At 42.6% G+C, this 72,089-nt stretch overlaps 1 protein-coding gene and 1 long non-coding RNA gene across 3 annotated transcripts; both read left to right on the top strand.

The window, feature by feature from the left end:
- The first annotated feature begins 9,321 nt into the window (after positions 1–9,321).
- Positions 9,322–39,948, top strand: hace1 (HECT domain and ankyrin repeat containing E3 ubiquitin protein ligase 1). 2 transcript variants are annotated; one of them, XM_035389713.1, is made up of 24 exons: positions 9,322–9,620; positions 11,214–11,268; positions 12,021–12,110; positions 12,325–12,429; positions 12,975–13,050; positions 13,485–13,616; positions 14,182–14,264; positions 14,865–14,961; positions 19,370–19,471; positions 19,573–19,679; positions 20,638–20,788; positions 23,546–23,916; positions 25,227–25,295; positions 25,403–25,490; positions 26,553–26,664; positions 27,699–27,796; positions 29,745–29,832; positions 30,081–30,230; positions 30,467–30,663; positions 35,591–35,722; positions 36,343–36,441; positions 36,840–36,910; positions 37,663–37,776; positions 38,786–39,948. In XM_035389713.1, the coding sequence occupies exons 1-24, from the start codon at positions 9,530–9,532 to the stop codon at positions 38,886–38,888; spliced, it is 2,781 nt and encodes a 926-aa protein (XP_035245604.1). In that variant the 5' UTR covers positions 9,322–9,529; the 3' UTR covers positions 38,889–39,948. The 2 variants fall into 2 exon arrangements, with proteins under 2 accessions (XP_035245604.1, XP_035245614.1); XM_035389723.1 differs by having other exon boundaries at positions 23,567–23,916.
- Positions 39,949–52,743: 12,795 nt separating this feature from the next.
- LOC118212927 lies at positions 52,744–53,546 on the top strand. The gene is made up of 2 exons (XR_004762330.1): positions 52,744–52,959; positions 53,060–53,546. It is a non-coding gene; the product is annotated as an uncharacterized LOC118212927 (long non-coding RNA).
- The last annotated feature ends 18,543 nt before the right edge of the window (positions 53,547–72,089 follow it).

The raw sequence follows: 72,089 nt of genomic DNA on the forward strand, positions 1-72,089 counted from the left end.
ATTTACAATAATCTCTTGGATAATTTAGTGCTGTTTTGACAGAGTAATTACAATGACAATGTAACAAATTAATTACAAGGTCTGGATAGACTAATTTAAAGTAAATTTACTTCAGCAAAATGTGTATATGTAGCTGTTTTGGGGAGTAATTACAATGACAATGTGACAAATAAATTACAATATTTGTATAGACTAATTTTGAATAGATTTACTTCAGCAAAATGAGGTGTATGTGTAACACTGGAAAATAAAAAACTTTTGTATTTTTCAACTTTTTTCTTGAACAAAACAAAAGCAATTAGCACAATGCCAGTGTAAAATGGACAAATATTAAGTGCTTTTGTTCAAAGCTTACAACTTTAAATGTAAAATTGATTATACCCAAATAAAAATTATGCTTGCTTGTTCTTTTATATTACAAAAAAGTCCCTTAACATTTAAAAGGTAGGAATTAAGAATCTTCCATTAACTATAATCCAAAACTACATATTAAACTCATATTACACTCCAATATTAGTTTGGAAATAACTTTTATCTTTGTGAAAATAAATAAATTAGTCACAAGCAGGTATTACTTTTGACTTTTTCCACAATGCTCTACACTGAATATAAAACAAGTACCAGTACAAGTGTGTGTACACTTTTTGCTCAAACAGAGGTGCATACACTGCCTTCTGCCTTGATGCTAAACCAAAAAAGGAAAGCTTTTTGATAATGGACTTCAACATTTTGGCACAGTCTGTAAATTTGCTTTCCACAATAATTATATAAACTTAGAAACAAAACCAAACAAAACAAAGAAGAAAGGGATTGCAAAAAGTGAAAATCAACACATAAAAACTGTTTTCTTGCATGAAGTTTAAATTGAAATTGCTAAAAAAGGAAAAAGATTAGTTTAACAAAAAATGTTACGTGCTGTGAATATTTTTAAAGGTTATAAAATTTACTTAGCACATTCAGAATTTTTTATTCAAGATTCAATGTCACCTTTCATTTCACCTTTGTTTTAATTTGTCTTTCTCTCTCTCTTTTCTTTCAATTTACATTTTTTCACTTGTATTCCTTCATGGGGTAAATGAACCAAATTGTTAATAAAGACAGTTTACCAAATTTTATTGAGTATATTCCAATTAAACAAAACAAAACAAAAAAAAAACATACAAATTAACAGAGAATTCATACTTATTTTAAGTGAGTGTAGTTCAGGTGACATTTTTGAAACAAATCATTTGGCTAATTTAATCCATAAAATTATACCAGCTGCCACACAAGTTTTTTACTTATTGAACTACTCCAGCAGCTGAAATACCACATGCGACGTGGTATTTCAAAATTCATGACCATTACTTTTAATGATGATGTATGTAACAATCATTAAAAGCAATGGTCATGCATTTTGCATTTACTACTTTAATGTAGTTTATAGAGATTGGGTCTTTAATATTAACTTATTTTGCCTTGAAACAAGTATTAAAATGTCAATGTTGTGCGTTCACAACAGTATTACAGACTCAAGACTAGTATCATTATACAGTCCCCAATTGTTTTAACTGTACTTTTTTCTGCAAACCATTATTTGAGCCACAATTATCAATAATCTAAGTACAATAATATGTGTGCAAAGGTGTCATTATTATTGTACAATGTGTAGGAACAAAGAAGAGCAGTGTATTCTAACAATGCATATCTAAGCCATCTTTTTACAGGTTGATGACTGAACTGGACACAAAAAAAATAAAATAATTAAATGTCATTAATGAATGTTAGTGCTTTACATGACTTCTGTGCAGATTCTTACTCACCATCCCATATAGGCTACTTACCCTATCTTGTGGAAGTTCAGCGCATACACAGTGGTGTATAGTATGGCATGGTCCTTTTTTGCTGCTTATGACTTGACAGCGGTGTATTTGGGATGGTGATGTGATGTTCAGAGCGTTGTGTGCGAAGCATGCAGCCACATAGTAAACAACATCACATTGGAAGCTGATCCAGAGTGAGGAGGGGTGGCCATTTTCTTCCCAGCTTATCTGTGCGGCACCTGTGGAGTGAGGTAAGAGACATTCAGGGAGGGGCATGATGCACTTTGTCCTCATGACAATCAAGTGGCAATGATCAAGCACGTATTTTGTTTTAATCCACCATTTCTTAGCATCCCAGTGACTACCGCGCCCATGGTATTATGCATTGCGAATGCATGGTTTTATTTCTTAAATGTTCTAAAGTCAGAGCCATATATTTCTATATTCAATATAGTCACAATTATACTGAATAGTGTTCTCCAAATAGTTGATATTTCAATGCAAAATCATAGTATTTGAATTTCTCCTCAGCAGAGTGGTAAGAGCACTGTTTGTGTGAACATGCAGCTGGGATTTAACATTGGTGTGTTCATGTTGCACTGCATGTGTGTGCGTGCGCATGCATGAGTGTGTGTGTGTCTGTGTCTTTGTGTAGGCGTGTGTGTGTGCATGTGAGCGTGTGTGTGCGTGAGCGCGTGTGTGCGTAAGCGTGTGTGTGTGTATGTGTGTGAGTGTGTGTTTGAGCGTGTGTGTGCATGTGCATGTGCATGTGTGTGTGTGTGTGTGTGTGTGTGTGAGTGTGTGTTTGAGCGTGTGTGTGCATGTGTGTGTGTGTGCATGTGCATGTGTGTGTGTGTGTGTGTGTGTGTGTGTGTGAGTGTGTGTTTGAGCGTGTGTGTGCATGTGTGTGTGTGTGTGTTTGTGTGCGTGTGTGTGCGTGTGTGTGTGTGTGAGTGTGTGTTTGAGCGTGTGTGTGCATGTGTGTGTGTGTGTGTGTGTGTGTTTGGGGGGGTTTGTTGAGGCTGTCCCGCAGCCAACAGTTCGGCATTCATTCCTGGAATGGTGACCTCCCATCGTCCCATTATGAAGTGAACAGGACTGTTTCACGCATGGCAAGTTTTATCTACTGAAACTAAAGAGGGGAAAAAACACATGAATTAATTGATGGGGTCTTTGTTCACATGCCATGTCCTGTGTTATGCACCATTCCTGGTAGATTTGCTGGAGCCCACCCATTTCTTTTGCCTCCCCACAGCATGCTTATGTGCCAGTGCCATACCTTGATTCCTTTATCCCAAAAATGGATCTGGTAATTTCTTGTTTTCAAACTGCAAGAGACAATGGCTTAAAGTCCTCAAATTTATGTGAGTAATACATTATTGATAATATTTAATAATAATATTTTTATTAAATTTTAGACAGACCCATGCACAGTCCTTAAACTGGAAACTTTTATGGTGAATGCATTAGTTCGGTTGCATGGAAAGAACAGTTTAAAAAAAAAACTTTATTTGTTCATATTTAGAAAATCTGCATCCAATGATTTTAATTTTAACTGATTTAAAATGAACATAAGGACAATATTGAGATATTGAAACACAAGGCCTGGACTTCATGGTGACTTGTCATTAAAGAGATTTAATCTACATTCAGCATCCTCCCATCAGCTAGTGGTCTGGTCTCTGCGAGCAGCCAGCAGCCACTGCTGGCTGCCTCAGCGCTCCTCTGCATCCTGCATTGTCTTCCCAGCATATGCCTGCTGTACCTGTGGAGTGAGGTAAGACACTTCTGGGGGTGAGCAGCATGAACTTTGTCTTTAGAACAATAAGTGCCAGCATTTAGGCACATATTTTATTTTGATTTTGATGAAGATTTCTTGTTCATTCCAGTGATTACCAAACTGTATCATGCATTTCAAACTTGTGGTTTTATTAAACATGGATTTGATTGAATGTTTTACAAACATAACTATTTTGTTGTTATATTGTAAATTGTCACAATTTTATTTAGTTAAGTCTCATCCTCCAGTAGTGGAAGGATTTTCCTGCAAATGTTTGAATACCCATCTTTTCAAACTGCACCTCCATATTTCTTCTTTTTAATATAACGACTATTCCTGGAAAAAAATCCTTATTTTAGAAAAAATATCAATAATAGTTTACTTCCCAGTGTCTACAGCACACTTATTGTCTTACATCTTTGTTTCAAAGAGCACATTTTTACTTTGCTTTTTCCTGATTGTTTGTTCCACTGAGCACTCAGCATTCTCTCATCACAACAACTAATCATTCTCTGCCTTTACTTTGCAGATCTTGATTGTGACTTGCTTTCTGATTTGTGTGTATGTCTAATATTTTAACATTACAATTAGATCTTCAAATATTCCAGTTGTTTTGCTTACATGTTAAATGCACTTTTGCATGTTGCTTTGGCTAAAAGCATCTGCCAAATCATTAAAGTGTAAGCTCTAGAAACTGTAATATCTTAAAATAACAGTTATAGTTTGGGTGCATCTCATCTAAATATAGTGTTTAAAATTATTTATGATGAAAAAAAGCAAATAAACATAATTTAACAAATTGAGTGTTTTGAGGCTACACACACAAAGACCAAATGAGCAGTTTGAGTTTTTTTGTTTGTTTTGTCAAAAAATAAAATGCTAATTCAAGAAGAGCTTTATTGTAGATTTGATCTTTGATATTCCACCCTATGAGTTTCTGTGATTTTGTAAAATGATGGACAATAGCCACAAACTCAGTAAGGAATGTTAGTAGACTAACAGTACACTTGCTTATTTACTGTCTATATGTATCCAGAGCATAGGAAAATGTGTTTATCACTAGAACCTTAAGATAATGGTGTTAGATCATCTTTAATTCACACAAGTACTTTCTGTTTTTTTTAAAACATTTTTTTCATCATAACCAAGAAACTTTGAATTTCAGTTTATTCAGTACATAAAACATTGTTTATTCACAAGTGACCAGGCACTTATTCATCATGAAATATATTATAAATATAGGGACAAGAAGAAATTATTGGGGCCAATCACTCATTGCTACAAATACCTATAATGCTATAATTCTACCAATAATCTTGAGCTCAACCACCTTCCTGCCAACAACTTGTCTTCATATGGGATGTTAACCTTGAGCAACCTGTTGAATATTTGAATTTTTATTATACATATATATATAAGCAATTATTCGCTTGACTTGATTATGTAGGGCAATTCAAAATGGCAGTAATGCAATGGATACACTATTCATGTTCCTTGTCTGCCAATTAGTCCCTGTAGTATGTATGAAATACCTGTAAAATAACTTTTTTTCACATTTGAAGCTGTATAGCACCACTGTGTCTTTTGATTTGTTTAATTTTGTTTAATTGATTTGTTCAAGGTTGCTGCCATGATTTATGTGTGAATAAACATTTCAAGTTTCATCACTTTATGCCATACCATTTAAAAATTATTAGATGTTTTGCAATAAACCACATCCACGTGTACAGTGCCTATTCAGACCCCTTCACCGTTTCCACATTTTGTTATGTTACAGCCTTATTATAAAATGGATTCAATTCATTTTTATTCTCGTCAATATACACACAATACCCCATAATGAGAAAGCGAAAACTTTATAAATTTATTAAAAATAAAAAACAGAAATATTTTTATTTATTTATTCAAAATGGTGAGAAATCCATAATGGTAGGCTTATGGATCTTTTCCATATTTTTTGTGAGAAGGGGGATCTTGTGATATTAGTTTCAGGTCCATAAGTAAAATGGAACAGGACTTAATATTTAATGCTTTGAAATTCAGTTGATTGCTATAGCAAGATCATATGGTAACTTGGCAAAATGTAAATATTAATATTTTGAATGAGATGATTTGTCACTGTAGCAAGATTTGAATGCCTGCAAAAAACAATGATTTTTTTGTTCATTTTTTCATTTTAAAAAAAAAATCATTGTGCTCTATTGCAGTTCTATTGGGCCAGTCCTCCAGGGCCGTCCTCCATAAATAGGCACACAAAGTTTCATCAATTTATATTAAATTGTTTGGGATGTATTTTTATTTTTAGTAAAAAAAAAAAAAAAAGCCAAAGCCACATGCAAATTCATCAGCTTACAGGGCAAGGGTACAGCAACTTTTTATATAACTTTTTATATTTGTATAACTTTTAAAGATATTCACAAGTGCATGCTGTATTCCAAGTTTCGTTAAACTGTCTAGGAGAAGATTTCAAAAAATTCTAAATGGCTGAAACCCCAACCACACACACTTTTTCACAGAAGTGATGAATTTGTTCTAGGACTGAATCTAGGAGTAACAATTTGAATGTTACAAGTTACAAAAAAAGGGACCGGGTGGTTGGGCCTGAACTGGGAAAAAACAGCAGAAAGCAGAATATTAATAATGCCATGGAATACAGTTGGGTGCCTTGCACCTTTTATGCCAGGTCCTCGAATATTAATGGTTTTGTGCAAAACATAGACCTCTACTGGTCAATGTCTTCATTGCAGTTGTATTATTCAGAAGGTGTGGTTGGTGTTTCGAATTGGGCCGAGTGACCATGGAGACGTATTCAAATGAGGTTACCTGATGAAGCCAGTTAGACCCAATGAAATGACCAAGGAGTCTGTGTGCTCAATGGCAGGATGATTTTCAGAAATGATGGTTTCTGTCTTAATTATCAGAAGAAGTCAGTGGCTTAAATGTTGACAATCACTAAAGTTGAATGAATAATTATTTTGTCTAAAAGAAAATTAGTTTTATTCTCCATATTATTAGCACAGTGGGGAACATTTTTCTCTGCCCATACAAAAAAAAAACAACAAAAAAAAAACAAATGGCTCAGTGCTGTAATAGCTTCAGTCTCCTGTATGAAGTAAGGTGCTTACAGTCCCTTCAGAAAGGTTCCCACCTCATGCCACTGACTATTTCTCATCTTGTTGTGTTACAAAACAAAATAAAAATAAATTTAAATTAGATTTTCAACTTCTATATTTGTAACTCTATAAATGAAATAAAGCATTTAGATGCTTTCAGAATTATAAAACCTCAAAATGATTTTTAAAAATGTTCACCCCGTTAAATTTGGGCAGATATAACTCATTTTCTTGAGAAATCACACTACCTTTGTTAACAACATCCACCTATGCTGATTTTGAATCCACCTGAGTTCAGTTGTATGATTACATAACAAGTATCACAAACTTTATGTCTTACAACTACTGATCAGGCCAGTCACACTGTCTTGAAGACCAAGGAAATGGCCATAGAATTTACAGATGATCATACAGATTACAGATTTACAACAGAAAATAGTAACTGTCATAAAAAGATTGGCATGGTCTTGAACCTTCGTAGAAGTAAGTCCACTATTACAAAATGGATAAAATGTGGCACAATCCAGGCACTACCAAGATCAGACGGTCCTACAAAACTGAACAACTGGAGAAGTTGTAAAGCTCATTGGCAGAAATTTATAAAACTGCCCAGAGCTCAACAATCTCTTTAACTCTTCACAGATTTGGCCTCTTTGGGGAAGTGACTAGATAGATGCCACTTGTGAGTAGGGCCGAGTGTAGAAGTTTGGTAACTTCTGGATACCAACCCAATAATTTAGATACTACCAACCACCAAAACATGCCAGAATATTCAGTTCCACATTTTAGTACTCAATGAAATGAAAAAAAACAAACAAAAAATAAAACAACAAAACAAGCTTAAAACAATATCAGTCTGTTTCACAAGCAGCTAATCCATTTCCTCCCTCAGGAAGTGACATGTGATCACTCTTTATGTTTCCTATAAGGATGAAAAATTCTATCTGGCAGACAGTCACTTATGACTCAGTCAGTCACAGCAGCATTTTGAAGAAGAAACTTTCTTCTTCTGAGTGTTTTTAAATGTGCAGCTCAGTTGAGGCAAGCCATGCAGCGGTGTCATCGTCCAGAATGATCTTAGAGTCTATAGTCCCTTTGAGTCTATGGTCTACCGGTACTACAGCTGGTGTTATTGATAGACACTATAGAAGACAGAACAGGTAACTAGCCTGCTGGGATTATTTCATACTTATTTCTACAAAAACTAGTAATAATAATAATAATAACAACAGTTGGTCACAATGCTTTAGCAGATTAAGACTTTTTGATTGTTTCTATTTGAAAAAAAGGAAGGAAAAGAAAGTGAAAAATATTTTGGCTGCTTAATGAAGTAAATTTAATGTAGGTATCAAAAAATATTGGTTTGGTATTGGTATGAAATTCCAAATGATACCCGGCCCTACTTCTGAGACAGGCATATATTAAGTCATGCCTGGAGTTTGCTAGGAGACAGACCCTGACCTTGATACGCTCTGGGACAAATTTCTCTGGTTTAAAAACTTGAGCTATTTGGCTTAAAAGCAAAATACTATATTTGGCACTAACCAAACACAGACCATCACCCAGGTAACACCATGTCTGACATCAAGCATGATGGTGGTAGCATCATGCTATGGGGTTGCTTTTCAGCAGAGGGACTGGGAAGCTTGTTACAATGGCAAGATGGATAGGGCCAAATACAGAAATCCATTTAAGTCTGTAAGAGTTTTTAATTTTTTAAAATTTATTTGGATCTGTTCTCCACAATTTTAGATTTGTAATCAAACAATTCATATGTGGTTAAAGTCCACACTCTCAGCTTTTATTAAAGCATATTGTTCACTATGTAGAAATGACAGCACTTTTTATACATTGTCTCCCCATTTCAGGGCACTATAATGTTTGGGATAAATGGCTTCACAGGTGTTTCTGATTAGTCAGGTGCATTCAAATGCTTATGAAATGCAGGTTTGGACACATTGGCCAGTGCTTAATCCTACAACAAGCCAACAATTGAGTTTTTCAATTCCAAAAACATAATACAGTTAATACTTCATTAAATTATTGGAACTGCTGCCTTCTGATAGCTAATAAATACTCTTCTGTATTATGAGTGTTCACCCTCTTTTCTCAGATAAATTTTTACAACCTTACAGGCTTACAACCTCCAGGTCATCTATGAGCTTGAATACACAATGAAAACTCAAAAACACACATTTTTCTTGGTTAACCCACCTTACATAATACAATTCAATGTTTAATAGCCCTGGCATTTTTTTTCTACCAAGATAAAGTTACAGTACATCTATTAATGATATCATAATATTCTTGTTATAGTATTTATGAATATCTGTCTAACAACTGATCATGATGATCATGGTGAAAGGGTACTGTCATGATTTTGCTTTTGCAATCCTATTGGTTATTGTTCATACTGCACATGACTCACTGTTTACATAGAATTTCGATTTATATATACACAGAATGTTAAATACGATTTACCTTAATATGGTCGATAGTATTTTTGACTATTGGAAGACAAGATAAATTCACACAAATGCCTGGCTCTATGTCGTGCACCAATTCTTAGCAAAAGAACAATAATACCCATAGTTCATAGCGGCGACATGCAATGAAAACAGGAAGCATGCACGTCAAACACAAGGAAATCCTGAATGAATCAAAGGCAGTGCAGCGGAGGCTCTTACGCTCCCTAATCGGAATCTCCGAACGCAGAACCAGTTTTACTACAAGCCAGCTAACGCTATCTAGATGGATGACACCAGGAAACTACTCAGTATAGAACTAAAAGAATAAGCGCAATCCCCCCGTTTCTTCCGGTTGATTTCACACCTATGATGGAACGGGCGATGGAGCAGTTGAACGTACAACTGAATCGGCTAACGCGCTCACTACGACGCGCCAGGACCGTGGAACTACCGGAGGGTAATAGCTTACCTTCTGAATGTAACGACTAACACGTTCTCCACAATTTTTATTACAGCTGAAAACCCGTAGCTAAAACGTTTCCGGGTACTACTGACGTTTTATAGCCAATGTTACTTGGCTGCAAACTTGAATCACTGGGTATAGGTAGTTAGCCATTCAAGCTAGCTACCTGCCTGTCTGTTGGCCAGACTGATGGCTAGGCTAAGCTAGCTGACATTTAAAAAGTAGCATCTGTAGACATTTTTAAACCAGTCTGCTGTGGTACAAAGTAAAACGACGCTGTGACTACAACTTGAGCTATTTAGGTTCTAGCTTGGTTTTTTTTTATTTTATTTTTTTTATTTTTTTAAATTTAATATGGCGATATTCATATAATATAGCTATATATATAATATAATTACGGAACGAACAGTATCCTTCATCATTATGCATTGGCTCGCTGTACAGAATAGTTGATATGTGGCTTTATATAAATAGTAACATTTCATTGAAGTCATACTAACACATGCTTGATAAAATATAAGCTATACAGTTTTACATTAGCAGTTTTACAAAAGGCCGCTAACTATTGATTTGATAACACAAAGACTTCCATTTATGGTAACCTTTTCATACCAGGGACACAAAGAATTAGGGTGATGACACAGCACACAAGTGTAAATATTTGTCACAACCTAAGAATTTGGAAAAGATTCGGGGGTTTTACGGTGCCGCCCAGTGGTTACTCATATCTGGATACAGATATAAGCACACTAAAGGAGCATGTGTACACGTGTGTGCATATATACATATATATATATATATACACATAACATTTGCTGCTGCTGTTAGTCATTGCAGTGAGGTGAAAAAAAAGCATTTTATGGTAGGGTAAGTGTTAATGAGGCCAGCACAGGTTTTTAGTATTTAAGTGGGGACTGAATGAAATATCAATATCTCATCTCTCAGTTTACAGTCTGCTTTTCTGCATCTATCATGTTAAATGAAGATACCATACAAAAGTCCAGTCTGGGCTTAGTGGGCTACCTGTAACACGCACTGCCATGAACTGTGTTTTCAGTGTTTTAGTAATCCGTTAAAAGAAAATGGCATTCTCCAATTGAAGAAAGATTAGATGGAGAGCATAATAACTGAGCCAAAGGATCAAGGAGAAATGCTGTGTAATTCGTCGGGGCTTTAAACACAAAATCCGATGTCGTAGGTCTAAGTCTAAGCGTATAGATGTGGATCTGAGCTTGAATAATGTTACAAAAGTGCCTTTTTATCACCTCAGGAACATTAGCAAATTTACATCTTTCCTGTCACAGGCTAATGCAGAGTAATTAGTACATGCCTTTGTTACCAGTAGATTAGACTACTGCGGCGCTTCAGTACACTTCCGCATCGTGGCATTGAATGCTTGCTTCTGCGAGAGGCTAAACCTCTTAAGTGGATCAGAGGCACAATGAAATGCAGGAAGGTGAGATCTCTGATGGATTTCTGATTGGCTACTATGCTTCCAGTAAGGTTTTCAATGCATTCTGGTTAAGCTGAGGAATCTTAAACCATTTCCTCACCCTAACTTATTCCACCTATGTGTTGTTTCTGCAGATAATGAGACTGCCGTGTACACCCTTATGCCAATGGTGATGGCAGACCAGCACAGGTGTGTTCTGGGTAACGAAATGTGTTGGGCACTCTGATCTCATATACAGAAAACTTTAAAGTGTTACTGGTTTACAGGCTACAGCTGTGGTGCCGTCAGTCCCTGTGGATCTTAGAGTTAGTTGATCGGCACCGACTTAAGTTTAAATGATGTGTGTCTAATTATGGAAGCACTTACATTGCTTATATAGCATTGTATTAGTCTAAACCAGTGGTTCTCAACTCGGGCCAGAAAGGGCCGGTGTGGGTGCAGGCTTTTGTTCCAACCAAGCAGTTATACACCTGATTCTACGAAACAACCTTTGGAGTCTTTACTAAGGACCTTGATTAGTAGAATCAGGTGTGTAACTGCTTGGTTGGAACAAAAGCCTGCACCCACACCGGCCCTTTCTGGCCCGAGTTGAGAACCACTGGTCTAAACAGTGGTGTGATGATGGTATGCTGTGCTGTTTTTGGGAAAGGGTGTGCACTTTGTACAATGTATAGATTACTTTTGGACATATTGATTTGCCCTTTTTTCAAGTCGATCTGGTCAGTCACTTGCTTCTTTGTACCTGTTTTCAATTTGTGCTATTTGGTCTTGCAATGTGCAGTTAATGTATTTTATCAATATCCCCTTAAACTGTAAATATATTAATAATTGTCCAGAAAAGTTGATTATACAATTGAAAAAATGTAATAAATAAAAATCATAATGATGATTAAGCGCAATCGGAGATGGTCATGATGTAGGCTACTTGGTTTATTCTGAAGGTCAGTGTCAGAGCTGCTGCTGAACTCAAAGTTTGACGTGAACTACGCTTTTGGGCGTGTGAAGAGGAGTCTGCTGCACATCGCTGCCAAGTAAGGAGCATTGTTTTACTCATCGCTGCTGTGCCGAGAAAGTTGTTTTCCTCATTGCTGCCATACAGAGAGAGTTGTCTTTCTCATCGCTGCCATGCAAAAAGAGTTGTTTTGCTCATCGCTGCTGTGCGGAGAGAGTTGTTTTGCTCATCACTTAGAATCAAAAGAAGCACAAGAGTGGTCATTGTTGCTGTTATGGCCTCTGCCTCTCCAGCTGTGGATCGGTGGAATGTCTGGTTCTGCTGCTGAAGAGAGGAGCGAACCCAAACTACCAGGACATCTCAGGGTGCACCCCCCTGCACTTGGCTGCCAGGAACGGGTATGAGGAATTTGACTGAATGACATACCTTCATGCTGGATTCAGCTGGGATTTATAACAAAGATTCCAAAATATTTGTTATTCATTTTAAACATTTGTGTTGTACACAAAGAACATCAAGACAGGCCTAGATGTATTTATGTAAGCAGGAAAGGTAAACATGAAAAAAATGTTTGAAAATATCAGAAGTCAAATGAAGCCAACTATGCATCTGAAATACAATGGTGCAAATCGTGAAACATCCATATAATTCAAATGCTCAAAAGATGGCGGGAATACATGTTTATCTGTTGCTGCTGCTATTGACAGTGCTGTAAATAATTTAAATTTGGTGAAGTTTATATTGATTGCCAACATATACAGTGCCCATACAGGTTGTAATAACATCCAAATTAACAGATCTGTGTTGTCAAATCATTTAAAAATGTGAAATGACAAATATTGCTTTCAAAATTGTGTTGCTTTTACTTAAGCTAAAATTACTCTCTGAATTGGAAATGATGTGTGTTAAATCCCTCCCTCCCTCTGCCTGTTTCCCTATCCAGGCAAAAGAAGTGTATGGGCAGACTGTTGGAATACAATGCAGATGTGAACATCTGTAACAATGAGGGACTGACCGCAGTAAGTGTGGTAGCTTTATCTGTATGTGTCCATTGCTCTTTAGGGATAGGGTGGAGTTGCACTGATCAGTTACTCTTGACTTCCTTAGTCCAATAAGCTGACAAACGGCATATATTTCCAGCAATACATTTCTGAAAAGCCACTACAGAAAAATATTTATAGTCCAGGGCATGTGTGCAGTCTGTAATGTATCATAATGAATCATTTTTCATGGAAGCTGATTAAATGATTCGGAGAGTTAAGAAAGGAAAAGCAGACTGAGCAGTTGTACACACTGGTCCTATAGGAAGTGGGACCATCCAGCCCCATAGTATTTTGATTTTGTTTACCTCTCACCAGTCTCTCTTTCCATCCACATCTCTCTCTCTTTGTTCCCTCTCTCTTTCCTCCTTCAATGTTTTCCTCCCTCTCTCCCTCTCCTACTCAATGTGCAGATACACTGGCTTGCAGTCAATGGGCGGACTGAGTTGCTGCATGACCTGGTCCAGCACGTGAGCAATGTGGATGTGGAGGATGCCATGGGACAGACCGCCCTACACGTGGCATGCCAAAATGGCCACAAGACGGTATGCATAGCACCCCAGTGCTCTACATCAATACCTCTGGTAGACATATTGAATTTTCAGGAAAGGTTTCTCAAACGAACATAAAATCCAGAAAAAAGGCACCAGAACTTACACTAAATCTAATACCTGTGTTTCCGTTGCCATGATACCGATTTCAGAGCTTCATGAGTCACTGACAGTACAATTCACCAGAATGAAAAAGGTAAAGAATGTGAACACTGCCTCTGATTGGAAGCCTTATTTGTCTCTGTCTGGGTGCTCACGCTTTTAATAATTCTCAAATTTCGACAGAACCAATGAAAATAATGGAACTATGACTATAAGGTTCTTTCTTTTGGATCTTATTTTCATAGAAACCTATTTTGACACTGCAGTGACTAATCGGTGGTTTCTGGATAAAAGGAAGATGACCCAACTTTGGTCATAAAATGAGGAATTGTATCATATTGCTTCACAAATTCAGGGGGAGGAACTATAGCGTGGGATACAGTTGGCATTGTATGAGGCAGGGCGTAGGGAGAGAGAGAGAATTTCCTTTAATCCTTTTCTATTGTGACGCCCTCAGACTGTACTGTGCCTGCTGGACAGTGGCGCAGACATCAACCGGCCGAATGTCTCTGGAGCCACACCCCTGTACTTCGCCTGTAGGTAAGCATCTACCCACACCATTGGAAAAACGCTATAGGGTTACATGGTACAAAAAATGTGCGCTTACACATTTAAATGAGAAGGTTGGTGGAGGGGGGATTTTTTTTTCCAAAACCGTTGCCAAGATGTGGCAGGATGTGCTAGTAATATTTTCTGAGATCATTGCCTTAGGGAATGTCACTGGATTCTGTTTGAATGGGGTGCATGTCCCAAACCTGACTGTTGAAACCACAGCTGTGATCATATTCACAGTCCTGGTCAGTCATCTATTGACTTTGCCTGAATCAAACCTGTGATGTGTGTACAGTAGGGCCCAGTCAGTGCTTGGTGTCAGAGCCACTCAGGAACCATTCCCATTCCTGGTCCATTCCAATTCAGATTTCCTGATTTACACCCATAGTCAGAAGGAGCTTCATCACCATTCCATGATTTTCCCTCCCTGTATTCTTTCATGGTCACGATCATAAGGAGCATGATCGTGTTTCTGTTGTGTTCAACTGTTTTGGGCAGTACTGTGACCATGTTCTCAAGGTATTCTTGGTTCTGTTTCGTGGTCACGGTCAGAATGAACATGACCATGTTTCTCTTGTCTTTTCACAGTCATGGTCAGAGAGACACGGCGCAGATTCTCCTCTCCCGCGGGGCCAAGTATTTGGCTGACAAAAACGGGGTGACGCCCCTGGACCTGTGTGTACAGGTAAGGTGTTACCTGCTGTTATGGATGGGGCACACCCTACCACCTATTCCTCCACTCACCTGCAAGGCTAGTTGTACGGTGAAGCATGGCTCATCATTTTTGTAATTCATACAGGAACAAAATAATAATCTTTATCTATCATTGTAACGTATATTTAGAATTCTCCTGTACATAATCCTTATTATTATTATTCATTGAAATTGCATAATTTTCTTGTTATATCATGTATGATGTATCTCAGGTTTACAAATGATGTGCAGATATGTCTACATCATTCATGTTTAAACAATTTAGATGTCCTTAACCCTGAGTAGTGAAGCAGGTTTTTATTGAGAAGTGTTGTTCCTGAATTGTTTCAAACTAAAATTATAGTATATATTTTCCAGTCAAGTTTTGGCTTGGCAGGGCATGCTTCATACCTGTACAGCAGCAAAATCTGGCACTTTTCAGGGTTTCATACAGAAATAACCAGAATAACCACAGACTCTCAGCCCTTGAGAACATGAACTTCTGTACCTTCTGACCTCATGTAAGCACATGAAAGTCATGTACAACTTCACACGCCCACACAATAAAACCCCAAATTTGGGATATTTTCTGTTTTTATCCTTTATTTCTTGCCAGTTTTGTCATCACAAATGCTCCGGTCCCACAATCAATAATTCTCCCCATTGAATATTTAGCTGCATTTTCTGCCAATAACATCTGATCAAGATGGTCTGATCAAAGTAGCCAATTGCAGGATACTTGGATACACAAGAAAGATGGACATACAAGGAAGTGCACATGTAATGCTCTTTCAAAAGAGCAAATTATGTCATTAAATAATTTTAAAACATTTTTTATTTTCAAAGGCAAGTCCAATTGTTTGAATCCTTCTGGGTTAAATGCAGGCACACTAGGCAGTTTCGCTTTTGGTATTTTTATGGAGTTTAACATTAGCTAGCCTGCTAACGGTACCTGCTATGACTGAGTCAAGAGAGCAAGTGTTATGTTAGTGAAGACAAAACCAAAATCTGTTGCGATTTGGTCCTGTAGGTACTGGTCGTATGGGAACTGGTGCTATAGTACTACTGGGTTTCAGTACCCATGACTCAGTAAGCTACATGACTACAAGGTAGGCCTTAAAGCCTTGGACTACTATTGCAGGCTTCACCCAGTCAGGGGCTTGTTCTGTGGGGCTACAGCTGGGCACTTGTGGACTTCTTGTTTCAAGTCCTGATGCAGCATCTCTATTGGGTTCAAGTCAGGACTTTCACTAGGCCACTCCAAAACTTTATTTATTTTTTGCCATTCAGATGTGAACTTGCTTTTGTGTTTTGGATCATTGTCTTTCTGCAGCTTCAGCTTCTGCTTTAGCTTTAGCTCACTGGCAGATGACTGGATATTCTCCTTAAGAATTTTCTGGTACAGAGCAGAATTCATTGTTCCTTCAATAATGTCATCCAGGTCCCAAGGTGCAATGCATCCACACACTTTCACACTACCACTACTACCATGTTTGACTGTTGGTATGATGTTCTTACTGTGAATGCTGTATTTGCTTTATGCCAGACATAATGGCATCTGTGTGCTTTTTTGCAAATGAAAGACTTGCATCGATGTTTCTCTTGGTTAGCAGTGGTTTCCAACTTGCTTCACTCCCATTTTTGACCCGTCTCTTTGTGATTGTGTGATGAACACTGATCGTAGCTGAGGCTAGATAGGCCTGCAGTTCTTTGGATGTTCTTCTAGGATCTTTTGTGACTTCCTAGATTAGTTGTCGCTGCGCCCTTTGAGTAATGTTAGTAGGTCGGCCACTCCTGGGAAGAATCACCACTGTTCTAAGTGTTTTCCATTTGGAGATAATAGCATTAACTCTGGTTTGGTGGAGTTCAGAGCAAATCGTTTGTAACTATTTCCAGTCTGTTATATTTCCACAATTTGTTTTCCCACAAATTCTTCTGGAATTTCCTTTGATCATCTCTGATGGTAAGTTTCAATATGAGCAAGGTTTAACAGAGCTGTGTGCAATCATGCCTGGCTGTGTTCAATCTGCTGAATCTAATTAGCAATTACATTTGATTAATTGGTTGATTGAGTAACTAAGGGGGTTATGGTTACTATGGGCGTTTCATAATTATTTCATGAAATAAATTATTTTGTTTTGTTGTTTACTCAGGTTCCCTTTGTCTAATATTACATTTTGTTTGAAGATCTGAAACCATTTAGGGTGACAAATATGCAATAATAGAGGAAATCAGGAAGAAAGGCAAATACCTTTTCACAGCACTGTAGCTACCTTGCAAATGCCAAGTTTTTAAATGAATGTGAGCTAGGCCTATAAATCATCTATCAACAAACAAACAATTAGTAGGTCTATCATGTATACAATCACCCATTAAAACACTGGCCGTAATCCATTAAAAATATGACAAACGCTTTATTTGCAATTCATTGTAAAGGAAAATTACTGAATCCATGCTTATGTTATTCTTTGAGCTAGAATGTATGCGTGTTTGCATATATGTATGTGTATGCATGTCTCTGACTAGATTTAATTATCTTACTGCTTAATAAAAGGGAAATCAACATTGGTAAATCATCAAGATTATTCAGAGTAAAGGCAATTTCCACTGTTAACCCACTGAAATTTACTGGATAGGGTGTTTTATAGTATTTGATGTATTAAGTGATGGTTAAGGTGGACATGCATATATGTGGTAAAGTAGCTTATGCCTGATTTAAGCAGTTTAGCATGACAGTACCTGCTTCCAGAACACAATTATGAAAACATGTTGCATAGTCTGCTGTAACATTGCATGATAATTGCTTTTACCATCAGTTCATTTTGTCACAAACATTCTGTCATTCCTTGTAGCACGACATAAACATTTTCATAAAGTCTCATCTCATTTTCATATGGCATTGGAGCAAAGCAGGCCTGGCAAGTTAATGACCTTGGACTGACCGTTAGTAAAGTGTTTATAAACAATTGAACATTTCTGGTAAGTGCTATTACAATAGGACACAAACAAGTTTTTGTGTTCCCTAATTTACTTTGTGGGAAGGAAATGGAAACCTCTCTGTTTGAAGTCATGTTCTTATGGATAGGACATACTTAAATAATGATGGTTGGCACTGCAATAGGCAAAACATGTAATCAGATTGCCTCTATGACCTTTTGGTGTCTGTTTGTACCTGTTTTAGATGTCTCCAGACAGCCTCACTTGCATGTGTCCACGTACAGGCCTGTCGTTAACAAAACCGCTGGCTGAAAGTAAATCAAGACTATTTACTACTACTGAATGAAGTATAGTGAAGAAATCCAAATACATATGGTGTTTTTAAGCTGTGGTAAATTTAAACATTAGGTTGTATTTGTAATGTAATCACTAGCAGAAACCAGTGAAACAAAACAAATGAATTAGTTTATATTTATTTCATTGCCAGGATGTTAGAAAGTTGCCACCAAAATAACACTTTAAGCATGAAAAGGCAGCTCTGACTAATGCCAAGTGACCAATGAGAATCGATCCATGGTGTCAATCACTCGGTGGGAAGCTAATTCTCATTAGCAGAAATCTCTTGCGTCCTTCTGCGGCATTGTGATATGGCGGGGAAAGCAGTCTTCATTGAGATGCGCTGCTGGATTAATCCGGGGGGGATTGATTGAGTCGCATATGCACATAAATAGTTTAAGTGTGTTTGATTGAATCCTCCTGCTCGTTTATTGCATAATTAACAGGGACTTTACATTTGAAACAATGAGCAGTGAGATCCGTTAGCGGGCTGCCAGTCGGAGAGTGAACTTAATTGAGTATCTATACAGAATAGGCACTCGGTGTCAGACCTTGAGCATTCCTGTTTATCAAAAGGAAATTTCGTTATTTTTTTCATTTGAATAAGGAAGTTTACATCTTTGTCTTGCGGCTTAATGAATACTTCAGATGGGAGAAAAGTGTAATTACACAGGATCTTTAAACCACACATGCATGCAAAAAGATGTTTTTCCACAAAAAGATGTGGTGAGATCAGCACTGTGCTTTATTGTTGTCCGTAATGAGGAGTTCCGGTGTTTACCATGATAAATATTCCTGGTCAAACAATTTTGTGTCTCAGTGATTGGCTGCATCCATGATTATACATGCATCCTTTAGTGATTGTAATTGCAGAAAAACGAGTCGCATCTTACTACTGATGAATATATCAATCAGCGCTCACCAGTGTTTTTTTGGGGTCAACTATTCTGGGACAGTTTTCAGTACATACACTGATTTTGTTGAATAGATTATGTTGTCCGATTATATGCTTATCTCATCCATTAGGCAGTCTCACTCTCTCTCACACACTCTCTCTCTCACACAAACACACACCTTAGTCTTATGCACACTCTCTTGTTGAGTTACTGATGTGTGTCCTTGTTTAGGGTGGTTATGGTGAGACGTGTGAGATTCTCATTCAGCACCATGGGAGATTGTTCCAGACCCTCATCCAGATGACACAGAACGATGACATCAAAGAGAACATGGTACTCTTCTTCCTCTCCCACTCTTCCTCTTCGTCTCCCTGTGTCTGTGTGTCCACTGCCCCTTTTTGCCCTGTTCTGATGGTGTGTCTGTCTCTCTGTAGCTGAGGCAGGTCCTGGAGCATGTCTCCCAGCAGAGTGAGCTGCACTACCAGAGGATCCTGACCAGCCTCGCTGAGGTGGCCACCACCAATGGGCACAAGCTCCTGAGGTACCGCTCACATTTCCACCAGTGATGCGACAGCGGGATGTCCCGATCCCACCAAAATGGGTGGAGCTAATATTTGTGATCAGTGATTCTGAGATTTTAACCCGTCATAGCCTTTGCTTTGGAGAGAAACAAGCTTTGATTCACTCAAAGTCCATAGTTAACATGACAAGTTGGTTTCGTCCATCACAGGGTTTATGCAATGTCTTCACTCTCCCCACTAATGTATTCCCCTGGACCATGGTCAGAGGGTAAAACTGCGGTTTGATAGATTGCAGTTGTATAATGTCTTCCTCACTGTGCTTTACAGTGCAGGAAATGGAAGCTCGCCTTCTGCGCCAGCAATATGTAGTACCCGCCTTTTATTTATGTTACCAGAGAGGGCTGGCAAGATGAGTAGCAGTACAGTTTACACGGCGCGTAAAAACAATTTACACAGCCACACTGTCCACAAAGCACTACAAGAAGGCGATACAAACTCAATTTGTGGAAATATATAGAGAAAAATGAGAAAGAAGCAGGTTTTTGAATTCACTGAGTGAAACCAGTTTATCTAGTTTGAGCTTTCTGTATGTTGGTCCGTGGCCAGGAAGGAAACATAGTGATTAAAAGCTTTTTTTCCCCTCTCGGCCCTTATCCACTGTACTACCTGGGTGATGCATGGCATCCATTTTGCGCCGGAGCGCTCACCACACATCAGCCGAGGCGGCGAGGGAGTTCTTAACTCGGCCGAGCTTAAGGATGATGTAATGGCCAGATTGAGAGCGACAGGCCGGGAGTTAGGCAGCGCGTCAGGGAAAGCCTTCCTCTCGGGCTACAGGCGCCGCGCCATCTTTACTGACCGCACTGAGCCAGGACCTGAGTTTGAAGCCGTTCCCGAGATGGATGTCTGTTGATTAGACGAGCATTAGACGGGCTGCTCGTCCTGACCCTGTTCCTGATGGAACTCCCTTTCCTCCAGTTTATCCAGTAACTACGAGGCCCAGATGAAGAGCCTGCTGCGGATCGTGCGGATATTCTGCCACGTTTTCCGGTTGGGGCCCTCCTCCCCCAACAACGGGAACGACATGGGCTACAACGGCAACAAGACACCCAAGAGCCAGGTGCTGAAGGTGAGAGCCAGAGAGAGTGAGGGATGGGGAAAGGGGGGAAAGACTCTAGATCAGCACCATTTAGAGGACCATAAAATGGGACGGGGAACTTGAATGCACCTCAGGCGAGGTGGCGAGGGAGCGACCCATTTGTCCTGTTTTACCAAGGGATGGTTAGATGGTAGATTTGAGTGAGGACACTGTGAAACTCCTACTCTTTCTGTAGACTCAGTGAATCAGCACCTTAACGTCTCATCCAAAAGACAGCCTTGCCTACAGCGGGGCGTGTTGCAAATTGGTTTTTCTGCTCAGACCAGAGGGAAGACCCCCCTGTAATAGCACACCTGCACCACTTCCATCTGCTGCCAGATTTTACCATCAAAGTATTAATGAAGCCCAGGTTCAGCTCTCCAGCAGGGCGGTGTGGCTGCTGACTCTGGACAAGCTGAAACGTGACGTTTGTGCTAGTCGCAATCTGAGCCAGATGAAAGGGAGGGTTGAGGATAAAAGACCCACCGGGCTGTTGGGTATCCATATGATATACATCACTGAGTGGACATGAACATTCCTAGCTGTAGTGATTCGGGTCCTCCAACAGAGGGTACCAAAGGACCGTCTTACGGCCTCCTGCTCGTCAGAGCTGGGCTCGTTTCAGACCCTCTCTTACGGGGCTGCTTTTGGAAAGCATGAAATCCACCATTTCCACGGATAAACCCCCGAAAAAGACACTCTGAAGTCGGGGCCTGAGATACACCGCTTCGGTCGGCCTCTGATCTCCGTGGGTAAAAGCGCTGTGGAGGAGGCAGGTTTGTCCCAGTTTTGAGTTGAGTGTCTCCCGCGGTCGAGTGTTCAGGTGATCGGATGAAGTCGAGGGTGAGGCCCTGTTCAGAACCATCCTGTCAGATCAGGTGTATTTAATATGGATTCTTCAATCGTCCTTGTGTGCTTTTGTCTCGATTCAAAATTTCTGGCAGTATATGTAGATTGCTTAGATTAGGTATGTAGTGAAAGTGTGGGAGAATAGGAACACTGTTTGGGGAGAGGCCAACTGTTACTATGGAGATGATTAGTTATGCGGATAATGTAGGTAATTAATGCGGAGGTGGCTGGATTGTTACTGTATTTAACATTCTCAGTTTACATGTTTGTATACTGTATTTCATTGATATGGTGAATGCGATGGGGGAGAACAGCTGTGGAGATTACTTTTTTAATGAAATGCAGATCTCAGAAATTAACTATTCAGAATAAAAAACGATTTAATAATGTGTAATATTTCAGTACTGATCCAAGAAAGGAACTCTTTCATATTTAAAAAAAGGAAAAACATTTCAGTCCACATTATACTAATTTTAAAATATTGGTATAATGTGGATAAATAATTATACATTGGACTACTACAAACTACTACAATTTTATCGTGCAGTAGCTTAATTATAATCCTGAATTTAACCTAATTCTATTCATTAAATTTAGTATATATAGTGTAATCTGCAAGAATAACCTGGCTATTGTGATCCAGAAAACGCAATTGTTCCCATTCAGATACTGTTTAAATACTCTGCATAAATTAACAAAGTGCTCATTTCTAAGAATAATTTCTTTTAAAAAACTTTTCACAGAATGCACAATCTGTTCATTCTGCATAATTTATTTTTGCCTTTTTTCCCAAAATAATAAATGAACCAATAAAAGACATTTTCATTTGAATTCTCTGCACCATGTTGCCACCAAATGTCTCCCGGCCTAATTTAGGCAAACAGGATCACATGAAATAGTCTCTGCTCTTCAGCAAGCCAGACTAAAGAAGGGTTATTTCTGCCAAAGAAAAATGCTGCCTGTTTGAATACTGTGCCAGTCTAAAAATGAAAATGAGAAGTAAAACCACTCAGTCTCTGAACATTCCCCAGACTACACCCTCAAAATTTCTCAGCGACAAAATGATTTGAAGTGAGGGAGACTGTAAATGAATGTGAACGAGCACATGAAAAAACATGAAAGAATTGTCTTTACCATGAGGCCGCTTTATCAAATGGTGACGTGACTGCTGCCAAGTCACTAAATTGTGTGAGTAAAATGGTTCATTTTGTCTCAAAAGTTCATTTTACAGTGGCGCATATTTCGATATACAGCATAACTTTCATTCTTAAAGGCTGAGGCTGAAATAAAATGTGCTTGTTTTATGTTTTAAGTTGGGCGCTCTGCAACATGGCCGATGTATTTTGCTAGAATTAACAGGCAACATCACATTGGGGTTTGCATGCTATGAATTCTCATTCCTAAAAACTTGTGTGAAATATTTTTGCTGGACAGTACATTACCTTTGTTTTCTGATGTTATGTTAAAGCAAAAATATAATGGAATAATTGTGTTTTCTTCTCACTAATTAGCTTGATTCATTCATGTTAACACTCTCTGCTTATACATCTTTGAAGTATACAATCTAATTTCACAGATGCTATTCTTAGAAATGGGTAGCACTGTATTTACATTTCACTGTTTAAATACATGGAAAGTATTTGTTTTGTGAGATTTGTTTTAAATATTCTGCAACAAATATTTGCTTCAATTAATATTTATTTAAATGCTTAAACTGTTTGGAACATTAGAATTCATAAAATGTCAAATGTAAATATTTAGGTCTAGGTTAGGTCATGTGACCACAGGTAGCTGTGTTGTTGTGGTTGTATGATATCCTGCTGTTAGCTGTGCTGGTTGGTTGTGTGGTGTTTTGCGGTTAGCTGTTTTGATGGAGGTTCTGTGGTGTGGTCGTGTCAGACTGGGCTGTCTCTGCTGCAGCCTCTGGAGCTGCTGTGGCACTCCCTGGACGAGTGGCTGGTTCTGATCTCCACCGAGCTGCAGAAGAACTGCAGCGACCCGGCCTCCGGCGCCGACATCGCCTCCCTCCTGCTGAAGCAGCGCGAGGCCGACTCCTCTGTCAGCGCCATCGCCACGGTAACGGACTACGGCAGCGGCGCCGTCCCCTCGGTTCTCCCGTCCCCCGGCCAGCCTTCGCTGGACCCGGAGGTTGTCATGGTGACGCCCGAGACGTGCTGCGACGGCGAGGATGTCATATCCATGACCGCCAACCGCCTCAGCGCTGTTATACAGGCCTTCTACATGTGCTGTTCCTGTCAGATGCCACAAGGGTACGTCCTGCGCACCACCTTCCTACTTCCTGTTGCTTTTCTGTAACAATAACTGAGCCTTAAATGGTGTTTTAGACCGTCTCAAATCCAATACATCGTGATGGTTCATGGTGGTTCAATTCAAGAGTCCAGTGGGTGGGTGTCAGCTTGTGATGTCGGCCTGTGATGTCACCATCTTTCCGACTGTGAAATGCTCTCAGTGGAATTGAAGAAATGGGAAGAGTAGTTTTTGGCTGTCTAGCTACATTAGGAACTTTGTATTTTTACATTGTTTTAAATTTTAATTTAACCAGCTGAGCATTCATTTCTCTTCTGTGATAACCTTGGGAATGAAGATGCGTTAGAATGAGGGGTGCTTACGTTCGTCTGTATAGCTATGTGTGAATTGGGGCCCTTGAGTCCCATTGGTTGACCTTGGTTCTACTTGTGGCGGAATTCCAACGGCGGCTTCCATTACCTCCCCGACCCTGAGGGTGAACCATCCGTTATCTGCGCTTTATCCTTGGGACGCCCGTAAAACTCATTACCCCCACAAAGACCCCCCCAGGAACTGTCCTGGGATGAAGGGAGGGAAGGGGGTGGGGCCAGGACTGAAGGTTGCAGAACCACGCTGTCCTGGACCCATACGGTCATCGGAACCGCTGAGCGAGTTCAAACCGTAACTGCTTAGCATGCTGGGAAGTCAACACAGTCACTGCCAGCATTAGAGTAGCGCATGGCCGTTGGGTGATCCGTCTGGTGTCACACATTTTTGGCAGTGAAATATGGTGGTAAAGTGCAGGCTGGGCTTTAAAAGCGGCTGCTGTCTTACCATAAAAATGGCTTCCCGACCTCCGCGTCAAAACATACTTTCTGTGTGAAGAATATATGAGATCTTTTCTTGCTTGTCTTTATCTTCTGTGCTCATGCAGCTGTTTAATTAGATGTAATTACATCAATAAACTAGCCTTTAACTTACATTGAATTATGTTGCTGTTACTGGCGAACTGAAGCATGTCTTTTTCTCTCTGACTGCTCTTTAGTAACAGCCAGAAAACTCTACTTTGACAATTTTACTTTGACAAGATGCAGGTTGTAACCCTGAATTGCAGCTAAAAATAACTTTTTTGCTTTGCTGTAATTTTAAATGAGATATGTCAAAGTTGCAGTCTTTTAACAGTGCTTTTTTTAGTTTATTTGATTGTTTCAAAGCATATTTTCCTGTTTGAATGGCAGTCTCGTGCGGTTTCATTCTTCTGTAAGATAATTTTAAAATGTATTTCTGCTCTCGTTCACTCACACTTTCTCGCTTTCTGTTTCTGCTTTTAAAGGATGACGTCTCCTCGCTTCATAGAGTTTGTCTGCAAACACGACGAGGTGCTCAAATGTTTCGTCACCAGGTGAAAGAGCAGAACGTCGTATTTACATACATACATCAGGACCAGATTGATTGGCTCTTTGGGAAATTCTCAATCTCTCTCTCTCTCCCTCTCTCCATCTCATCCAGGAACCCCAAGATCATCTTCAACCACTTCCACTTCCTGCTGGAATGTCCCGAGCTCATGTCCAGGTTCATGCACATCATTAAAGCTCAGGTGGGCGCCGCCATTGCTGAATTAACGCATCACTAACACCCAGGTTGCCCTCATAGTTCAGTCACCAGTTACTCAGTTTAAAAACTGACCGGCTAAATCAGCTGTAGTAATGCTGAAATTGCGGATACCTGGTTGTGGAAACTTTTAGGTGCAACTGTGGGAAACAAAGGGTTATTAAACGAAGTCTGACCCTTGTAGCCTGCAAATGGGCAGCATCTCTGGCAGTGTGCATTGCACTGCCACTCACCCAGAGCCTTCGCTCGTCCTGCCAATCAAGAACATGGAGGCTGTGATTGGCTGGCAGCTCCTTTGTGCGTGGGGCTTTAGGTGAACTCTACGCAGCATGACGTCACATTGTAAAGTATCCGGTATAGCTCCCCATGGAACATTCTGCAATGTAGCAGCAGGCACCCCCACATGACACGAGGCTGAATCGTAAAGTTGCATCTATTAAGGTGAAGATAACGCTCATCTTAAGCCCCCTTGCATTGGTTCATAAATTTTAAATGTTGTCGCAGTTTTAGTATTCATACACTTTTAGTGTTCATATTTCCACTCTTTCGACGCAGGTCCCTTTACCCTTGAATTATTATAGCCCTGGTGGGAATAACAGTTTTAATTATGGGTTCCTTTAAATTGACCAATCAGGCTTCATCTTTCTCCTTGCCTTTGATTGTGTCTTCTCTTTCCCCCGGGGAGAAAGAATCCGCTTTACCCTCATTTATTTCTCTCTCCTCAAGGTTCTTGTTCTGTCAATTTATACCTTCCCTAACGGCATTATGGTCGGTGAGACAAAGTGATTGAAATATCATGCAAATGACTTTTTATGTGTGCTTGTGTGTGTGTGCATGTGCGTGTGTGCGTGTGTGGGGCATGTTATTTCAATGCTTTTTTAAGAAAGCGTTTTAATTATCAGTTGGGATATCTTCTGCTTACATTATTCAAAAGTTTAAGGAGTAGATAATGAATTTGAGACGGGGACGGCTCCCCTCGTGCGGGGTGCGTGCGGGTAATTAAGGGGACCTAACGAGCGGTAACGAGCCTGCCGCTCTTCTCCCCCAGCCGTTTAAGGAGAGGTGCGAGTGGTTCTACGAGCACCTGCTGGCCGGCCAGCCCGACTCAGACATGGTCCACCGGCCCGTCAACGAGAACGACATTCTGCTTGTCCACAGAGGTACCCGCCTCTCCTTCCTCTCTTCTTCCCTCTCTCTCGTTGTCTCAATCTCACCTCCTTGTCTTTCCTCTCCATCTTCTCTCCATTCTTTCTCTTTCTCGTGCTCTCTCGTCCCCCCCATTGTACTCGTTTCCTTTCTCTGCCGCGGTGTTTTCCTTTTCGCTCTATCCCTTCACCCCTCTCAAACACGTCACCCTGCTGTTCCCCGAAATCAGTTAAAATGACCAGCACACGGAAAGATGGAACCAAGCCATTCACTGGTATGGTTAAGTCTTTTTTGGGTGTTGATATTTCCCCTCTTTGCCTTGCATCAAATCCCGCAGAGTTTCAAAATCCCTCCCCCCTGTGCGCCGTGTCCAAGCGCTGCGGTCCAGAAATGAGCAGGCGTGTCGCACGGTTGCGGTCCACGCGTGAACATGCGTTCCCTCACCCCTTCATCTCCGGCTGCAGCAGGAAGCTGGCTCGCTCACTCTCGGTCGTTCAGTTTGGCCACATGACAATGACCGACACTCCTATTGGACACACTGCCTGGCACTGCTACTGACGCACTAAAGATGCCTGCCTTTATGTGCTGTCGATAAATAAAACATCAGGGGTGGGAAAAGCGCTCCCAACACACACAGCAGTTTTTTTAAACACGCCCATTTGCACAGCTGGATGTTTTACTGAAACGATGAGCTTAAGCATCTTTCAGTGCCCCTCCAGAGCATTGAGCCTCACAGCTGAGTTTACATGATAGGCTCCCTGACCATTATATTGCACTGCCACGTCGTGTTTTTTTTTATCTCTCCCCACGAGGGTCTTTTGTTCTTCTCCTGTATATACCTGAATTGGGACGCTGCGCGTGGCTGTAAATGATGGAGATATCACTCTGGGGGTGGGGGTTAGGGACGGGAGGCGTACCCCCGAGGACAACAGTGACACCTGGTGGTCGTTACTAGTTTATGGCAAAACTTTGGACTCGTTTTCTCTCTGAAAATAAAAGGAGATGCTCGTTGCTGCAAAGTGTTTGTCATTCTCCTCCCTCCACGCAGAGTCCATCTTCCGCAGCAGCTGTGAGGTCGTCTCCAAATCCAGCAACCAGAAGCTGAAGCAGGGCATCGCTGTGCGTTTCCATGGCGAGGAAGGCATGGTGGGTGTTTAAAACATTAGAGCCTCTTTCTCCGCACCTCCGCTTCTCCCGGCTTCCTTTCTCTTTGCCTCCCCCTCTCCTCTCTATTCCTCTTTTCTCTTTCCCACTTCCCCTGTCCTTCCCCATGTCCTCTTTTTCTTCTTCCCCTCCTTTTTTAGTCTCCCTATCACCTTCACCCTTTACTTTTCCTCTACCATGTCACCATTCCATCTTGCTGCTTTGCATTGCTCTTTAACCGACTCTTTCCCTTCTTCTCCTCTTTCCCTTGCTCTCCTCTCCTCTTTCCCTTCCTCTCATCTCCTCTCCTCCTCTCCTATCCTCTTTCCCTTCGTCTCTTCTCCGCTCCCTTTTCCCTTCCCCTCCTCTCCTCTTTCCCTTCCCCTCCTCTCCTCTTTCCCTTCCTCTCCTCCTCTCCTCTTTCCCTTCCCCTCCTCTCCTCATTCCCTTCCTCTCCTCTCCTCTCACCTGTGTGCCTCTCTGCTGCTCTTCCTGTGTGGAGATGGTCAGACTCTGTGCTTGCTTGGACAGGCGGTGTGAAGCCTGACCCAGACAGAAATCAATACCAGACAATGATCTGGCTGCAAAAACTTTTGTCACTTACAAGATAAAGTGAGTCCCCCAGGGCTAAAACAGCCACAGTTCTTCCTTCACCCTCAAGTCTGTGACAATGTACTTATTCCTCTTCTCTACTGATGCAGTGCACCTACTCGTGTCTCATACTTATTCTGGTCTTTTACTGATGTAGTGCACTTATTGCTGTCTTATACTGATAGTCTGTTTATTCCAGTCTTATACTGATATATTGCTCCTACTCCAGTTGTACACTGATTTAGTATACCTGTTCCTTTTTTGCTGATACAGTGTAGTTTCTGTTTTCTGAAAATACAGTGTAAGATACTTAATAATCCTGTCATTCGCTGATATAGTCTATCTTGTTGTGTACTGCTAAAGTGTATGTATTCCATCTCCTATTGATACAGTGTTATTATTATTGAGACTTTTACAGTGTAAAGGTAATCTTGTTCGTATTCTACTGGCGCTGTCTCTACGTTGTTGACTCTTCATATTTTGTAAGTGTGTGATGTTTGGAGTGTGTATGTGTTTGTGTGTGTGTGTGACTGAGTGAGTGATAGTGGTGTGTGAGGGTTGAAATGTTATCCTTCTGTTGGCTGTGCAAGAGAGAAAATTTAAGGTGTGTGTGTCTGTGTGCGTGTGTGGATGTGTGCGTGCTTGTGTACGTGTGTGTGTGTGCGGGTGTGTGTGTATGTGTGTGTGTGTGTGTGTGTGTGTGTGTGTGTGTACTTGTGTGTGTGTGTGCATGTGTGTGCGTGTGTGTGTGTGTGTACTTGTGTGTGTGTGTGTGCATGCGTGTGCTTGTGTGTGTGTGTGCTTGTGTGTGTGCGGGTGCTTGCGTGTGTGTGTGTGCGTGTGTGTGTGTGTGTGTGTGTACTTGTGTGTGTGTGTGCATGCGTGTGCTTGTGTGTGTGTGCGGGTGCTTGCGTGTGTGTGTGGGCGTTGATTTGAGCGCTCAGTAGGCCAGTCATAGGAGCTGGGACCTCTCTGGCACCTCTAGACAGATTGTAATCTTGCCGCAACGCTGGCTCTCCAAAAAACCTGGAGCGAAATGAAAATGGTTTTTTGAAGTGCGTACCTGCCACGGGGCGGCCAGACACCGCGGGCATTGCGCCCCCCCACCCCCACCCCCACACACACACAGACACACTCCCCACACCCCCCCCCCGACTGATGCAGACCGACTGCAGTAGAGAACAGTGGAGAGCTTCTCCGGGCTGCTCGCTTCTCTTCATTTCTAAAGCCAGGGTTTCTCTGTATCTCTCTCTCTCTCTGTCTCTCTCTCTGTATCTCTCTCCCTCTCTCTCTATCTCTCTGTGAGGCTGGAGACACCGAACCTGGGCGTTTTAATCATGCACCTCCTCTGACCCCCCAGGGCCAAGGCGTGGTACGGGAGTGGTTTGACATCCTCTCCAACGAGATCATCAACCCCGACTACGCCCTCTTCACGCAGTCTGCCGACGGTGAGTGTCCTGTCTGAGGGGCTCTGCCGAGGGACGCTCTTGTGGTCATGTGGTAATTGGAACCGCGCGATGCCATTGGCTGTGAGGCGTCTCTGCCTAAGTGCGTCCCTCTGTGCGGGGGGAATTGGTCTCTCTCTCTTTCCTTTCTGTGTCTGTTTTTAAATGTGTCTGTACCGCAGATAGAGAGAGGTGGGCGTGTCTTTGCTCAGACAGGGCTCTGTATCTGTGTGCCTTTATGTGCATTACAGGAACCACCTTCCAGCCCAACAGTAACTCCTCAGTGAACCCAGACCACCTCAATTACTTTCGCTTTGCGGGCCAGATCCTGGGTCTGGCGCTGTACCACAGGCAGCTGGTCAACATCTACTTCACCCGCTCCTTCTACAAGCACATACTGGGTAAAGCACTGCTCCTTCTACAAGCACATACTGGGTAAAGCACTGCTCCTTCTGCAAGCACATACTGGGTAAAACACCCTTCCACAATGAAGCACATACTGGATGAAACTCCTTTTCCTGTGTAAGCATATTGGGTAGAATACAGAATACTGTATGGTGCTCCTTCCATAAGTACTTATGTTTCTGTGTGCGTGTGTGTGCGTGCACACACTGATTATCTCTACATGTGTGTGTAGGGATCCCAGTAAACTACCAGGATGTGGCATCCATCGATCCAGAATATGCCAAGAACCTCCAGTGGATACTGGACAATGACATCAGCGACCTGGGCCTGGAGCTCACCTTCTCCGTGGAAACGGACGTGTTCGGGGCGATGGAGGAGGTCCCACTCAAGCCAGGCGGTATCAGCATCCTCGTCACGCAGGACAATAAGGTGACCAATCAGAAACCTCGGAACTGTTGCTAACCTCGCTCAGAGCTGCTGAGGGTTTATTGCAGGGGCGGGCATCAAATGTGACATTTTACACAGTGAACAGATCCTGGTCCATTCTGGAGGGACTCGTGTGTTAGGAGAACACGAAACTGTAGATGAGTTACCTTTTCTTACTGCACATCTGTTCAGTTTCCCTACATTCTTAAAAGCATCGTTTTACATAGTTATCGAACAGGCGCTTAATAAAACATGTAGACGCTGAAACCCCAGTCTACCAAGTCAAATTATAGCACACTGTCAGTCTTGCAAGTTTGATTATATTTTGTCCAATGCTTTTTATATAAAAAGCATTTGACACCCGAGTACCACATGAGAGACATGTCATTGTCAAAATTAAATTAAAGTTGGAATCATGGGATTGTAGGAGCTATTTCAGAGGTGGTCTCAAAGTTAGCCGCACAGTAGAATATAAAGGTACCTATAGGATGCTTTCGCAAGTAAGGTGCTGTGGGAAATGGAGTCCCACTTCGATTAGTGTCGGGACCTCTGCTTTTCCTTTCTAAATGACGATCTTACTAATGACGCCGGTTGCAAAATAGTTCTATTTGCAGACGACAATGAAGAAGAAAAAAAAAACTGGTTTAGTGAGCAGCTTGGTATTTACTAAAGTAATCCTAGAGGATTTAAACAAAATCCAGAAGTGGGCAAAAACCTAGCGAACGGCATTTAAAATAGCGTCATTTTATGCACGTGGGGAAATAATTAAGATGATTATTTTATGGAAATGCGGTGCAGTTTGAAAATGAGTAGTAGCCGTGTGAAGCAGGATCCAGGCACTGTACTGTAGCAGATGAAAAGGCCAGCGCGATGCTGGGATATATAGCGAAAAAGTCTCCAGTATAAATCACAGGAGTAGAACAGGGGGGCATATCTGGACTAGTTGAGGGTAAATTCTACACCGGTATCAGGGAGTAGTTTTTCCCCCCACGGAGAGTTGTCTGTGCCTGGAATAGCATGCTGGGTCATGTAATGGAGGCAGGGGGACCCCTGGGGTGTTCAAATCCAGGCTCGACACAGCGGCGAAAGAGCTGCAGAGCGGCCTGCTCTCCGCGCTACGCGTCCGTATGTTCTCAGACCGCTCCCCTCAGAACCGCCAACAGCTAATTCCCTCCACCTTGTCCTTTGAGCCTCTGTTTTGGATGAGTCGGCCCGATTTTAAAACCGAGCTGCGCTCAAGGCCGTAGAGGTTGAAGCCCCTTGTTTTTCGAGGAAAAGGACGTGGTTTGGGTCTGAGCTGGGCTTTCACTGGGCCCGGAGGGAAAGCGCGCGGGCTTTGTGTTTGTAGGGTGTGAGAGGGCGAGCGTTTCCGCCGCGGCGCTCCGGGTGTGCCGGGCTAGCTCCCGCAGCTTCAGCTCCAGGCACACGTGGCGATTCCTCTTGGGGGGAAACGGGGGAAAGATTAGTTCTCTGACTGACGCTTCGCCCGGTAAGTGCTGATCGATTCGCCGACCTTACAGAAAGGGGATCCTGGAGGAATACACATGCTCATACAGCCACATCCCAGGAGGAAAGGTGAAATTTTAAATTGCAACTCCAAGTCCATTAATTTGCCGGTGTTTTTCCTTGAATTTAATTAAGATGGTAAGCAAGTAAAATGATTCCTTTTTTTTCGTCGCTGAAATGATTTGATTTAATTTCACGAAAATGTCTCCATTCATAGGCCATCGTTTTAATCAGATGAAATCCCAAGTGTTGGGATTTTACTGTGACATTGAAGTAAAGTAAGCTCTGGTCACAAACGCGTGTGACTCCAGCCCTTCTTGCAGGCAGTGGATGATGACAGCATTGCGTGTGAAATGTTAACAGCGTTGTCTTTCACGCGTATTTCCCGACCGTGGCTGCCCCATTAAGCCTCTCTTTGTTACCGGTCCCATGGCGCAGGGGTAACCCCCACAACCCCCCCCCCCCAGGGGTGGGGTCGTCTTCTTTGTTGGATTTACGGCTCGCTTTCCCGGACGGCAGGCCGCGGCGATGTTGGAGCGCGGTACGCCCGCGCGGGCGAGAAAACGCCACGCGTTTCGCATCGGATTAGAAACGGCGAGCGGCGCTAATGCCCCATCTGCGCGGCGGCGCTCTCCGCTCCGCTCGCGGGCCATCAGCGGCCTTTTGTGCGCCGAGGTTCAGGGCGCGCTTCGCATTCAGCGGCTCGCTCTTAATCAGCGCGTCTTTCCCCGCCGTTTCCGTCGGCGACGGGGGCGGCGTCGAGGCGCGGCGTTCTCCTCGGCACAGCTGGAGGGAACAGCTGCTCGGTCGGAGGGAGCCTTCGTCCCTGCCCCGAGCGCAGTTAGCCGGGGGTATTTAAACAAACATCCTGCGGCTAAATATTGCGTGGGACATGTGTTTCTGCAGAGTGGGGGTACTTTTATAAAAGGGTCTGCATGAGTAATCTATTCTGAACTTTTATGGAGAATTGGATGAGAGCACTGGTATTTATATGATTGTTATTGTTGTTACTGTTACAGATCCGGTTATGTTATATAAAATGTGCCACTGTCTTTTCTGTTCAGGCAGTTGCGGCTTAAATGCGAAATGATGCCGGTTGGATTTGTGATGTGCATTTGAGATTTGGGTCTTCTGTTTTGTAAGGACAGATGTTACCTTTAAGGCAGTGATTCACAGTTTTATTTATGATTGCTTGGGGCTATTCTCAGATGGTGTTTACTCTTTAAATACTGAATCTAATTCATTGGCGCACTGTTGTTGACTGAGGGAACACAGATTTTCTCCGCTACTCCGATTCCACCTAAAACCCGTTCTTAGGGGCTACGGCTTTGTGGAGTGCAGGATGTTGATTGTGACTCTGCCTGGCTGCTTCACTTTGTTGAAGGAGTTCCTCAGTTTTTTACGAGCTGAGAGAGATTGCTAGATTGATTCATAAATTGCTGTTTGGTAGGGTGTAGTGGTTTGTTTTTTGTCCATGTAACAAGCCTTTAAAGGAAGGGATTTGGAGCATTTGATCTTATTTTTCTCTGCTCTTCTGTGGTGACTCAGATTTTCTGAGCCTTTATAAAGTAGAATGGTTAAATTTCAACCATTTTAAGTATCAGAACCCAGGTCTGTTTTAGAATATGGTAGAACATGATGTGTGCATGCACACGTACGTGTCTGTGTGTGTCTGCATGTGTGTGTCTGTTGCGTTGTGTGTGTGTGTGTGTGCATATGTGTAAACGTGCAAGCATTGTGAATGCACGTGTGTACTCGCACAGTTCTGCAAGTGACCAGTAGAGGCCAATGTTGCATAAGGTAGAAGTCTTTTCCAGGCTCTGTTTGAAGGTGAGTGCGTTGATGTGTTTGAGGGTCTGCCAGATCTGGGGTGCATGGCTAGATCTGGCCCCAAACACGCACGCACACACACACACGCACACACACAGGCGCACACACACACACACACACACACACACACACGCACACACACAGACACACGCACACACACAGACACACACACACGCACATACACACACACACACACACACACACACACACACAGAAACATGCGGCATGCGTTCTGACATTGATGATTTGAGGGTGAGGCTTTCTCCCGCTGTCGGTGCAGCCCTGGCGTCCGCGGGCCCGCGCTCCGCTCCGAGCTAATTGCCGGCTTCGTGGGCAGGTGGGCGAGCCCGCAGGCCAGAGTAGACGATCCCAGACCACGCTGGGTCCGCTCTGCCCAGCCAGCGCCGGCAGCCAGCTGCAGACCAGCACAGCGGGTCGGGGCGGGAGGACCAAATTAAAGCCGTTTGCTGTGTTTGTTTGTTCTGACTGCAGGACTGTATCTGTATTCCCTTCTCTGCTTCCCTTTCAGCCTTTTCTTTTTCTGCTCCCTGCCCACTCGATCTCTCTTTCCATCCCCATCCATCTCTCTTCCTTCTTCCTTCTGTCTCCCCCTATTTCCATCTCTCTTCCCCCCCCCCTCCCTCCCCCCCTCTCGCTACCTCCCTCTCTCTTCCTCCCTCTCCCCCCCTCTCTCTCTCCCTCTCTCTCTCTTTGTCTTTGTCTCTCTCTCTCTCTCGTCTTGTTCTCCGGGAGATGTATTGAATCTCCATTGTGGTGTGGCTCAGTCACACAGTGCACATCATGCAATTTCTGCCTAGCCGGGGGTGGGTGGGTGGGGTGTACCTGTGAGTGAGGGAGGGGGGGGTGGGATGCGGGAGGGGGTGCTGACTCGAGAGCTTCACTTCGCCGAGCGTAACCACAGAGACAGGGATCGGGTGAGGCACGGTAATGACGAAAATTCACTCAATAAATGGAAAAGTTTTTCTTTGTGATTCTCGTTTAACCTGCTTTACTGATGAAATGCGTTGGTTTTTCCTTTGTCGTACGTCTGGTCTGTTTCTGTGACCACATGACTTTCTGTGACTCTTAATTTGACTTGTAACTGTCTCTATGCGTCATAGTGACTCAGTGTCTCAGTGTTCACTGTGTCTCTCTTCACTCTCTTCATCTCTCTGTCTCTGCACTTCTGTGCGTGTCTGTGACTCCTTGTCTCCTGACTGGGCGTGCCTCTCTCTCCCTTTCTCTTGCTCCCTCTCTCTCTCTCTCTCCTTCTCTTCATCTCTCTGTCTCTGCACTTCTCTGCGTGTCTTTGACTCCATGTCTCCTCACTGGGTGTGCCTCTCTGTCTTTCTCTCCCTCCTCTCTCTCTCCCTTTCTCTCTGTCTCTCTTGTGTCCCTTTCTCTCTCTCCCTCTCTCTCTCTCTCTGTCTCTTACTGTGTGCGTGTGACTCGATGTCTCCTGACTGGGTGTCTCTCTCTGTCTCTCCCTCTCTTTCTTTGTCTCTCTCTTTCTGTGTGTCTGTGTGCGTGTGACTCGATGTCTCCTGACTGGGCGTCTCTCTCTCTCTCTCTCTCTCTCTCTCTCTCTCTCCAGGCGGAGTACGTGCAGCTGGTGACAGAGCTGAGGATGACCCGGGCGATCCAGCCCCAGATCAACGCCTTCCTGCAGGGCTTCCACACCTTCATCCTCCCGTCCCTCATCCAGCTGTTTGACGAGTACGAGCTTGTGAGTCCCGGAGCGCGCTCGCCGCACCCCTTCAGCACCCCCCCGTACCCCCCCGTCCCCCCGTACCCCCCCGTCCCCCCCGTACCCCCCCGTCCCCTCACTCACGCCTCACCTTCGGGGTGATCAGAGGGGTTTCACCACAGATTATTTAGTAGATTCTCTCTCTCTAAGGCCTTCGCTTCCGCTCATCTGTAATTTCCCCTCACAGCTGTTTTGCCGGAGTTGACAGATTTGAGATGACTCCCCCCCCCCCCCCCCCCCCTTTTCCCCCCTTTACCAGATCGATCCTCTCCCCTGGAGATTGTGCAGCGTTTGCGTTGTTTGTTTATCGGGCATACGTGTGCGTGGACACGTCTGGGTCACGCGTTAGCATAAGAGGGGGGGGGGGGGATACAGGCCTCCCTGCCTGACCGCGCACGGCCCGAACGGCACGAACGCCGCGTTTGAACGCCACGTCCCGCCTTAACGCGTGCGAGGGCTCCCGGGCTGCGGTTGGGTTCTCACGTGCTGTCTGCACATGGAGCCTTCCTGCTGTAATTGGGATGAAATCCCGTTCCCCTGGAGGGCTCCCCCACGCACGCTTCCTGACAGGTGTCCTTCTGCGCCGTGTGGCCCGACAGGAGCTGCTCCTCTCGGGAATGCCGGAGATTGACGTGACGGACTGGAACAGAAACACGGAATACACCAGCGGGTACGACCTGGATGAGCCCGTCATCCAGGTGAGCTGCCGCGCTGCGGAGCATCACATATCCGCATCTGATCCTCAGCGCTGGGGAGCCGTGGGCCTGATCACGTGATCGCGCTCAAGAGCTGATTTTGGGCTTCTTTTATCGAGGGATTTAATATTGTATTATTTGTTTGGGAGTTTTAATGTTGAGGGAATTTAACTTTGCGGTTATTGTGGGCTGATGATGTTTTGTTGGGGGTGTAATGTTGGGGTTGTTGTGTTGGGGGTGTAATGTTGGGGTTGTTGTGATCTTTTGTTGGGGGTGTAATGTTGGGGTTCTTGTGATCTTTTGTTGGGGGTGTAATGTTGGGGTTCTTGTGATCTTTTGTTGGGGGTGTAATGTTGGGGTTGTTGTGTTGGGGGTGTAATGTTGGGGTTGTTGTGTTGCAGTGGTTCTGGGAGGTGGTGGAGAGCCTAACGCAGGAGGAGAGAATTCTCCTGCTCCAGTTTGTCACTGGCAGGTGGGTTACCTGAGGACTCGTGCTCGTAGTTGGTGTAATTAAAGGGGTGGGGGGGGGGGGGCAGGGACGGTGCGGCGGGGGCCACAGTGCCCCGCTCAGACCCGCTCAGCTTGTCTGTGGGAAACGCATGAGTGACTGAGCCCTTTACTTCTTCATTATCAGCCATGTTCGCTCTTAGAAACTCTGGCAACCCATTCAGGCAACACTGTCATGCGTCTTAAAACAAATCTCCCCTCAGCACCCCGGCTGGGATATTCAACTTATGTGAACCCGCTGACTGTAAACTGCTGGTTTCAGCCAGTTTCAGGTCCTGGGAAATGGGTTTTAGAACAGAGCCAACAAACACCTTTCTTGATTTGGAGTGACATGGGGGCGGGCCTTGCTTTTGTCAGCTGCATCATTCTTCTTCCTTATGCAGGCTGACATCGTTAATGTACAGGGCACTTTACTGACGCACTTAGGGATAAAGTGCCTTTCCTCAGTGTGCATCAGCTGTGCCTCCTGAGAATAAAACCTGCAGCCCCTGGGTTTGGGTAAAACAGACAAGCACTGCTGTGTTACTCACTTTATATGCAAACAGGTCACGGGTTCAGGGTTACAAGGTAATGAGTGTTTTGTTCCCTTCTTCCCTCTTGTTCCTTCTCTCTTACTTTCTTCCTGTTGTTCTCTCACTCTCCTTCTCCGTCTGTCTCACTCTTTTCCCCCGTCCTTCTCTCCTTCCCTCCTCCTGTGTGTCCTTCTCTGGCTCTCAGTTCCCGGGTGCCTCACGGTGGGTTTGCGTACCTGATGGGGGGGAGTGGCTTACAGAAATTCACCATTGCTGCAGTGCCCTACACCGCCCACCTGCTGCCTACATCCAGCACCTGGTGAGTATGCGCACGCATGCACTCACACACACGCACGCACATACACAAACACACACCTACACACACACACGCACGCATATGCACACACATGCACGCACACTCGCACTCACACAAGCATATACACAGACCCACATGCTATGCACTCGCTTCACACACGCTACGCATGTGAATACTAACAGACCACATACACACAGTGCCTCAAGCATGCACACATAAGAGTCTCCTCAGAGACAGAGAGCAGGACTGAGACTGGCCGTGTGCGCGGGGGGTGGGGTGAGGGGTGGGGGTGGGGAGGGGTGGGGTGGGGTGGGGGGGTTTCTCTATATAAAAGCGGAGCGACTGCAGGCTGCTCTCCACAGACCCGCTCCTACACGCCATCGCTTGGGCAGCGTAAAGGTTGCACTAAATCAGCGGCCCTTCGGCCTGTAAACAGCTGGCCTTTTTTGCGCGCCGGGGGAAAATAACATGGCTGCCCTTTAGCCGGCGCGCTCCGGGTCCCGCGGTTCGGCTGCGGCGGGGGGGGCGGCGGTCCCGGAAATCACCGTCCGTCCCGCTCGCGGGCTGCCTGATTCACTGCCCCCTCCGTAAAGGCCAGCGAAGGAGCCGCACCTGAAGCAGAGTGCCTTTTTTACGGCCGCGTAGTGCTGTGTTTGTGTTGCGTTACTCTCGCGGTAGATCGGTGAAGTCGTAAAAATAAAAAATAAAAAATAATAATAATAAAAATCAAAGTGAAGCCTTTCAAAATGCAGCCCTTTGAAATGTAGGCAGTATTTGAATATGACAGAGATGGGGGAAGAGACAAATATCTATTAAAAATTAAATTTGGCTGCATTATCTTCGTGCGTTATCGTTATCTTGCGTTAAATGCCTTCGAGGCCTTCTGACGAGCGTGTCGCTGCAGTTTATCTCTCGATAACCCTCGGCCCATGTTCTCTAAGAAAGATATTCTCTAAGCCTGTTAAAGAGTGTTCAGCATAACCCCCCCCCTGCTCTTCTGTTTCCTCTGCAGCATCAACATGCTCAAACTCCCAGAATACCCCAGTCAGGAAGTCCTCAGAGACAGGCTGCTTGTCGCACTGCATTGTGGGAGTTACGGGTACACCATGGCATGAGGTGTGTCCGTGCGTCCGTGTGTGAGTTTGCGTATGCAGACGTGCGCGTTGTGTGCAATACGCCACCCTGCCGTATGTGGTATGTTCAATGTGCAGGCTTTACAACAGGGATCTCCTTTTTAAACTCGCTCCGCTCCCTCTTATCTCACTCCTCTTATTTATACGGCATTATTTTAAGCCAGTTATTCATAAAGATAATTATCAATATGCCTTTCTTGCAAAAACTGGGGCTCGGAGCAATCAGTTAAAGCTAAAGCTCTTTACGGAGGGCAGGAAACAAGCCAAGCTCAGCTGCCAAAGTCTGTCTCAGCACCGTCTTCGTCTCCGAGCAACCCCTCGGTGCTGCCGAGCCGGAGGGCGCAGTTCTGGCCTCCGCCACCGTGTGGCACTCTTCCACTGTCCCCGCGCTCGTCGGCTGAGTCGCCCCCTCTGTGGAACAGGGATCGTTTTTACACTCCGTGGTTTTTCTGCTGCTGTCAGCTGGCCCGTGCCGGCCCACCGTCGGCCCGCTGGGCACGGGGTTTGGCCTTCTTGGGTTCGACTCTGACTCCAGGTTTTCTGTGTTGAAATGGCTACACTACACAATACGTTGTTCCTGAATTATTTACTTTTTAGATATTATTTTAAATTTAATGTGTTCTGTATATTTTGAATAACATGACCATGAGGAAAAACCCATTGTCAAAGCAATACGTAATGGGTGTATACTTGGTAAAATGTGCCAAAACATCACAGATGTACGTACATTCAGTAGTAGCGTTTCCGTTTGCATGGTATGTGGTAAAACAATGTTTTACAAAGAGAGACAAAAAGTGTATCATGCCATTTTATGTAGATCATTTTTCCATAAGTTCTCTGCAACTCCAAATAATTCTTATTATTTTTTAAGATTACCCAACGAATGTAAATGTCATATTTGATGTAATTTATCAGTATTGTTTTTGATGTATAGCTGTTTTGCCTTTGTAAACAGACGTTCTTGTTTGTAGTATACAGTACCTTTATATATATTTCTGCAGACCAATATGAAAATGCATTAAATTACATATTTTATCATAAACTGACCACAGGCTCTATTTCCTGGTTCTCTCACTTCTTGGTGCCAGTACTTTGGTTCTGTGCTGGATACACGCACCTACACACAGACACACACACACACACACATATGCACACACGCATGCGCACAACCCTGCGCACACATACTCACGCTCACACACACACACACACACACACACACACACACACACACACACACACACACACACACACGCACACACACAAACACACACACATGCACACATGCATGCGCACAACCCTGCGCGCACATACTCACGCTTACACACACGCACACACACACACACACACACCTTCACACATGCACACACACACACACACACACACACACACACACACCTTCACACACGCACACACACACAAACGCATATCTGCTCACACACACGCACACACCTGCACACAAACGCACAATTGCACTCCACTCACACGGCCCGTCACACCTCCCTCCCCGGACTCAGCCCGCCCCCTCTATCCGTACCCCCGCGTCCCGCTGAACGCCTGTCTCCGATCCGCGGCAGCGCCGAACCCTGACACCAGGAGGCAGCGTTGCCTTGGCTACGGTCGGCGGGCCCCGAGGGCACGGCGCGGCCTGGCGGCTGGGGCGGGGGGGTGGGGGGGTGGGGGCAGTGGGGGGGGTGTCTGGCCCGCCGGAGCGGGGACGGGCGGCGCTGGGCGGACATACGGGCGCCCCGCTTGAAGCCGGCCGAGGCCGCGGCACCGGGCAGCGGGCGACCCCCACGCTAAACGCGGGCAGACCGCGCCGACCCGCCGCCGCCGCTGCCAGAACACAGCCCTCGCCCCGGGGCGCGGCGCAGACCGCCAACACGCCATATGTCACCGCCGCAGCGCCCAGGATTAAAGGCTTTAAGAGTCAGACATTCCCAAAGACGCCGGCCTGGAGCCGCTCGACGTCCGTCCCTAACTTTCACTCGCTGTTTACAGCAGGTGCTCATCTCCTCCTTCAGTCACACAGGTTCATCCCCATTAGGAAAGGAAAGTTAAATATTATGTTTGTATTGCGCATGTATTTAACAAAAAAAAAAAAAAAAGTAGTAGTAGTTTTAGATGAATTTGATTGAATCCAGGCCAGCATCTAATTTGCTTTTATAATGCGATGTTTCATTTTTCATACACAAGATTAATAAAATACAAAGCTTTCGCCAAAAATAATCGCGAGCTCCAAGAAGACTCAGAAAACGCAACAGAAAACCGCAAGAGCCCAGAAGCCCGATCGGTTGGTTACTGTGTATTACAGGAAACAAAAAAAACGGTAGAGGAGAAATGTGAACCTCGGATTTACAGTTCAACCAATCAGGGTATGAGCCCAGAAATGGAAAAACAGTTATGCATTCACAAGCACCTTAATATACACAATGCATAGATTGTCTTTATCACTGGTGTAAAAAAGTGAGCATTAAATGGAAATGATTCACTACTTTTCTTTAATAGATAACTGGAAAAACAATATATATCTGTAACTGCATATTGGATCTATCTAAAATCAGTGAGTTGGAAGCAAGTTTACGAGGGAGCGGCATAACAAGACAAAAGCATGTGCGTAATAAAACGAGTGTTTTAATGCATTGCTCAATATATTAACACATTTTATAAATTCGTGGTAGTAGATGTTTAACTTTAGCTGGGCAGCTGGAACCCACCTGCTCGTCGGTGGAACGCTTTCCTCCCCTGCAATGTTAAATCATTGACGCTGTGTATTCTGTGATACTGCTAGGACCGTCCCTCGCTTGAAACTCTGTCCTGTCCCTAACTGACTATCTCTTTTAGGTTTCAGTTTCTCTGTAATCAACACGCGACGTTGTGACGTTTCTACTTACGGTTTGTATTGTTTTCCTTTTTGAGAATGCAAGTAAATCTCGGAGGTTCGACTGTACACTGTGAAAATGTTGAACTCTGTGGGTCATTAATGGAAGATGCGTTTCATTAAAGGAGAGGTCTGGTTGATTTAACTTGCCCCTGACGCTCTGCTAATTGCTTGCCGCGCTGCTGGACCGAGTCAGGTAGACGCACTGGACAGGACCCACACCGAGCGGGAAACTCGGCAACTGTGCTGGTTTCCTTCAAGCTCAGTCCATTTCAAACGCTCATTTACATTCCCCTTCAGTCCCACTGTTAATTTGTTCCACCTCAGTTCAGATTCCAGACCATGAAATCATACAAATTGTGGATATTTGCAACTTGCATTCTCATGAGCTGAGCAGTTTTGTCTTCTCCTTCATATTATGCTTTTGTGTGACAGGCATTGCATTTTACTGTGATATTGCGGTCATGTTTTTCACGTAAGTGGAGGGCACTCTATACTTTGCGCTGACCAATCAGAACTGACCTGCCATTGTGTAAGGAAATTACCCAATCAGTCCAATAGGCACAGAATAAGCTTGTAACAGAACATAGATGTTTTTTGATTGTCAAACGTATTGTTTTCATTAATCGATTACTGTTCACGTGAGTGTGAGCACGGACTCTGTTCGATCAGCCAATTTCCTGCACGCGATTTTTCCGCAACGGATCAGCCAATTTCCTGCATGCGATTTTTCTGCAGCAGAAGTGAGAAAAGGCAGCGGGGAGCGTTTTATCTTTCATCTGGCGTCTCACTGCCGCGTCCGTGCGTTCGGGTCTGCTCCCCGAGATGGAGGCCGCCCCCGTCGACGGTGCTCATCCCCGGCGGTTTTCGCTTTTGAAGCTGCCGTCGGAGAGATATGTGCCTCCGCCTGCCGTTATCGGGCCGCTCCCCCCCTTCTGGAGGCCCCCCCCCCCCCCCCGGAGGCCCTCCCCCCCGCTGAAATACGACGTGGGCGTCTGAGGTGCGCCAGGGAGTACATCAGAGCTGACTCGCACGCTCTTGTCAGGTGGAGCGCCGCGGTGCTGTGTTATCTTTATAATTACACACTGATACCCTCCTCCGCCACATCGCGGGCGTTCCTCCATCCTCGCGTGGTATCGTTGGAGGGTGGGGTGGGCTGGGCTGGTAAGGAGGGACACACACCCATCTGAGGAGGTATCGGGTGACCTCTGACCCTCCACTCTTCGTCTGGTCGGCTGATGCTTTTCCAATTGCTTTTCTCTCCTGGATTCCGTAGCTCAAATGGAGATAAATACATTCTCTTTCCCCCGTCAATGCAGTTATTACCTCTGTGAGCGTGCAATGATTACGCCTTCTGGACTCCCACCTTTCTGTGTGTGTGTGTGTGTGTGCGCGAGTGTGAGAGTCATCAGTCTATGTTGCACATATTGAAAACAGGGAGTCGGCACCTCAACAGCCACACCTACGCCTACCTCTCACTTTCCTCTCATGTTTCTTCCCCCTTTTCTTCGTCTGATATCTCCCAAAGGATTCTCTCATCTTCCTTGAAAGATTTAAAGCCGTTAGTACAAGTGCCGATTTCGCCGAGTCTGTTTTAGAGAATGTCTCTTTTAATGCCGCATTAGCACCTCTGTGTGGATGGGAGACGGTGTGAAGCTGCAGGGGGTGAAATCCTGCTTGAGCTGCAGGGTTTCCAGGCTGATTTTACAATTCCAAATTTCCAAGCCAAAGTGATGCATTCAGCCAGAATCTGAAGGCTATGGTGTTACAGAAATACCTTCAACACAAAATGAAAGAAAAAACAAAGACAAACGAGCTTCTTGCAATAAACTAGTCACTAAACATTAAGAAATGCAAATGTGGCTGTTTCTTAGGACTAAGTCACTATTTTAAACAAGCAACGTGCTTTAGGGAGTTTTCCTGTATGTCTATAGCGATGGTGGAAAAAGAAGGGAACAGAAATGAGTTCTAACAGTGAAATGGTAAATGGTAAAGGTTCTTGTGAACCTGCAATGGTTGGAGCATATTTTCTTGGTATGGTTTGGGTGCACTTATACCACGCTTAGGCAGTTCCATTCTTAGAGGAATGTTTTCATTTCCACCAGAAACTCTGACCCTGTTAGATAATTAGTTCTACAAACCAAAACCAGTTCATGAAGTAGACTTCGATGACAGTCAAATGTTTCTTGTAGGCACACAAAACGAGCTGTTGGCTGTTATTCACAAACTCATTAAGAAATTAATCTAAAATGTCAGGCCACGCATAAGGTTGGGCTAATTATCTAATTAAGAGCAGAAGGTGGCGTGAAATCCAGAAACAGACACGGCCCTCTTTGCCCAGCCCTGACTTCTATCCTTGGAAATCGAGGTGAATGTCAGTGGTTACTTAGCATGCATCTTCACACGCTTTGTACTGTCGAAAATAATTAACACTTAAATCACTGTTTATTCACAAAACAAAATAACAATTGCTTAATAACCAAAAATCGCTAACCGTATGAATGCCCTCCTAAACTGTCCCCCCACTGTCTAAAACAGACTGCTTTAAATAGACTTCTCTAGGAAGGCTATCTCAGGTGGGCTATACCACTGGAAATGCCTAACAGGTAAAAGCAAAACCACATTGCTTCAATTTTCTACACAGCTATGCAAGAGGACACATCATAAACAATAAACAGAAACATTCTCAATATGGGAGTGCACATTACCATAACTCACATTACGGAAAGCAGTCACCCAATAATAAAATATTTACACCCCACTCACCCAGCACATTTGCTTCTGCTGTGCCCAGTTAAGCCTCTCTGTGAACTGAACACAAATGACATCCCTTTTGTGTTCAGTATGTGTGCCCGTGTCCTCACACATCTGTTTTCATCCTTTAGTTTGCATGTAGAGACAACCTGTTAAAATCATAGAACAGTAACAAACGTAGGCAGAAACAGATTCAAACATGTTTTGGCAGCAGGGAAATGGCACACTTTAAACTAAACAAACCACGGTAATACAGGAGCGGTGGCTTATATTCACAAGGAGGAAAAAGCCCCCAAAATGGCAAAAGGCCCACAAGTCACCAAGTCCTTGCAAAGTCAGTGGCAATTTAAGCAATTTGGCTGATTGAGACTAAGCTGGCAGCGCCGGCAGGCATGGGGATGGGTTTGTGTCTGATGGAAGCCCGCCAGTGAACGGGTCCGCGGAGGGCCCCGCGATGCGTCTGTACTGGACGCCTCATTGGCTGAACCTGGCAGCTGTGTTGACTCAGTGCGGCTGCCCAGTCAGCTTCCGGTGATCAAACAGATGCTGCCCTTCTCCGAGGTAAGCCAAGTTCCCGGATAGTAGCGGGCCGCGGACTCTTTTCGACCCGCGTCCGGGCTCAGTTTTTTACAGAGGTTGTCAACTGTCGTTTCTTTACTTCGCACAAGTGAAATATTTCCTTTGAAGGGGAATTTGTCCGGCTGAAAAGGCGATTTCTGGAAGCCGCGTGACCACGGTTAATGGAAATGTGTGTCACGCACAATAAAAACCCAAATGGCTTTAAAAATGTGTGACCCCCAGCATGTTTTGGAATAACCTGACAATGCCTGTAAATTAGTATTAATTGGCCTAAATGTGCACTCAGTGTAATGGCAAATGGGCAAGCCCGTCATAAAATGTCACACCGCACTTTGGAATTGTGATCTATGCCCCCTAAAAATGCGTGGCCGCACACCGTGGCCATAATCACGAGGGCCAATTTATTCTCCACAATGCGTTTAATGGAAATTCTATTTCCGCACACTTGGTGCGAATTCCTCAGGAGCCGAGGGAGGGAAAAAAGATCCATTAAGACATTGTAATGGAAAAAGAAAGAGTGGAACAATAGTGCCGCATGCCGTGAATGTGTGTGTGTGTGCGTGTGTGAGTTTTAATGTGTGCACATCTGGTGAGGAGGGGATCTGAAAACATGGAAAGACACAAGGTATGAGAGATGTGGATTGTGGGGGTCTCCCTATTTATCCTGCATGTTTGTCTATATCTCTCTATCTCTCAATTTTTCAAATAGCTTTACTGGCATGGCAATCAAACATGGCTCATCTGTGTGAATTCTGGTGTAAGTGGTTCTTTCCAGTATTACTTGAATTTGGTTATGCAGCTCAGTCTCAATCTGGAAAAAAATTCTCCTTGCGCTCTCTCTCTCTCTCTCTCTCTCTCTCTCTCGGTCTTTCTCTATCTCTCTCTCTCTCTCTGTCTCTCTCTTTCTATCGCAGCAGGTGAGTTGGAGAGCCAGCTTAAAGAGAGCAGCTGATCAGTGGTCAGTAGTTTCCTCTGAGCCAGATCGATTGGAGAGCCTGAGCAGGAGCTGTCTGTCTGTCTTTATGTCTGTCTGTCTGAGCGAGCTGCAGGGTTTTGCACTGCTGCTGTTCACCCCCCCCCCCAACCCCTTCATTTAAAGTGTGCTTCACACACCTCCCCCTAATAAAGACAGCATCGATACTTCTGCCGCATCTCAAAGTCACATTGAGCCGCTTCTCACTTAACTGTGACTGCTGGGCAATGCACATTATATCAGCGATATACTTTCATACCACAACAGTGTTGCCAAAGCAATAAATCATAAAGACACATTGAAAAATATAAAGAAAATCATAATAATAATAATAATAATAATAGTATTGTAATAGTCAGATGGTGAAATGGTACTACCAATATTAATATTCAATATTAATTTCAAAATCTCAATTTATTCATTTGTAGGCAATATGAATATTAATAAAAAATATTGCCTAACATGTGACATTTCTGAACTCTGGATTCTCATGAATCCGAGTGGAAATGTGTCCCTTTCAATGAGCATTTATTATTTTGGATCAATACCTCCTGGACAGCACGACATGAGAGGAAGGTGTCAGCTTCCTTCTCATTATTAGAGGTGGTAGCTTCCGTGCTTATCACAAAAACAGCATCACCGTTTCCTCAGAGTCCTCCTCCTAATTATTGCTGTTGTCAGCACAATTTTCAGAGAAGAATAAATTGTTATTAGGCATCACCTTGTCCCTATGGACCGTTTATTAAATTATGGCTGAAAGTCAAGCGTGTATGTGCAGGGTTATTACAGAGCTTAGTAAGCAGGGAGAGGCCAAGGTGCTGAGACAGTCAGCACAATTCTGAGGCCACATACATTCACTGGACCCCGCCTCCCCCAAGGCCATGTTGGGTATCCTTCATGCAGAAGGAGAAAATGCAAGCCCTTATCACTCAGGGGGAAGAGGTTGTACCCCCCCCCCCCCCCCCCCCCCCAATGCATTCATTTTTTATGTTTCGAAGGGGCAGTAGGTTAGGGGTGGCAGACAGGTGATCTCTGCTGTGTTCTCCATGGGTAACTTTCGAGTGAATGCCGCTGACCCGGTCTACTGGCCACCAACAAAAACACGCATGAAGTGGCTTAAAAGACAAAAAGATGGCGCCAGAGCTGTTCTTGCCATACTCCGTTACGGTTGGCTCCGTAACCATATGCTCCCCACCCCCCATCGGAAACCATTCTTTTGACGGTTTTCACTGCTTACATCAGTTTTTGTTTGATGTAAACAAATTATGATTTGTTTGGCCCTTCATAATTCTTACCCGCTGCCTGCCTGCTGAATGAGTAGCATTTTGAAAGTCAGCAGCATGGCTGGCTGTATCCATGGAAAGGAGTAAATGATCTCCGCCAACAGCGCATCAGAATGAATCTTCGAGTTCATAATAACGCCCTTTTTTGCAGAAGTATGCATTGATATTTCTCCATTTACTTTGATTAGTATTGTATTTACTTTGTATGGCGGGGTTGGGGGTTGAGGGAGTGGCACGTGGTGTTTGAATGGGTTTGAGTGCTCCCCCCGCAAACCCATCTAATTTAGACAGTAAATCGGGACAGATCCGAAGCCCAATCCCCCCCCCCCCAAAACCCCCCAATCTGAACACTGGAGTTGAAAGGAGGTGGTTACAATATGACACAGACTGCTGGTTTCACAACCAGTTACTGTGATTGGCCACCGTGGCTAATGCGCTCTGGCACTCTCGTTACCTGCCCGGCTCTGCTGCAGCCTCGGAGGACTCCTCGTTAATTCACTCATCGCTCCCGCGCTCCGACATGCGGGCCAGGAAGGCGGGGGGTCGCCAGATTGTATTGTTTCGAGCTGTATTAAATATTCAATATGTGTCCGCTTGCCTCAATTGCTTTTGACACTGATTTTGGGTAATCATTGTATACATTGTTATATTTCCAAACCCTTTTTCCCCCCTCTCTCAGCCAGTATCCCGCCTTTAAAATTACCGCAATTCAATATTAAGCAGTGATGATTTTATTGTTCAGTTTTTTTTCTGTGCAGGCACCCCCCCCCCCCCCCCTTAGTCTCTCTCTCTTTCTCCTACTCACTCACTCAGTCTGTCTCACATGTACACTCATCTGCAAGAAGACATCAGTTTTTTTCTTTTGGACTGAAAAGTACAAAATAGTCACCCTCACTCATTTCCATTAACAGAATGGTGTCAGGACTTGTCACAGAAGGCTATCAATCTATGAGTTAAGCCGATTGAGATAATTAACCATAGGAAGTTGTGTGTTTTTAAAATTCATAATCACCGATCAATTTCATGAGAACAAAAAATAAACAAAACATTAACACGTTCACTTGTTCATATTTTCCTCCCCTTTGAACATTTGCTGGGCATGTCAGTAACAAACAACCTTTCCTGTCAACCAGAGTGTAGCATGTCCTTTATCATGTCATATATGCATTAATCTGCCCTGGCACAGGCTCCATTAAATACAGACGCTGAAGCTCAAAGAGCAAAATTTGTTGACTGCACTTAAGGAAAGCTGCAAACCATGTCTTTAGCCACAGCCATTTACTTAACTATTCAAATTAATTTTAAGAAATTATAGCATTTCAAACAGGGAGAAATCTTTCTTAGCCTTTTTTATACATCGTTTTGACGTCTGAGTCTTGTGCCGTCTGGAATGTCTCTTTGCACCGTCTGGAATTTTTTCCCTGTCATCCTGAGACCCACGTCCACTGACGGACCAGCACGATGGCTGAAAAAGCTACGCACGTGCCGCTTCCAGTGCCTCTCCCTTGGGATTACTGACCCGTGGTCAATGCGATGATGTCTGATGGCATCATCAAACCGAGCTCAATAAACCAGGCTCAAGCATTAACCAATTTTTACATCAAACCCAGCTGATCACCCCCCCCCCCCCCCCCCATACACACCAAGTCTATCCAATGTGCATTCGCCAGCTTCCATAACAATTCTAGCATTCACTGCAGTCCAGACCATACAGACCAATCAGCATTCACCGCCATTCACAGCAGACTCGGCTTCTGGTCTATGCCATCTGACCCGAACAATGCGGCTTTTTGATGTTGTTTGACCTCCCAGCGCCATGCAGTGTGTGCACCACAGTTCCAAATGGGCAACGCGGTGTTGTGAGGCTTGTGACATCGGTAGTATTCATCTGTGTGGGTAGTCTGTGACTCAGTCAGGTGGGCATCAACCATTGGCACATATTAATGATGTCATGCTCATAAATATGAAATTATCATCAACCTTCCTCCCCCCACATCTCCGTCAGTCTCTTTATATCTCTCCCTTGTACATGTCTCCCTTAGTTTCTCCCTTCTTCCCCCTCTGCCCTCTTTCTCTCCCTTCCCCTCCTCTTGTTATTCTTCTCTTTCAACCTTAATTAGTTGCCTTGCCTCTTCACACTCATTCACTCCCCCCTCTCTCCCTCCCTCTCTGTCTCTCCCTAGGCCCTTAATACCTGTTTGAACGCTTGTCCAATTGTTCACATCTTCATTTTTCATCTGAATTTATTATTGTTTACCTTGAAAGAGGGGGACTGTTTTGGTACCCATTCAAACACATTTCCATAAATATAGTACTATAAATATACAGTAAAATATGATCACTATCTTCAGTGAGACAAATATTGCTCTCATACTGTTTTATATGTCTGTAAATGCATTAATGGATGTGTGTATTATCAGAACTAAGATGCTTGGGACTACCACATTATGTCCTGGATTCAATCAACATTTGTCTTTTACTTTGATTTATTAAGAAATGCAAATAATCCTTTTAAAAACAACCATTTATTTCATTCAGTTTGGCAATAGCTGCACCTGCCAAAATGATTTTGTGAAGAGAAAAACAATCACTGAATTCTGAGTCAGGACAAAGACATAAAAAACTTAATGACATAAAAAAAGTTGACAAAATAAAACTACTTGAATGTATTACTCTTGTTAATTAAACAGGTTTTGATCAAATAAAACAAGTGAACAAATTGTAATGGTTGATCTTCTGATAGAATCTTGTGCTGTAGAGCCGACGTTCCTCAATCTTGGAGTCATTTCACAATGGTCCTCATCCACTCCAGATAGATTCAGAATCTATGAAGGTTGTTGATGCGTTGGTGATAGGTGAAAGAAGAGCAATTGGTCTGAAGCTGTAATCTGGACCTCACATGCACTTCTACGAAGATGTGCACCCTCTAACAGACCGAGTATTCTCTCTCAATGAGGTTTTCTGTCCTGAGTGGCACATCATAATGGTTAAACCTACTGAGAAGGGTTTTTGGTAGGTATTTGTATTATTGTGTTGAAAAGAGAATCTATACACGTTGATAAAATCACCATTTGTTGTTAATGATGCCTCTGACCTGTATCCTGACGACCTGGCTTTGACACTGATGTTAAAACTCTCTTATAGTGTGGTAAGCATTAAACGTACGTGCTGAACTTTTAAGCATCAGCTTCTTACCAACACAACCCTTTTTTTCCATTTTTAAAATGAAAAACTTTAATCTTTCTTTTTCTTCCTCCCCCTGGAGGCAAATTGTGATAGCAACTAGCTTTACCCTTCCTTCACCCCTGCCTGCAAAGATGAGATCGATGCTTTTAGTTCATAATAAGTCACTGAGGAGACTGAGAAGGCAGCCAATCCAAGGTCAGCAGAGTTCTGGGAAGCCAATCACAGCTCAGCAGGTCTGTGGGCAGCCAACCCCGGGGATGTTTCTGTGGAAGGGTGACGCGTGAAGCAGGACGCTTGGAGTGCCACAGGGCGTTTTGGAGGCCTCTCTGTTTGCGCTGTCTCTGCCTGAGGCCAGAGGGCGAGAGGTCTGGTCTCCAGGGACGGCAACAGGGAGGGGTCACCCGCTTCCGTCTGTGTGCCGGTTATCCCAGCTGTTCAGGTCTTTGAAGGGGTCAGCTTCCGAAAAAGCAGCACCAATGCCAGGGAACTGAGGATTTGATGTGGGCAGTCAGTGGGGCTCACCTCTGTTGAATGAGGGTCTTGAGCTCAGTTTCAGGCTTTTCCGTGGGCCCAGTGCTATTTGCGCCCTGCTTTTGAACTTCCTGCCTTGGCCCTTTCTTTCATACTGTTTCTCATGAATACTCATTTCTTGTTTACTAACCACTGGCATAAAGATCAAACAATAACCCTGCTCATTTCTTTCCACCCCTGCCCCAATCCCACTTTATATTGTCTTTAAACGTTTAAAATGTACTTTTCGGTCTTGCTTTATGCAGTACAGTTCAGCTATGCAATCAAATTTCTCAATCCACCCTAGATCCTAGTGAAATATGTCAGACAATTCCCAGCATCCTCTAGGCCTTTCTCAAAAATGTGGTGGCGTCTGGGCGTGCTTGTTAGTACTCTTCTAGAGGCATCTGCTATTTTTCTAGCCACCGCAGAGAGAGCCAGAGGATGATTGAGTCTGAGGGTGGAATGCTGCAAGGGTGAGAGGACTTCTGGGATAGATTTGGAGTTCTAAATTCTGAACCCAGGTAAATTTGACCCTCATATTCCAATTCAATTTCAATCTCAAAACACTGCTGTCAGATGGAATGAAGAAAAAAAACTCAAGTGCTGAAAGACTCGCTGCCCTGACCTATACGGCTATAAAAAATAATCAAATGCACTGGGTTTCTTTTGTCTCAGAAAAACCAGGTTTTCTGATGTTCCCGAACAAAATAGTTTCTTCCAATCATTTTTCATTTAAAAAGTTATCCTGAATATGTTTTCCTGAATGCCTGATTCTAGCCCACCATTCCCATCTGTCTCTCTATTTCAGCAGTGCTCACTGTTGAAAGCAGATGTTTGTCTCTGGCTAATCGTTGTGATGATAATTGACGTTTCTGGTCTGTTAAACAAATCCAGAGAATTGATTTGCTGAGCCCCTTGCAAAGCATTTTAGTAATGAGTTGGTGAAATTACACTGAGCTCCTGGCAAAATGTGTGATGAAATACTCTTACAGTGTGAACCCCTCACACCCCACCTCCCCCCCCCCACTGTAACACACACACACACACACATTCCACAGCCCTACCACTACATAGCTGCAAAGCAATCCCTCCACCCCTCAAATGCCTTTGAAGCAGGATACATTCTGCAATGAATTCTAATAGGCTGCATTTCAGGAGATTGTTACTGTAGACCAGTACTGCAGAAACATTCAGGCATTCATACAGTACGTGAGTGACCATGTCAGAGAGGGTGAGACACCCTTTTTATAGCTTCTGCTTGAAGCAAGGCAGAGAAAGAGTACGTGTGAGATACAATACATGAAATGAATCTGTATCTCTTTCAATGCCAAGCTTTGAATAAAAAATTTGCAGCAAAAATATGCTGTGACCTTGGTCTATTGTCAACAATCTTAAAGACATAAAACTAAGCACAGGCAAATGTCCCCCATACATACACACATGCAAACATAATCACACACACACAGACACACACAGACACACACTTTTTTGGGCATGCTTGCAGGCTTTCTGATGGACTTTCTTTGCTTTGGACAAGTTGAAAGACCTAATGAATCAACATTTGAAAGAAACAAGCCAAACCCACAAATACAGGGATAGATAAGAGACTGACATCCGGGGCTGGTTGTTCCCAGTTAGTTTTGTCCTCTATTTTTCCAGAGAAATATGAGCACTCGCCGCAAACTGGAAGAGACACGCCGTCCCAGGAAACGTGTTGATGTCGCACGGGGCATTTTGATACATCAAGATTATAATGGGATCTCAATAGATCTTGGCTGCTGTACAATCGTCCTTGGCAGTAATGTTGGCTGAGATTAAAACACTGCTTGCGCATCGCCTTGTTAGTGGTGAACAGTGAGATGTGGGAGCAGATGAGGATGGAGGGAGGTGAGTATCCCTTGCTCATTTAAACTGCACTTCTCCTGGGGCGCGTGATATCGTTTATCAACCCCCGCATGCTCATGTTTCACCCTTATTTTATTTTCAGGGAACTTTCTCAGACACCAGCACCTTCTCAGATAGCAAACTCCTACGCGCAGAAGTTGGAAATCCCCCCAGTGTTAATGTCTATTAGTGTCTATTTGTTTAGCTGATATATATGCAGGATATTTTCTTGAAAACCAATTTGCATTAAGATATGTGAGATGAAAGTGCAGATTTACAGTACCAATGCAAGATAGCCAGTTTGTGCCTGCAGTATGTACAGAATGTGTGGCCAAGCCACACTCCCAGAACTCATTTAAAAATCAATTTGCAGAAAAAGGGCATTAGCGCTAAGCTTCATACATACAATTTTATAGAACCAGTGAACTAACAGATATAAATTTTTAAAAATGTAATTTGACTTTTTTTTGTTGCACCTTATCAAAATAATGTGACAATGTACTGAATAACTCAGACATGAGATTGCTGAGAAATATTGTGAAATCTACTCTTGAACAACATATTCAAAAATAAATACATTCCAATAGTTATTGGACCTGTTTCCACACTGTAGCTTTTGTTGCTTGTCCATGAGTGAATTAATGAAAGGATGTGAAAATCAAACCAGGTACTTTGGGAGCACCATTTGGCCATGAGGTTTTTGTGCACTGCAGATGGCAAAAGTTCTTTGATTCGCTAGATTTGAGAAAATCATGCCAAGGAGAACAACTGATCTTCCTTGCTTTTATATTCTGGTTTAGTGGCATCTTTGTTTAAAATATTCAATTTGTGGATTTGTGGTTACAGATTCAGTGCCAGAGCTTTTACTCTACTGGTGATAACGTGAAAGAGACACATGCAATTACCCAGAATTATGTCACTTTATCACCAACGACATTTGTGCCATTTTATTACGCCAAGTTATTTAAGTTGTGAAAGTAAGTCATGGTAAAATACATTAAAGTTCTAACTGTCGTCAACTCTTAAAATCTAAAATAGAAGTAATACATTATCGTAATAACTAGACTGCTTTTCTCAACTAACTTCCAAACTTGACTTCCACTTGTTTTTACGCAAAGTAGGAATACTTCTTTAAAAAGATTCAGATACGTTTGTGCTGCTCTGATCATTCACTGGGAGAGGTGATTATGCGTAAATAGCTCTTTCGCTATCTCTGAGACACAGTCAGTTGTAAATAGCCCTGCAGTTATCTAGGCACCGCAGTCAGTTGAAGAGGAGTAATTGGATAATTAATTTAGCCACGGACAGGTCAAACGGATTTCCACATCTGCCTCTCTGAAGCTCTCAAGGTCTCGTGGATGCTTGATTGATGTGTGCCAAGGCCATGGCATTCTGCTGCGTTCATCATTTATTGTCCTTGAGATACAAATACCTCTCAAAGCGGAGGTAACGCTTGTCTTGGTCACGCCGGCTGTGCAGGTAAACACCCTCATGGCTAAGGAAACAGTTTTGAAAGGCGTACCATGTCTTCAACAAATACACACCAAAGAAAACGATGTAGTCCAAGTGTCATGTTCATTGCATCTAAAGTTCTGAAAATGTGTGATGGTTCAGACTGTGAGTATTTCATGCTGCATCATGAGCATGAAATTATTTTTAAGCAGCATCACTGTGAAGGCATTTTCATGATCACAAACTATTGAATGACACTTCACTGTTTGCATATTATAGCATAACAATGTCAGAGAGATAAAGTTAAGAGATAGTTTAGTCCCTTTTCTTACATTGAAAACTGTCTGTTGTCTCGACAAGGACAGCTCTTTGCGCCATATTATTACAGATTTGATTATGCCTTCAAAATGGCTTCATAAGGCCTCATTTAAAAATGAATAGTCTATGGAGGTCCAACTAATTCTGCTCCAAATTCTCTTTGCAATATCGACAACAATAAAAAAAACAAATTCCATCATTTGTAACAATGAATCCTTTGCAGCCTGTATGCACATTGTGCAGTTGCAAATGTAAGCGTAATTATATATCCTCTTGAATGATCATGTTTTCATAACAAATTACAAAAAAAGAAAAAGTGGCTAAGCAGTGACACAATTCATGGTATCAGCAGTGTTTGACAGGTTATTTGTAATCTGATATTTATAATGTAATCTGATACTTTTAACATATTAAATTACAAAAAATTTAATTAGTAATTTAATCTGTTGGATTACTCAAACGATATAATCTCATTTCATTACTTTTGTATTACTACCAACAATAAATTGCCCATAGGTATGGTTGTGTGAGTGAATGGTGTGTGTTCCCTCTCAACAGATTGGCGACTTGTCCAGCGTGTATTCTTGCCTCTCTCTCAATGCACACTGGGCAGGCTCCACATGCAAGGAAATGTGTTTGTAGTAAATTTTCTGAAAAAAATTATTTTCACTGAAAACATTTAAAAGGTTCAAGTCTTACTTTCCAAAAGTGAAATCATTTGGTTAATCCAAAATCAAAGACTAACCATGCTACTTATTCTTTCCCTACCTCCTTCACATAATCCTAATTTTGCTTCAACCATAACCCTAACTCTGACTCCTATGAATCTTAAATTTACCTTGACACCATTTATAAATTACATGACTAAAATGTAACCTGTAACATAATTACTCAGAATGTATAATCTGTATAATTAGTTTTGGGTTACATACAGTTTCATTAGCCAAGTGTATTCTACAATAAATGTATTAGCAAAATACTTTAGTTAGTATGTTTCTGACAAGACTGGTTCCTTATTTTTTTACTATATATACACTCGGTTTCTGCTCATTCTCCTATGTAGGTGTGTGTGTGTGTGTGTGTGAGAGAGAGAGAGAGAGAGAGAGAGAGAGAGAGAGCATGTGTGTGCTGTTAATGTGTGTACATTTGGTGGGCTTGTCTGTGTGTTTGTATGTGTGTATAGATTGTACGTTGAAGTAATCCAAAATGTAATCATGATTTACATCTGATTTGTTACTTCATTTATAAATATCTTGTTATGTCAACCAGATTACATTACTGTCCAACACTGTTTATCTGAAACTGGGAAAGGGGATTAAAAAAGAGTACAATTTTGGATTGAGTAGTTCCATATTATTCAGCACCTTGTAATGAAATGTTTTCGAATCACTGTCAAAGATACTACGTGCTGTGATTAATTACCAAGCAAGCTGCGAACATGTTGTTTGTCGATGAAGGTTACAGCAGTAGATTTGTAAAGGAAAGCAATGGGATATGAAAGTATAGTTTCTGTCCTGATGTGATAATAACATACCACATATGAGTCCTTTGCTATTTATCTTGTTATCAATTTTTTTAATGAAAACTTTACCTCTGTGGCACTTGTCGTTGTAACTTTGCGTATTTCTAGGTCTAGCTATGTATGCTTACCACGTAAAATGCACTTCTGAAAGTTTCTTTGGCGTCTTCCAAATGACTAAAGTATGAATTGTAAAACAAGATCATTTAAGAGGTTACAACTTTATGGAGATGGTTGCACTTGTACATACAGCTTCTGAATGATTCATCATTGTCAGATCAAAAGACATTTGCTGAGGTAAGAAAAAAAAAGAATAATATTCATTTGTAGAGTGAACTATCCCATATAAATGTTGAATTTGAGGACCATTTTAAAGGCATGCTATGCAGGATTTTTATCTTGAAAATATAAAGGCATATCTATATGCACCGGCAATTTCTGTCTTCACATACTTTTGTCGGATTTCTGGGCATGGCACTCTTTCCTGTCCGGGGAGGAGTGGGTGTGGCAACAGAGCCTGTGGTTTGGAATCAGATTTCAGAGGAGAGTTTGTTGCTAGCTAGCTAATGAAGAAGCCCAGATACAGAAGAGCAAAAAGAGAAGCCCACAGGGCTCATTCAAGAACTAGAGTTAACCTTGGAATTACTTTTCTTAGGTGGGGTCAGCTGAAGTTCACCAAGGAGAAGAAAAGCCACACGGAGTTTGCTTGTTTTCTGTTGGTCCTCTAAGTAGCGCTACCTCTTGCTATCCTACCCAGCAACATTAGATGGGGTACTTGGGGTGAGTGGGCAGGGGTGGAAGACAGAGGAGGAGATGTCTTTAATTGTAAAAACAGGACCACAGCAAGGCTAAAACAGCCTGCATAGTATGCCTTTAAGGCCTGTGTAAAAGTTTACTTTGCATACAATTGTGTGTGGATGTTTGTGTGAATATATATATGGTGGTATGTGTGTATATTGTGTATATGTCTCCTTGTGTGTATGTCTGTGCCTCAGCTTGTGCATTTGTGTGTTTCTGTGTGTGTGTCCAAGTCACAATTTACAGTTTGCTATTTGTCAGATGCTTTTAGCCGAAGCAAATTACAACAAGTGTCTGTGTGAGCCTGTCAGCCCTTTTAGTTGTGTGTGTGTGTTCAGCTGGATGTGTGTATTAATGTGTCTTTGTGGGGACCTGATCTCGTGGAGTGCAGTTGCGTTCAGGGCGAATGTCTGAGGCTTTCAGCCCTTCTGGAATCACTAGACCACCCAGGTGGGGGAGCACTCTAGGCGGTGAATGCCTGAGCTTTTAATCTCCATTAGGTTGCATAATAGAGCCTTTCAGGGCTGATTTAATGTGCTTTGCTATGCCATGCAGTTCCCCGTGTTCACTCTCTGGCGTCCCTCCCCATCGTAATAACAAAAACCCTGTACCATTTTACCTTCCTGACAGAATTTGTGTTTTGGCTTCAAAGTAGTATAGGGGGAACACATGGTGGAATGGGTTTCCATGGATTTATATTGGTACTGTATTAACTGGAGAAGTGTAAAATGATTTGTATAACATTTTTTATTCATGCATGCTCCCTTAGTACATATTTTCAGTATAAAAAAATTCAGATCCTTGTCCAAATTTGAATCTTTTTCACGTTCTAGAAGTACTCATCCAGCTCTATATACTATGAATATCTTATCTCAAAAACTAATACGGTTGGCTCAAAGCCATTGTGGCTAATCATAATGTTTGCTGTTATCATATATGGAAAACAAAAGGCCCTTTTTTTGCTGCTCCTGGGTGTTCAATTACAACATGAACGTACAATATTTTTGCATGATACAGACAATTTGCACTTTTGGTGTGTCAAGTAAAATAATTATTATTTAAATTTTAATCTTAAATTGTTTTTGTATATGATACTCAATGCAGTCCAGACACAAAGAAGTGAACAAAGCAAAATAATGAGGGCAGGGCAGCATGAAAAATAATACAGTATAAACCATATGAGCCAAGCCTCTCCAGGATAGAGGGGTTTGCAGTGTTTGCATGTTTTATTGGTATTGTGACCTAGCAAACTGTTTCCTCTTTGTATAGTAAGTGTTGGTGTTACTGATTTTATGTTCTATGTGATCACTGTTCAGCTCAGTAGGGTTTGAAGAAATAAAGTATTGCACAGTAGTAGCACAGAATGATTTTATTAATATTGAGAGAATACTGTCTTGCTTGTCAATACACAGGCATAAATTGCCCAGTGGGCTGTTGTGCAGAGTTTAAGGAGAATAAGTGCAATAAATTAAGTGATGCAGAAACAAATATGCAGTACTCCAACTGTGTGTGCATGTGTGAATTTGCGTGTAAGTACAGGCTCATTAACTTTATTAACTTCGGTCACCCACCTCTCATGTGATGAAAATCAGAAAACAGTTTGCGATAACAGTGTTTCCAATGAGAAGGAATTAGCAGGCCATTCAAAACAACCTGATCAACAGCAATCAGCACCAAAAGCCAGGTGAGCCCTTATTCCACCATGCAGCACTTCAGAATTATTTCTGAACAGAGGCATCTTGTGTTAACTTTTATTATCAAAGTTATTGCAACTATGTCAGGATTACAATGGACAAAATAATCTTTTTAGGCGATATCGGTGAGTCCAAACTAGTTTGATGTCTTTTGACTGAAGGGCTACCACAAAACTTCTGCAAGGAATAAGAAGAGCCTAAATTCCTGTTGTTAGACATCCTTCAACAGGGGATAGAGAAAAGATCTGCCGATGTTAACAGTCAAAGCAATGAGTGGGTATAGTGGTGAATACAAGGCCCTCTGAACTGATAGAAAAGGAATGAACTGCCATGGAAGATGGCAGGTACTTGTCCTTAGAGAAGAACTATGTGTACAGGAAAGGCAAAACAGTAAAGGCTTGGTAAATAGCCTATGACTTTAACAAGTGATAGCAATGACCCGTGTTTTTATTGGACCAAGAAAGAAATGCTGAACAGTTTTTTTTTTGTTTTTTTACGGATTCAATACATACACTCATGGAATTGACATCTGCTAAGATTCTTTGGATACCTCATACATTCAAGTCAATTACTTTAGCTATTAAAATAATATGAATGTTTAAACTTTTCAAAACAAAAAATTAAAGCCACAGGTTATTGTGGCATAGGCAATGAGTACCATAAACTGAATGCTCAACAAATTCATGCTCTTCCAAAAATGTTTCATGCATGCAGTTCTAGTGGCTGTACAATACTCCAACTGGTCTGGAAATGGAGTTTATCTATTTCCCAGTGCACAGTCCCATGTTTTGTTTCTGACTGGTGGTTGTGGAGGCAAAACCACAGAATTTCAGTGTTGCTAATCACTGCCTTGACAGTGCATATTTATGACAAGACGTTCTGGAATACCAATGGGAATCATGATAGAGCAAAGCAGCATGTAAGGTTGAAGCCTAACACTGTCCCATTAGTACATATCATAACATCCTTTTGAAAAGTCTCATTGACAACTAGGAAATGTGCAAGCAGAAGTGGCATAATGGCTATGGTTGCCAGCTATCAATAGTTTCAGACCAATGAGTGAAGATGCAATGTTGCTAAAGCCCTAGTGCAAGTTGACTACGCTAATAAAGAACCAAATAATTCCTTCTAAATACATACAAACTACACCCATAAAATTCCTCCATCCAACTGACATTAAATCATTTACTGATCTGTCAATTGTGTTCTTTATCTCTGGCCACTGGTTCAAAATTGCCTGGTTGTGGGCCCTCATGGGGCAGGTCACTCCTGATTTTGAAATCCTTATTCTCCTTGAGCTTAAATGTGTTGTGGAAACCTCAGGATAAGGATATCATACTCACCCTATCCCATCCTGTTCTATTCTGTTTGTGAGGGAACTTTGTGTCGGCATGAAAGAGAGCAGTATCAAATATATTATATTTCAAATTTATGAATTGAAGGATTGAATTAAAGTGTAATACATCTACTACAACAGTTCTGTTTAGAGGGCAACATATACCTACTATATATGCTGCCCTTTAACACAACATGTAAAATGTATTTCAATTAAAAATGTACAAGGAAAAAAAAAAACATTTTCTATGTCACTAACACTGTAGCCAGTGTCTCTACAACTGCATCCAGATTCCCTAAACATGACTGCAGTGTTACAATGTGAAATACGTTGCTTACATCACAATATAGCAGCAGAAAGAGGGCCACTTTTGAAAGCTGATGTTGCAGGTTTCGTGACGTGAACAGGTCAAACCTGGACACAAATTGTAGGTGATTACTGGGTGTTTTCTGTTAATGAACATACTGTACCCTTCAAATAACATCATGCTCCTTTGGATTAAAAAAAAAAAAAAACGGCTGACTATATTAAGTTAGGCATGGTGCCATTTCAGGGCCCCAGGTTTAAATGATAAATGGGCTGTCAATTTGGAGGATGTTTATTGGTCATTTGCACACAGTTGGTGGTGACATCCAGTGATTGGCTCACTGATTAACCACACCCCCTTGTCCTCCTTACCACATCCTCTTACATTTAAGTTACCACTATGCCTCAGCCAATGATGGCAGTGTAATATCAGTAATGAGAAGGAAAACTGACATTCTGCCAGTGAGCAAATTGACCTATAAAAAAGCAAAAGCAGATGGCTTTGAAAAATATGCATCAAAAAACATATTAATGCACAGTGTGACATTGTGGAATAATTAGCCATAGAAAGGAAGATTTACTGGCTGGATTGTAATGGAGACATAGAGTATAAAGTTTGTCATGGATACAATTAAAATTTGTCCTTAATTTTTACAGAACCTTGACCTGTTCAGTATATATATGAAGGTAAATCGAGCTCAGGGATGCCAACCTATGGGAGAGACACATGGGTGGTGTGGGGCTCGGCCTTGGATCTGCTCAAAGCCTGGGGTAACCCTTGTCTCAGGTATGGTCACTGGTCCTGTCCTTAAATTCCTAACCACCATTGGTCAAAGGAATGAAAACAAGAAATTTAAGATGGGTAGACAGAAGGAGAGAGATAGTAAGAGAAACAGGGGCCCTCCAAATCACTTGCAGTCCACCTGACTCCTAGACATCTCTTTTTCAAACCTGCCTTCAACGCATTCTTTTTTTAGACCTCATTAGGGACCCAGTGTTAGGTGTGGGTGTGTGTGCATGCATGCGTGTGCGCGTGTGCATGGGTGTGTGTGCATGCATGCGTGTATCCATGCGTGTGTGCATGGGTGTGTGTGTGTGTGTGTGTGTGTGTGCTTGCACATGCAGGAGCAGATGAACGATTGTAAGACCAATTGCGGACCTTGATAACAGCCTGAAGCACCGTTATCTTTCAGAGGTGGAAAATCTAGTTTCAGAAAGCCTTTTGTTCCAATCACCTGAATTTTCTAATTAGCACAATTCTTCAGCTATGAGCTAGAACGAATTAGTGAAATCAGCTGGCTGAGTTCATAGGTGGAAGAAACACACGGCAGGACTTTTTCTTTCTGACCCTGGACTTTCCATCTCTGTTATCTTCACAAGTAGGGTTAACGGGGTCACTGCTCAATGGGAAGAACTGAACGGCAAATGGAAGTGGAAATCCAGGGAAATTGCTCTTTCTAGGTCCTTCGTGCTTTCACATGCAGTGTGCACACACACACAAACACGCACACACACACATACACGGACAGACACAGACAACACATACACTCACACACACACTGACACAACCAAACACATACACACATAGACACAGACAAACACATACACACACGCACACAAACACAGCCAAACACATACACACATAGACACAGACAAACACATACACACACGCACACAAACACAGCCAAACACATACACACATAGACACAGACAAACACATACACACACAAACACAGCCAAACACATACACACATAGACACAGACAAACACATACACACACGCACACAAACACAGCCAAACACATACACACACTTGCACGCACAGAGTGTGAGTGGCATTTAAACCTGTAGAGCTAGCCACAGGAGTAAGAGCGTTTTACGCATCTACAAGGGGCAATGCTTTTCTGTGCGAGTAAATAGCTTCGCTGCTGTATGTCCACATTCATTTTATTCATGGAGAACAGATTTGCAGACGGTTGCAATGCTCTTATCTGTGCACCTTTGTGAAAATTATTTCAAGAGCAAAGCACAGTCGAGTTTGCGCATAACTCTCATGGAAATCACAAAGCCGAGTCCCGCTCACGCCCTCGCCCCCCCCCCCCCCCCCCCCCCCCCGCCCCGACCCCCGCAGCCTCTTTATAATTTGAATTCTGTAGCTCGCAGCTTAAGGAACTGTCAATAAATGACCACAGGACCAAGTTGTGTGAATAGTTTAACCTTTCATTTCAGCTGCCCAGAGAAATCATTGCGACTTCATAACCCAGGTCATCAATAACACCCAGACGCAAGGGGCATTTCAGAAAGGTTAATAAGTGTAACCTGCTTCTTTCTCCCTTCAATCTCTCCAGACTTAAACTCTGAGCGCCCTGTTTCATGTTCGCTGCGCCGACCCCCTCATGTACCCCCCCTCGCCCCCCCCCTCCCCCCTCCCCGGTTAGTGTTTTCATTAAGGTCGCGCCTTCGTAAGCCGCATCTGGGCTTGTAAAGCTTATCGATTGGCCTGAACAAGATATTTTTTTCCCTCCTCTTTCAACCTGAAAGGATCAGATTCGATGAAATCCATTCTTTTAATTAGTCTGCATCTTTGAGGGGCATTGGGGTATTTCTTGGTGGGAAGCCAATAAAGGGATGGTGATGTGTTTACCCTGTTTACATTCAATTTTTTATTTTTATTTTTTTAAAAGGAGAACACTCGTCCTTGTGTATTTTATTTTGCTTAATACAGACAGGAAGAAAGTAGAGTGGGTAACCGACAGAGAAGGGACCCCTGTTGAGAAAGTGTTATTGCTGGCATCAAACCCCTGCCCGTGGACCCCGCCACACGCGTCGCCTATATTCAAAATCTTGATGCAGGCGCCCTCTGGTCTACCCCAATTGAGGCCCCAAGACCACCAGAAAAATCACTGCGAATTGCACCAGAAACATATGCAAACAATGATAAAGGTGTGCTGCGGTGGTAAAGCAACTTGGTGTGGAAAATGTTGCTGGTTTGGTTCCCTGGTGCGGAACTAACTTGCATTGTGGACCCTTGAGCAAAATACTCAAAGCTGAGCATGTTTCAATAAACGTACTGTGGCTTAAGGGGATGATATGTAGGTCCCTCTTAGAGAAGTGCATGGTTGAGAACATAAAAATTAGTTCGTTGTGGGGATGTTTGATCACAACCATGATTCTCAGATTATGGCTGGGATCAACAAAAGCCCTAAACTCAGCATTAAAAACGAAGTGTTACCTTTTTCCTCCTAGATGAGTTGGTATACCAATTAAACAAATAATAAAACTGTTTGTGAAGAAATAAATGCTTGCATTTACTTCAACGTTAAAGACAGATGTTAAGTGGAACCTGGTCAGGGTCGCGGGGGATGCTGGTGCCTATCCCAGCGTGCATTGGGCAAGAGGCAAGAATGCACCCTGGACATGCACCTTTGAATAAATGAATACATTCTTTTGTAGTTTTTCTACCCACTGGCACTGTATAGAAGCTTTGTTACTGTCAGGTGTAGTGTAAATGTGTTGAACAAAACTGGCGTGTGTCCATTCACACATATGTGTGTGATGAGTGTGGCACAACATACATGACAGTTACTGTCACCTAATTCAAAATAAAGTCATTGCTCCTCACATGACACTTGCATCTATTTTGTTTCACAAAACAAACATTAAATGTTGTTCAGTGTTTCATGTGCACAAATTTGTTTGGACAAACCTTGATCAACTTAATAGATAAATGTTATTTGTAAATAATATCAATGCAAGTAGCCTGTGGAATACAGATACCCAATAGGAGAAGAGTGGAAGTTTTTGGGAAACTGGTGGGTGGCAGGTCTATGCGGTGTAAACCTTAACATTCTTGTGTCAGGAGCTAATCGTTATTAATTTTTGGGGTTTGGTTTACGTCTTGGGTTCAGCTCGGCAGACTGCTGATGCTTTTGCTGAGCTTTCAACATTAGTGGAGCAAAGCGGTGAGATTAACACAGTGAAAACAAAGATTTGGGGAAATTAAATGACAGGATGCAATTTTCCGCCCTGTCGATCCAGCACCCACAGTACCGAAGGCAGACAGCATAGTTCAGGGGAGTGTGAGGGTGTTTTGTTGAAGCAGGGCAGTGACACTATTTCTGCAGGCAGTCACAGCCACACACACACACACAAGAACACACACATATACACACGGAACTCCATTTGCAGAAAAATCCCCCCATAGACACTCTCCCCTTCAGAATCTTACCACACAATAGCCAATACTGCAGAGTAGCCAACTGCTAAGCTAAGTTGTATCTTGGAGCAAATAGGAGCAGTTTTCTGTCTGAAAAATGTATAAACCAAAATCCCAATTCTGTTTTGGGGACACTGTTCAGTATGAGGTTTTGTGTGTGTCAGAACAAATCTGAAACCCAGGTACTGGCTGTGATTATGACCTCTGAAGGTCTGCTGCTCCAGGAACAATTGCAATTGGTCCACACCTATGTAGAATATACTTTGCAGGGCAGAAATCAGTAAATAATATGACAGAAATCCAACCAAGATGGATGACTGTGTAGCAGAGAGAAAGTTGCTTAGCAACAGCAGGGGGCAGAATGGAAGATGCTATTGAGTATAATGATTACAGGAGTGGAAGTGCAATTGTTTTGCTTCTTTCTGGAGAGAGAGAGAGAGAGAGAGAGAGAGAGAGACTATCTGTTTGGTCCTGGGAGCCCTGACCTGTCCACAGTGTTCATACATGAGCACATGATATTCTCACCCAGCCAGTTTCCCAGTACAGGCTGGACACCATTAATAAATTCATGCCCTGGGTGAGACAAGCAGAGAAAGAGAGTCGGTCATGCGGGAATATTGACCTTTAATTATCGCAGGGCTTCATGATAAATTTACACTTTCAGGCTCTTATTTATTGATGTGTTTTAGCTCGCATTGAAATATTTAAATGAAAATATTGAGTTATATTTGGTCGTGGGGAGGGGGGGGGGGGCTTTCCAGCTAAATGATTTGCCAGCAGCCATGGCACCCTCTGACTGTTTCATACCTCATGCCTGAAACTAGGCAGGATTAAGTTTGGTTTCTACTTGGGTGGGGAGTGATGCTGAAGGGTCAGTAAGGGATAGTATTCCCTCTGGTCAAAGCAGAAAATCCTTGTATTTGTGCAATGATGGGGACATTGCACTGTGCGATACTGGCATTTGGTCCTGGTTCTGACTTCAATTAAAGGTCTTTATAACAATTATAGCAAAGAATAGGGGGTATCCTGGCCAAATTTTCAACCTGGCCATTTAATGTTCTCCAGTTTATTTCACTTAAGGAACACTGGAAACATTGGATTCAGATGCATTTAAAACTGATGCACTGGATTCAGACACACTGAAATCTGGTGCACTGGAATCAGACACACTGAAGTCTTTCACAGTAAAATCAGAAACACTAACAGAAAAGTTATACTGCAGCTATAGAGCACGTGATCTGCTGAATAGAGCAGCATCACATCAAAGAGAAGCAGCAACACTCACCTGTGGAGAGGAAGACACCTTTGATCATTTCACACTCTTTGCACACATCTTTATTCTTCTTCCTGCAAGCTCTTCTGTAGATCCATGCAGTGAGAGAGGAAGATCTCTCTCTTTCCAAACAGGCAGGAGTCCTCGGCCAGAGGTCTAGGGCTGGATAATAAGGTTCCTGTGATGAATCAGTAAAGTGTTCTCTAGGTGAGGGTCTGTCTTCCTGTTTGTATCTCCAGATGACCTCTGACCTCTGAGGAGAAATACTCAGGCCAAAAGAATGCCTGCTGATATGGGTGTGTATATTTGTGTGTGTGTGTGTGGAGTGCAACTCATTTATAGCCTATTAGAACAAATAGCTCCTTTCCTCTGAAATGAAGTAAGTGAAAAAAAAAAAAACAAATCTGAAATGAAGTAAGTGAAAAAGTGCTAAAAATCTGAAATGAAGTGAAGTGGAACAAAAATCGCACTCTGAAGAGGGAAAGAAATATCAGCAGCAGGTAGCTAGCTGCTAGCACGTTCGCCAATTACCCTAATCTTTTATTTGATCATGCTCTTAGAAGAGTAAGATGTGGTGCAGCTCACTCAGCAGATGGGGAAATTGGTCCCAAAGAGGCCTTCTTGCGCTTGTTACTGCTTCCCTTAGAACAGGAGCTCACGGTGACCGTACAAATGCCCTGGCTTTAGATTGCCCCTGAAGATGTGCCTTTGAGATTAGTTTCTGTTTTGTCTCCTGGATGTTTGCCCATTACGGAACAGCTAATGCCCCCATAGTGCTGCCAAAGAAACAGTTGGTATCATATCCTTTGGGCAAAAGAATAAAATAATAATGACAACAAAAATAATTAAAAGAACAATAAGCATGCTGGTTCTTTCCAGGCTAGTGAGATTATTTGGTTTTTGTTGCCCATGACGCAGATGACAGTTGAAAAAGGACAAAAGGAAGAGAAAAAAATTGGTGTGCATTTAGTAATTTCAGAGGGTCCTTTTCACGTTTCACTGGTGAACATACAAAGACAGAGTAGAAATCGGGGGCTTGCCTGGGCAGTGACTCTTTCCCTTTTCTTTTGTCAGTCATTAGATTCCTCCATAGCACCGGTGACCCTCTGCAGATGAGAGAGAAAGAGCCGTGGAAGACATTACCGTAGGGGGAGCAGCGTTCTAATCAAATTGTTTATTTGTTTAGCCTTATCCAGGGCCATTCCTTTTTATATATTCTCCATTTATCCAGATAGTTTACTAGAGCAATTCAGGATAAGTACCTTCTTTGAGGGTATGACTGCAGTGGTCAAATCCTGCGGTTCAACTTAGGTCAAATCTGCAAACCTCAATTTATATGCTGGATTTCCGAACCGTTACACCGTACTGCATCCCCTAAATACTCTGATACGGCACTTCATCTCAGGCACTGTGAATGTGCTCTAATTCCACCTCTACTTTATAATCTATATCCCCAGCCATGTGAACTCTGAATGTGAAAACTCTGTTGTTCCCAAGCATTTTTTTTTCAGCTGGCTTTGATGGCCGAGTAATTTCCACTTTGGAGACCTGGGACTTATTTTGATTGAATGGATGGCTCACATTTTGACACAGAAGAGACAGACTTCATCAGATCAGTTGGCACAGATGACTAGAATATCTGATCAGAGACACCTTAGGAGAAACTGGAACAACATTATTTATATTTAAGGCTACGATTCTGAACGTATGTATGTGTGCATGCGTGTGTGCTTATAAGTAGATGTACTGTATGTGCAAGTTGAACTCACTACAGTCCGCTATGAATTTTGCATCGTCTACACATCCTTGCACAGAACAATAAATAATTGAAGTCAACTTGAAAAAAAATTATCACAGAAAATCATACCTTGATTTCCTTCTCCTCGTGTGTGACATTTTTGCGAACAGTTTAATCTCCCAGTTGAGGGTTGCGAAAAGAACCCAGCGGTCTCTCATATTAAGATGTCAAAATCGGAAGTGAAAACAGGATGGATGGTGGAGCTGGGGGAGGGAGGGGGGAGGAGGGGGGGCGCACTCAGCTCCTGTTATTCTGACTGGAATAAAATAAACTGAAGAAAGTTACAAGTGTCGCCCCGGGGTGGGAGATAGGACTAAACAAAAACAGGATGAAAGGAGCATGATGCTATGCATCCCAATCCTACCCCTGCAAGGTAAACAATGACTCTTAATTACACGCTACAATTTTAATTAAGATGATGTTGCACTAATTAAGGCTCTTGATGGTCCCCCACTGGGTTCTAATGAAGGAGATTGATTGGGCCTTGAGTTGGAGGTGCTGATTACGCGCATGTCAAACCGGTTGCCTTCCGCTGCGGAACCGAGTGTAATGAAATTATCTGTCCCCTTTGCTGACAGTTTATTCACAACTTATTCCAATTTCTGCAAACTTTTTTTGAAAATATACGATCATAATCTCTTCTGCGTATTTTTATTTCATTCATTGTCAAATCTGTCTCTTATTTGGAACATTATCCAACATTATTTAGACTAGGAATAAAAGACTAGAAAAGAAATCTAAAATTTAAAAGATATATTTAAAAAATATACTATCTTTTCTAATATGTGTCATTTTAAACATATTTAGAATATTTTTTTAAAATATGAACAATGTTCAGTTCAGTCATGATCACCATTTACATGAATCAAATCTAGTCAAAATTATTTAGAGTGTAAGTTACAGGATGTTTGTAGGTGTAGGCAGAATTCAATGCGTGCCTTCAATTTTTTATTGTCACCTAAAACTGACTTTGAAATAACTCAACAGAAAGGTAATTGAATGTTTCCCATTTTTAATATATTATTTCCCATAATGCCGCATTCCCTAGAGGGAAATGGCTTCACGGGCCATTTGCAGGCAACAGTGAGAAGTGTGTAGGATCAGTTGCTCCAGCACTGCGCTCCTGTCTCATTCATGGCTTTATATTATCACTTCCCCACATTTATTACTGTGGCCTTTACCTTCTCTGAGGCGTCAGCTGATCACTGACACTTATGATAGGTTAAGAGATGAGGTATCTGATTTGCCGCGGACATCTGAATACAGCTGCAGGCACGGAAACATGGCAACAGGAAAAATAAAATAATTACAGTGTGAACCATGAGAGGGAAAAAAAGACATTGCACACACATAATATATTAATCAGCCCTGACCTCCTCAATAGGGATCCAGTTATCTCAGTAACCTAGCCTACCAGACACCTATCCAAATTCCAAACAGGGGGTGAGGGAGAAAAGCGATTTCAGTCCCCTCTTTCTTTTTTTCCTGCTCTTTCTTTGATGTGAGTTATCTTAAACAGGAGAGTGAGACTTTTGCTCGTTACCTTCGAAGGCGAGTTCCCTGAAGGGTCGAACCTTGTATAAATATGGATGATTTATATGTACCATTTCCATTATCTGCTTCAGTGAGTATAAAATTAAAAAAGAATGGTGGAATGGTGTGGTAGAGAAACAGGAGGAGCGAGAACAGGAGAAGCAGGAAGCGTACAGCATGCATAATGCTGAGGGGGCTATTACCACCTTGTTCTCCCTCTCTCAACTCCTTCTCTTGCCTCCGCCTCTTATGTTCTCTCCTTTAAATGAGTTCCACCACAATCCAACAGCATTTGATCTTCTTAATATGATTTTAGGCCCTTTCCTCTCACATGCATCATAAGACTGAAAGTGTAAGTGTGTGAACAGTAAAAATGAAATGCTCAGCAGGTACAGTTTGGTACCTTGGCGATGTCAAAGCAAGAAGCAGTAAGCAGGCAACAGGAAACACTGAGTTATTAAGTCCAATGTGTGCCAGTGCCGACTATGGCTGATAGCCCTGCAGGGGGCAATGCGCTATTGGCGATTGCGTCACCCAGGGCATGGGTGGGTTCAGTCAGCCCATGTTCATCTGGTGACCCAGCCAGACGATTGGGCGCCCATTGTCTGCACGCCAGCTGCATATGAGTGGTCTTCCTTTGATTCCACTCTGTGAAAGTTTGGCAATGGTGCATGCAGAAACAGGTGGGTCTGCACTTATCTGCGCTGTGTAGTGGGGTTTGCCCAATGCCATGGTTGGGATTAATTGGACTTTCCAATTAGGGTGGGAATTGCATATACACAGCCCTGTGTTGGGTGCCAAATCATTTTTTATAATTTTATTTTTTTTGAGTCAAATGCATTTCCCCTAACAAATTAGAAATGACAAAATAAAGGGAAAAAAACACATCAATGCATAAATTCCCCCCTTCAAGGCATTAGCTTGCGTTTGGAAGTAAATTTAGCAAATTTAGAAGTAACGTTGTTTACTTATTTTAGTCAAAACATTTTTGATTGATGGCCAACATTCTCTGTCAGGGGGGACTCACTGGACAGTAGGGTGCAGGCTATTGATATTGTAGATCTTAAAAGCTTTTGATCCTGACATAATATTAAAAAGTCAATCACCTTCTTGTAACCCATCTGAGAAGATATATCTTGTTTTTAGTTTGATGGTACCCTACAGCAAGGACAGCAACTGCAAGGTGCACTACGGCAAACTTGTAAGCATCTGAAGAAGCACTAATGCAGCAGTGGCCTAAGGTAGCTATGGCTAGTGAAACACCTGTCTTACACCAGTCACAGTGTGCTAATTACCTTGCCCAGGTGACAAAATATAAAATTATTTAAAGTTTAATGGGTATAGTGCTTTGAACAAACATCTGCTTATTTTTTTCATCCATTAAGGTGTAAATATCCAAAAACAATATGGAAAAATATGAACACAGTTTCACCTCCTGTTTATTAGTGACTCCATGTCCACAGCCCTGCTCTGTGTGCTTTGATTGTTCTTCTCTGTCAGACCACAAGAGAGTCTAATCATCAAAGAGAAAATGCTTCTGTGTTCTCTTTCATTTTACCTATTCATCTTCATTGAATGAGATGTTTTTTGAACTATGTATGGTAGAATAGAGATAGTCCAATATCTAGTGATTTCCCCCGTGTCGGGATTTCAAAAAACATTAGGTTTGAAGGTGGTAGATATGTTGATAAATTATGTACACAAGTGGTATATAACAATTGTGGACTCTTAATTAATTAATGCCACCTTCCTCCGTGATGTATTGTTGAACTCATTGCAAATACATTGCATTGTATTGTGACAAGTATTGTGGGACACATAATTTGCCAGCTTATAGATACAGCGGTGTCCAAAACGGTTGCCAATTTTGATAAAGATGACCATAAAAGGGCTTAATAAAAACACAGGTAATGCACTATATCGTATGCTAAATTTATGGGAAGAGTAGTTCACAAGTGCAGTGAAAAGTGTCTGGAGGATGTTAAATGCTTCTGTGCTCAGTAACAGTCCAAGATCCCCCAAAATATGTTCACCAATTGTTTAAAACACTACAGAAGATGACTCAGTAGTGTTATCCTTGCAATGGGAGTGTGCACAAAGTACTAAAAAGGGTACTAATCATTTTGGTGCCTTTATTTTTTAGTCACAAGATGTTTTCTCTGAAGAACTGTTTTAGACAAAAATAAGGTTTTCCCATTTTTGAGCATACGATACAGCTACTTACCAGTGTTGCTGTATTCCTAAGGTTGGAATACAGCAACATATAAATTAATTAATAAATAAAGAAATAAATAAATATATCATTTTAAGTAAATGCAGAAGTAAAAGTAGAATGTGTTTTCAGAAGTGTTTAATTTGATTAGTTCAATCTCAAACGCTGTAGCCCCAGCATCTTGAGAGTGTGAAAACACTGCTTTCCCCAGTGCTTGTAAGTCATCTCACAAATTGCCGAAGATCTGTGCATTCGAGATCAATCTGAATGACCTCTTGAGCTATTGAACTGAGTAGAATTTTAGATAATCCTGTTTACTTCTGAAGAAGGTCTGGCATACAGGGACCTTCCCTTTAATCAGATAAGTCCATCAAAAATAATACCAAAACATGGGTTTCAGACATTTTAGATTGAGCCCTAAAACAAATAACATGTTCACATTTTCTGTTATGTCTTAGATCACAAGGCCCATTGGACCTTATAAGCCAGCAATACAGGAATACATTAGGATTAAATATGGAAAAGCTGTAGAAAGGTCAATAAATTATGAAGTGCAATGTGACCTTTTAATTAAGACCGTGCTAATAACTACTGTGCAGTTTCAATCTTGTATTGAACTCCAACAAGAACATCACCCAGACACTAAAAATAAGCATATTTCTGTTTACATAAATAGTTT

The sequence above is a fragment of the Anguilla anguilla genome, chromosome 1, assembly GCF_013347855.1.
Source record: "Anguilla anguilla isolate fAngAng1 chromosome 1, fAngAng1.pri, whole genome shotgun sequence".
NCBI classification, from domain to species: domain Eukaryota; kingdom Metazoa; phylum Chordata; class Actinopteri; order Anguilliformes; family Anguillidae; genus Anguilla; species Anguilla anguilla.

What these genes read in the sequence shown, in the direction of transcription:
- hace1 (XM_035389713.1), top strand. Translation starts at nt 9,530, where the DNA reads ATGATGGAACGGGCGATGGAGCAGTTGAACGTACAACTGAATCGGCTA. An exon ending in GACCGTGGAACTACCGGAGG is followed by an intron (nt 9,621 to 11,213) that starts GTAATAGCTTAC and finishes TTGTTTCTGCAG; the next exon opens with ATAATGAGACTGCCGTGTAC. An exon ending in ATGACATCAAAGAGAACATG is followed by an intron (nt 19,472 to 19,572) that starts GTACTCTTCTTC and finishes GTCTCTCTGTAG; the next exon opens with CTGAGGCAGGTCCTGGAGCA.